The 71,545-nt window shown below is 51.9% G+C and overlaps 1 protein-coding gene across 1 annotated transcript; it reads right to left on the bottom strand.

The window, feature by feature from the left end:
• Nucleotides 1–54,840: 54,840 nt before the first annotated feature.
• SSTR2 (somatostatin receptor 2) lies at nt 54,841–70,172 on the bottom strand. The gene is made up of 2 exons (XM_066586212.1): nt 69,945–70,172; nt 54,841–56,795 (listed from the first exon to the last, which is right to left on the bottom strand). Exon 2 carries the CDS (start codon nt 56,708–56,710, stop codon nt 55,601–55,603), a length of 1,110 nt encoding a protein of 369 aa, XP_066442309.1. The 5' UTR covers nt 56,711–56,795; nt 69,945–70,172; the 3' UTR covers nt 54,841–55,600.
• Nucleotides 70,173–71,545: the final 1,373 nt, after the last annotated feature.

Genomic DNA, 71,545 nt, shown 5'->3' with positions numbered 1-71,545 from the left:
CCTGAAGGGACTCGCCCGGCCTCTGTAGAGACTCGCCCGGCCCCTGTAGAGACTCGCCCGGCCTTTGGAGATACTTGCCCGTACTCTGTAGAGACTCGCGCGGCCTCTGTGGAGACTCGCCCGGTCTCTGGGGAGACTCACGCGGCCTCTGTAGAGTCTCGCGCGGCCTCTGGAAAGACTCGCCCGGCCTCTGTAGACACTCGCGCGGCCTCTGTAGAGACTCGCCCGGTCTCTTGAGAGACTCGCCCGGCCTCTGTAGAGACTCGCCCGGCCCCTGAGGAGACTCGCCTGGCATTTGGAGAGACTCGCCCGTACTCTGTAGAGACTCGCGCGGCCTCTGTGGAGACTCGCCCGTACTCTCTAGAGACTCGCACGGCCTCTGTAGAGACTCGCCCAGGCCCTGTAGAGACTCACCCGGCCTTTGGAGAGACTCTCCCGTGCTCTGTAGAGATTCGCGCGGCCCCTGTAGAGTCTCGCCCGGCCTCGGTAGAGACTCACCCGGCCCCTGTAGAGACTCTCCCGACCCCTGCAGAGAGTCGCCCGGCCCCAGGAGAGACTCGCACGGCCTCTGTGGAGACTCGCCTGGCCCCTGTAAAAACTCGCCTTGCCTCTCTAGAGACTCGCCCGGCCTCTGGAGAGACTCGCCCAGCCTCTGGAGAGACTCGCCTGGCCCATGTGGAGATTCGCTCGGCCCCTGTAGAGACTCGCCCGGCCTCTGTAGAGACTCGCCCGTCCCCTGGAGAGACTCGCACGGCCTCTGTAGAGTCTCACGCGGCCTCTGGAGAGACTCGCCCGGCCTCTGTAGGCACTCGCGCGGCCTCTGTTGAAACTTGCCCGGTCTCTTGAGAGACTCGCCCGGCCTCTGTAGAGACTCGCCTGGCCTCTGTAGAGACTCACCCGGCCCCTGAAGAGACTCGCCCGGCCTCTGTAGAGACTCACCCGGCCCCTGAAGAGACTCGCCCGGCCTCTGTAGAGACTCGCCCGGCCCCTGTAGAGACTCGCCCGGCCTTTGGAGATACTTGCCCGTACTCTGTAGAGACTCGCCCGGTCTCTGGGGAGACTCGCGCGGCCTCTGTAGAGTCTCGCGCGGCCTCTGGAGACACTCGCCCGGCCTCTGTAGACACTCGCGCGGCCTCTGTAGAGACTCGCCCGGTCTCTTGAGAGACTCGCCCGGCCTCTGTAGAGACTTGCCTGGCCTCTGTAGAGACTCACCCGGCCCCTGAAGAGACTCACTCGGCTTCTGTAGAGACTCACCCGGCCCCTAAAGAGACTCGCCCGGCCTCTGTAGAGACTCGCCCGGCCTCTGTGGAGACTCGCCCGGCATTTGGAGAGACTCGCCCGTACTCTGTAGAGACTCGCGCGACCTCTGTGGAGACTCGCCCGTACTCTCTAGAGACTCGCACGGCCTCTGTAGAGACTCGCCCGGCCCCTGTGGAGACTCACCCGGCCTTTGGAGAGACTCTCCCGTACTCTGTAGAGATTCGCGCGGCCCCTGTAGAGACTCGCCCGGCCTCGGTAGAGACTCACCCGGCCCCTGTAGAGACTCTCCCGACCCCTGCAGAGACTCGCCTGGCCCCTGTAGAGACTCTTCTGGCCCCTGTAAAGACCCGCCCGGCCTCTCTAGACACTCGCCCGGCCTCTGGAGAGACTGCCCGGCCCATGTAGAGACTAGCCCGGCCCCAGGAGAGACTCGCACGGCCTCTGTGGAGACTCGCCCAGCCTCTGGAGAGACTCGCCTGGCCCATGTGGAGACTCGCACGGCCCCTGTAGAGACTCGCCCGGCCCCTGTAGAGACTCGCCCGTCCCCAGGAGAGACTCGCACGGCCTCTATAGAGTCTCGCGCGGCCTCTGGAGAGACTCACCCGGCCTCTGTAGACACTCGCGCGGCCTCTGTAGAGACTCGCCCGGCCTCTGTAGAGACTCGCCCGGCCTCTGGAGGGACTCGCCCGGCCTCTGTAGAGACTCGCCCAGCCTCTGTAGAGACTCACCCGGCCCCTGAAGAGACCCGCCCGGTCTCTGTAGGGACTCGCCCGGCTCATGCAGAGACTCGCCCGGCCTCTGGAGAGACTCGCCCGGCCTCTGTAGAGACTCCCTCTTTCTCTGGAGAGACTCACCCAGCGTCTGTAGAGACTCTCCCGGCCCCTGTAGAGACTCGCCTGGCCCCTGTGGAGACTCGCCCGGCCCCTGTAGAGACTCGTCCGGCCCCTGGAGAGACTCGCCCGGCCACTGTAGAGACTAGCCGGGCCTCTGTGGAGACTCGCCCGGCCCATGTAGAGACTCGTCCGGTCCCTGTAGAGACTAGCCCGGCCCCTGGAGAGACTCGCACGGCCTCTGTAGAGACTCGCCCGGCCCCTGTGGAGACTCGCCCGGCATTTGGAGAGACTCGCCCGTACTCTGTAGAGACTCGCGCGGCCTCTGTGGAGACTCGCCCGTACTCTCTAGAGACTCGCACGGCCTCTGTAGAGGCTCGCCCGGCCCCTGTAGAGACTCACCCGGCCTTTGGAGAGACTCTCCCGTACTCTGTAGAGATTCGCGCGGCCCCTGTAGAGACTCGCCCGGCCTCGGTAGAGACTCACTCGGCCCCTGTAGAGACTCTCCCGGCCCCTGCAGAGACTCGACCGCCCCTGTAAAGACTCGCCCGGCCTCTGTAGAGACTCGCCCGGCCTCTGCAGAGACTCGCCCGGCCTCTGTAGAGACTCGCCTGGCCCCTGTAGAGACTCTCCTGGCCCCTGTAAAGACCCGCCCGGCCTCTCTAGACACTCGCCCGGCCTCTGGAGAGACTCGCCCGGCCCATGTAGAGACTCGCCCGGCCCCTGGAGAGACTCGCACGGCCTCTGTGGAGACTCGCCTGGCCCCTGTAAAAACTCGCCTTGCCTCTCTAGAGACTCGCCCGGCCTCTGGAGAGACTCGCCCAGCCTCTGGAGAGACTCGCCTGGCCCATGTGGAGACTCGCACGGCCCCTGTAGAGACTCGCCCGGCCCCTGTAGAGACTCGCCCGTCCCCAGGAGAGACTCGCACGGCCTCTCTAGAGTCTCGCGCGGCCTCTGGAGAGACTCGCCCGGCCTCTGTAGAGACTCGCCCGGCCTCTGTAGAGACTCGCCTGGCCTCTGGAGGGACTCGCCCGGCCTCTGTAGAGACTCGCCCAGCCTCTGTAGAGACTCACCCGGCCCCTAAAGAGACCCGCCCGGTCTCTGTAGGGACTCGCCCGGCTCATGTAGAGACTCGCCCGGCCTCTGGAGAGACTCGCCCGGCCTCTGTAGAGACTCCCTCTTTCTCTGGAGAGACTCACCCAGCGTCTGTTGAGAATCTCCCGGCCCCTGTAGAGACTCGCCTGGCCCTCTGTAGAGACTCCCTCTTTCTCTGGAGAGACTCACCCAGCGTCTGTTGAGAATCTCCCGGCCCCTGTAGAGACTCGCCTGGCCCCTGTGGAGACTCGCCCGGCCCCTGTAGAGACTCGTCCGGCCCCTGGAGAGACTCGCCCGGCCACTGTAGAGACTTGCCGGGCCTCTGTGGAGACTCGCCCGGCCCATGTAGAGACTCGTCCGGTCCCTGTAGAGACTAGCCCGGCCCCTGGAGAGACTCGCACTGCCTCTGTAGAGACTCAGCCGGCCTCTGTAGAGACTCGCCTGGCCTCTGTAGAGACTCGCCCGGCCTCTGTGGAAACTCGCCCGGCCCCTGGAGAGACTCGCCTTGGCTCTGTGGAGACTCACCTGGCCTCTGTAGAGACTCGCCCGGCCCCTGGAGAGACTCGCCCGGCCCCTGTAGAGACTCGTCCGGTCCCTGTAGAGACTCGCCTGGCCTCTGCAGAGACTCGCCCGGCCTCTGTAGAGACTCGCCCGGCCTCTGGAGAGACTCGCCCAGCCTCTGTAGAGACTCACCCGGCCCCTGAAGAGACTCGCCCGGTCTCTGTAGGGACTCGCCCGGCTCATGTAGAGACTCGCCCGACCTCTGGAGAGACTCGCCCGGCCTCTGTAGAGACTCCCCCTTTCTCTGTAGAGACTCACCCAGCGTCTGTAGAGACTCTCCCGGCCTCTGTAGAGACTCGCCTGGCCTCTGTGGAGAATCACCTGGCCTCTGTAGAGACTCGCCCGGCCCCTGGAGAGACTCGCCCGGCCCCTGTAGAGACTCGTCCTGTCCCTATAGAGACTCGTCCGGTCCCTGTAGAGACTACCCCGGCCCCTGGAGAGACTCGCACGGCCTCTGTAGAGACTCGCCCGGCCTCTGGAGCGACTCGCCCGGCCCCTTTAGAGACTCGCCCGGCCTCTGTAGAGACTCGCCCGGCCTCTCTAGAGTCTCGCGCGGCCTCTGGAGAGACTCGCCCGGCCTCTGTAGAGACTCGCCCGGCCTCTGTAGAGACTCGCCTGGCCTCTGGAGGGACTACCCCGGCCCCTGGAGAGACTCGCACGGCCTCTGTAGAGACTCGCCCGGCCTCTGGAGCGACTCGCCCGGCCCCTTTAGAGACTCGCCCGGCCTCTGTAGAGACTACCCCGGCCTCTCTAGAGTCTCGCGCGGCCTCTGGAGAGACTCGCCCGGCCTCTGTAGAGACTCGCCCGGCCTCTGTAGAGACTCGCCTGGCCTCTGTGGAAACTCGCCCGGCCCCTGGAGAGACTCGCCTGGGCTCTGTGGAGACTCACCTGGCCTCTGTAGAGACTCGCCCGGCCCCTGGAGAGACTCGCCCGGCCCCTGTAGAGACTCGTCCGGTCCCTGTAGAGACTAGCCCAGCCCCTGTAAAAACTCGCACGGCCTCTGTAGAGACTCGCCCGGCCTCTGGAGAGACTCGCCCGGCCCCTTTAGAGACTCGCCCGGCGTCTGCAGAGTCTCACCCGCCCTCTGTAGAGACTCGCCTGGCCCCTGTAGAGACTCGCCTGGCCCCTGTAAAGACTCCCCCGTCCTCCCTAGAGACTCGCCCCGGCCTCTGGAGAAACTCGCCCGGCCTCTGGACAGACTCGCCCGCCCCTGTAGAGACTCACCTGGCCTCGGTAGAGACTCACCCGGCTGTTGAAGAGACTCTCCCGGCCCCTGCAGAGACTCGCCCGGCCCCAGGAAAGAATCGCACGACCTCTGTGGAGACTCGCCTGGCCCCTGTAAAAACTCGCCTTGCCTCTCTAGAGACTCGCCCGGCCTCTGTAGAGACTCACCCGGTCTCTTGAGAGACTCGCCCGGCCTCTGTAGAGACTCGCCTGGCCTCTGTAGAGACTCGCCCGGCCCCTGTAGAGACTCGCCCGTCCCCAGGAGAGACTCGCACGGCCTCATTAGAGTCTCGCGCGGCCCCTGTAGAGACTCGCCCGGCCTCGGTAGAGACTCACCCGGCCCCTGTAGAGACTCTCCCGGCCCCTGTAGAGACTCGCCCGGCCCCTGTAGAGACTCGCCCGGCCTCTGTAGAGACACGCCCGGCCTCTGCAGAGACTCGCCCGGCCTCTGTAGAGACTCACCCGGCCCCTGTAGAGACTCTCCTGGCCCCTGTAAAGACCCGCCCGGCCTCTCTAGAGACTCGCCCGGCCTCTGGAGAAACTCGCCCGGCCTCTGGAGAGACTCGCCCGGCCCCTGTAGAGACTCGCCGGCCCCAGGAAAGACTCGCACAGCCTCTGTGGAGACTCGCCTGGCCCCTGTAAAATCTCGCCTTGCCTCTCTAGAGACTCGCCCGGCCTCTGGAGAGACTCGCCCAGCCTCTGGAGAGACTCGCCTGGCCCATGTGGAGATTCGCTTGGCCCCTGTAGAGACTAGCCCGGCCCCTGTAGAGACTCGCCCGTCCCCAGGAGAGACTCGCACGGCCTCATTAGAGTCTCGCACGGCCTCTGGAGAGACTCGCCCGGCCTCTGTAGGCACTCAACCGGCCCCTGTAAAGACTCGCCTGGCCTCTCTAGAGACTCGCCCGGCCTCTGGAGAGACTCGCCCGGCCTCTGGAGAGACTCGCCCGGCCCCTGTAGAGACTCGCCCGGCCCCAAGAGAGACTCGCACGGCCTCTGTGGAGACTCGCCTGGCCCCTGTAAAAACTCGCCTTGCCTCTCTAGAGACTCGCCCGGCCTCTGGAGAGACTCGCCAAGCCTCTGGAGAGACTCGCCCGGCCCCTGTAGAGACTCGCCCGACCCCTGTAGAGACTCGCCCGTCCCCAGGAGAGACTCGCACGGCCTCTGTGGAGTCTCGCGCGGCGTCTGGAGAGACTCGCCCGGCCTCTGTAGGCACTCGCGCGGCCTCTGTAGAGACTCACCCGGTCTCTTGAGAGACTCGCCCGGCCTCTGTAGAGACTCGCCTGGCCTCTGTAGAGACTCGCCCGGCCTCTGTAGAGACTCGCCTGGCCCCAGGAGAGACTCGCACGGCCTCTGTGGAGACTCGCGCGGCCTCTGTAGAGACACGCCCGGTCTCTTGAGAGACTCGCCTGGCCTCTGTAGAGACTCGCCTGGCCTCTGGAGAGATTCGCCTGCCCCATGTAGAGACTCGCTCGGCCCCTGTAGAGACTCGGCCGGCCCCTGGACAGACTCGCCCGGCCCCTGTAGAGACTAGCCGGGCCTCTGTGGATACTCCCCCGACCCCTGCAGAGACTCGTCTGGTCCCTGTAGAGACTAGCTTGGCCTCTGGAGAGACTCGCCCGACCCCTTTAGAGACTCGCCCGGCCTCTGCAGAGACTCGCCCAGCCACTGTAGAGACTCGCCTGGCCCCTGTAGAGACTCGCCTGGCCCCTGTAAAGACTCGCCCGGCCTCTCTAGAGACTCGCCTGTCCTCTGGAGAAACTCGCCCGGCCTCTAGAGAGACTCGCCCGCCCCTATAGAGACTCGCCCGACCTCGGTAGAGACTCACCCGGCCGCTGAAGAGACTCACCCGGCCCCTGAAGAGACTCTCCCAACCCCTGTAGAGACTCGCCCGGCCCCTGTAGAGACTCACCCAGCGTCTGTAGAGACTCTCCCGGACCCTGTAGAGACTCGCCCGGCCTCTGTAGAGACTCGCCCGGCCCCTGTAGAGACTCTCCCGGCCCCTGTAGACACTCGCCTGGCCTCTGTGGAGACTCGCCCGGCCCCTGTATAGACTCGTCCGGCCCCGGGAGAGACTCGCCCACCCCTGTAGAGACTGGCCGGGCCTCTGTGGAGACTCGCCCGGCCCCTGTAGAGACTCGTCCGGTCCCTGTAGAGACTAGCCCGGCCCCTGGAGAGACTCGCACGACCTCTGTAGAGACTCAGCCGGCCTCTGTAGAGACTCGCCCGGCCTCTGGAGAGACTCGCCCAACCCCTTTAGAGACTCGCCAGGCCTCTGCAGAGACTCGCCCGACCTCTGTAGAGACTCGCCTGGCCTCTGTAGAAACTCGCTCGACCCTGTAGAGACTCGCCCGGCCCCTGTGGAGGCTCGCCCGGCCCCAGGAGAGACTCGCACGGCCTCTGTAGAGACTCGCCCAGCCCCTAGAGACTAGCCAGGCCTCTGTAGAGACTCGCCCGGCCTCTGTGGAGACTCGCCCGGCCCCAGGAGAGACTCGCACAGCCTTTGTAGTGAATCGCAAAACAATCCAATTGCAGGAATACAGCTTTTTGTGGAAAAACTTGCTTTTTATTTTCTTGTGGTGCTTGAATAATACAGAGAACGCGTTTCGGTTATGAAACCTTGTTCACCTCTGACTAACAAATGCATAATGCAGACCTTAAAAAGGTTTAGTGAAAATAAGTGAATTAAAAACACATGTGCAATTAACCCATGGCAATCTGTTACTTCAATTACCAGAGCTCGTTCCTCCTGCAGGAACTTGCCCTGATCATTTTATATATGCATGACACATTATATGGTATATAAGAATAGCATATTCATATACATATACTGAGCGCTCCGCTGCAAAGAGTAGAGTATGAAAACAATACATCATTGTTATAGAAACAAAAGGAAAATAACCTTTCTGACAGCAATATTAAATCAAGACACAAATTATTAGTATGGAATGTTATTACCAGCGATATATAGTAATCCATAACGCTACACCATACACTTCCAGCATAATGAAATCATGCTGGAATAAATGTGTGTTACTTGATAAATAATAATTATTATACCTAATAAATGTATAAAAGGTCCGTTTTATAATTCATTCCTTTAGGGAATCTTGTATTTAAGTTTAATATCCAGAACGCTTCTCTTTTAAACACTTTATCCGGGTTGATTGTTCCTTTCTTTTTATTTACGACCTTTTCAATTCCAAAGAATGAAAAAGTATTTAAACTGCCTTTATGCTTATCACAAAAGTGTTTAACCGCACCTGAACTGTTCACATTATCCTTTTTGATGTTACGGATGTGTTCATTGATTCGGGTCTTCAACTTTCGTGTGGTGCAACCTATATAATTCAAATTACACTCTCTGCATTGAATCATATATACTACATTAATAGTGTTGCAGTTAATATAATTGCAGATTTTATACTCTTTATTATTGTCGCTGTCAGAAAAAGTTTTTCTCCTATCAGTTAAATGGCATACGGTACATCTGGAATTGCCGCAGCGGAAAAAACCTTGAAATTTCATCCATTGCGGTTTTCCCTGACTGGAGGAAAAAGTGCTAGGTGCTATCAGATCTCCCAAGTTTTTACTTCTTTTTGCAACACACTTAATTCCCTCATTCAATATCTCATCAACAATATCATCTTGTCTTAAAACAGGCAAAAATTTGAAAAACATTTTTTTAATCTCATAAAAATTTCTGCTGTACGCTGTAGAGAAAACCATTCCCTTACTAATATTTCCTTTTTTGCTTATACACTTATCCTTAAGTAGCTCTTCCCTGCTGACTGTTTCTATTTTAGTACATGCCTCATTCAATAATGGCTGTTTGTAACCTCTCTGATACAGCCTATTTTTGATGTCCATTTTTGCTGCATTAAATGAGACATCATCAGAGCAAGATCTTTTTGCTCGTATGAGTTCCCCTACGGGAATAGCTTTGATAGTGTGTCTAGGATGACCACTATTTGCATGTAGTATGGTGTTACCCGCTGTTGTTTTTCTGTATAATTTGGTCTCTATTCCTTTAATACAATCACCTTTCAGGGTTAAATCCAGAAATGGTACTTCCACGTCACTATGCATCACAGTAAACTGTAAATTGACAGAATTATTGTTGATATAATTTTCAAACTCACTGATTTGTTCGTGCACCCCATTTCGTTCCAGACCCTTATTCCAGATAATTATTATATCGTCAATGTATCTCGCATACCACACCATGCGACCAACAAAGGGATTATTATGACTGAAAATAAAGGAATCTTCCCACCAACTCATAAAGAGATTGGCTATAACCGGAGAAAATTTCGATCCCATCGGGGCTCCAGAAATTTGCAAGAAAAATTGTTGATCAAACGAGAAAAAATTATGCGTTAACAAAAATTCCGTAGATAGCAAAATAAATTCCTTCAGCTCATTACTGTAATTACTAAAATTCTGTAAATGAAAACGTACTGCTTCTATGGCCGCATGGTGTGGTATGCAAGAATACAGATCCTTGACATCACATAAGATCCAACACAAGTCATCATTCCACTTCATATTTTGCAACTTTTGTATTACATGCTTACTGTCTCTCAAAAAACCCGGGGTTCTATATACCAACGGTTGCAGGGATCGGTCCACCCACGAGCTCAAATGCTCACAGGGTGAGCCGATCCCTGCAACTATCGGTCGCAATGGAGGTGGGAATATTCCCTTATGGATTTTAGGAAGGCCATGGAATAAAGCCATGACTGGATTAGGGGGAGACAAATATGAAATAGCTTTATCATCCAATATGCCAAACTCTTTTCCCATATGCAACAACTTGTCAAGTTCCTTCAAACAACCTTGTAGTGGATTGGTATCAATTTTTTTATATATATCAGTATTATTTAATATGTTTTTAACAAGGTTTGCATAGAGGTCAGAGTCCAGCAATACTATATTACCACCCTTATCAGATTTACGTATCACTAAATTTTTATTCTCCATAAATTCCTTCAAACCAATTTTTTCTCTAAAAGTGAGATTATTTTTCTTCTTTTTTCTATGTGCGTTGGTTTCTTTGATTTTAAAAAGTTCTTTTTCTATGGCCTGTTGAAAATCATCCATGTGTTTTGTTCTAGCACTCAGGGGGTAAAAGCTTGGATTGGGGACATGGAAACTGATCTTATTCACATTTTTTATGTCATCCAATCCGCTTGCACCTTCTTTTTCCAACTCTGTTAAATCTTTGGTTGCCAAAATTTCTTTAAAGGTACAGTCTTCAAATTCATTAATGTATTGATAGTTAGAAGAGATATCTTGTGAGTTCATATTTGTGCTCCAGACCTTATTGGAGAAGTGTCTCTTAACAGTCAAAGATCTAATAAACCTGTTTACATCCAATAATGTATCAAATAAAGAAAAGTCATTTTCGGGAGAAAAACTTAAACCTTTGTTCAAAAGACATATTTGTTGCTCTGAAACAATAAACGGTGTTAGAACAATAACATTCTTATTCACATCCTCCGATTCCTGCTGGGATATCTTTTGCTTATGGTTGCATCGTTTTTTTGCATTTTTTTTCTCATGCTCATACCGGATATACCGGGTTCTGGACTTGACATACTACAGCTGGACGAATCTCTTTCTGTGGTATGTCCTTCAGTGTCAGTTGTGGAAAATGTGACTTTGTTATATTTTCTTTTTTTATCTTTGTTGTTACGTTTTAGTATAGGTCTGAATAGGTTTGTAGTGAATCGCCCTGCCTCTGTAGAGACTCGCCCGGCCCCTAGAGACTCGCCAGGCCTCTGTAGAGACTCGCCCGGCCTTTGTAGAGACTCGCCCGGCCTCTGCAGAGAATCGTCCGGCCCCTGTAGAGACTCTCCTGGCCCCTGTAGAGACTCGCCTGGCCTCTGTGGAGACTCGCCCGGCCCCTGGAGAGACTCTCCTGGCCCCTGTAGAGACTCGCCTGGCCTCTGTGGAGACTCGCCTGGCCTCTGTAGAGACTTGCCCGGCCCCTGGAGAGACTCGCCCGTCCCCTGTAGAGACTAGCCGGGCCTCTGTAGAGACTCGCACGGCCCCTGTAGAGACTCGTCCGGTCCCTGTAGAGACTAGCCCGGCCCCTGGAGAGACTCGCACGGCCTCTGTAGAGACTCGCCCGGCCTCTGGAGCGACTCGCCCGGCCCCTTTAGAGACTCGCCTGGCCTCTGTAGAGACTCGCCCGGCCTCTGCAGAGACTCGCCCGGCCACTGTAGAGACTCGCCTGGCCCTGTAGAGACTCGCCTGGCCCCTATAAAGACTCGCCCGGCCTCTGGAGAAACTCGCTCGGCCTCTGGACAGACTCGGCCGCCCCTGTAGAGACCCGCCCGGCATCTGCATAGACTCGCCCGGCCTCTGTAGAGACTCGCCTGGCCCCTGTAGAGACTCGCCTGGCCCCGGCAAAGACTCGCACGGCCTCTGTAGAGACTCAACCGGCCCCTGTAAAGACTTGCCTGGCCTCTCTAGAGACTCGCCCGGCCTCTGTAGAGACTCGCGCGGCCTCTGGAGAGACTCGCCCGGCCCCTGTAGAGACTCGCCCGGCCCCAGGAGAGACTCGCACGGCCTCTGTGGAGACTCGCCTGGCCCCTGTAAAGACTCGCACGGCCTCTGTAGAGACTCGCCCGGCCTCTGGAGAGACTCGCTCGGCCCCTGTGGAGACTCGCCCGGCCCCTGTAGAGACTCGCCCGTACTCTGTAGAGACTCGCGCGGCCATTGTAGAGACTCGCCCGGCCTCGGTAGAGACTCACCCGGCCCCTGTATAGACTCTCCCGGCCCCTGTAGAGACTCGCCCGGCCTCTGTAGAGACTCAACCGGCCCCTGTAAAGACTTGCCTGGCCTCTCTAGAGACTCGCCCGGCCTCTGGAGAGACTCGCCCGGCCTCTGGAGAGACTCGCCCGGCCCCTGTAGAGACTCGCCCGGCCCCAGGAGAGACTCGCACGGCCTCTGTGGAGACTCGCCTGGCCCCTGTAAAGACTTGCACGGCCTCTGTAGAGACTCGCCCGGCCTCTGGAGAGACTCGCTCGGCCCCTGTGGAGACTCGCCCGGCCCCTGTAGAGACTCGCCCGTACTCTGTAGAGACTCGCGCGGCCATTGTAGAGACTCGCCCGGCCTCGGTAGAGACTCACCCGGCCCCTGTATAGACTCTCCCGGCCCCTGTAGAGACTCGCCCGGCCTCTGTAGAGACTCGCCCGGCCTCTGTAGAGACACGCCCGGCCTCTGCAGAGACTCGCCCGGCCTCTGTAGAGACTCACCTGGCCCCTGTAGAGACTCTCCTGGCCCCTGTAAAGACCCGCCCGGCCCCTGTAGAGACTCGCCCGGCCTCTGGAGAGACTCGCCCGGCCCCTGTAGAGACTCGCCCGGCCTTTGGAGAGACTCGCCCGTACTCTGTAGAGACTCGCGCGGCCTCTGTAGAAACTCGCCCGTACTCTGAAGAGACTAGCGCGGCCTCTGTAGAGACTCGACCGGCCCCTGTAGAGACTCGCCCGGCCTCTGCAGAGACTCGCCCAGCCTCTGTAGAGACTCGCCTGGCCCCTGTAGAGACTCGCCTGGCCCCTATAAAGACTCGCCCGGCCTCTGGAGAAACTCGCTCGGCCTCTGGACAGACTCGGCCGCCCCTGTAGAGACCCGCCCGGCATCTGCATAGACTCGCCCGGCCTCTGTAGAGACTCGCCTGGCCCCTGTAGAGACTCGCCTGGCCCCGGCAAAGACTCGCACGGCCTCTGTAGAGACTCAACCGGCCCCTGTAAAGACTTGCCTGGCCTCTCTAGAGACTCGCCCGGCCTCTGTAGAGACTCGCGCGGCCTCTGGAGAGACTCGCCCGGCCCCTGTAGAGACTCGCCCGGCCCCAGGAGAGACTCGCACGGCCTCTGTGGAGACTCGCCTGGCCCCTGTAAAGACTCGCACGGCCTCTGTAGAGACTCGCCCGGCCTCTGGAGAGACTCGCTCGGCCCCTGTGGAGACTCGCCCGGCCCCTGTAGAGACTCGCCCGTACTCTGTAGAGACTCGCGCGGCCATTGTAGAGACTCGCCCGGCCTCGGTAGAGACTCACCCGGCCCCTGTATAGACTCTCCCGGCCCCTGTAGAGACTCGCCCGGCCTCTGTAGAGACTCAACCGGCCCCTGTAAAGACTTGCCTGGCCTCTCTAGAGACTCGCCCGGCCTCTGGAGAGACTCGCCCGGCCTCTGGAGAGACTCGCCCGGCCCCTGTAGAGACTCGCCCGGCCCCAGGAGAGACTCGCACGGCCTCTGTGGAGACTCGCCTGGCCCCTGTAAAGACTTGCACGGCCTCTGTAGAGACTCGCCCGGCCTCTGGAGAGACTCGCTCGGCCCCTGTGGAGACTCGCCCGGCCCCTGTAGAGACTCGCCCGTACTCTGTAGAGACTCGCGCGGCCATTGTAGAGACTCGCCCGGCCTCGGTAGAGACTCACCCGGCCCCTGTATAGACTCTCCCGGCCCCTGTAGAGACTCGCCCGGCCTCTGTAGAGACTCGCCCGGCCTCTGTAGAGACACGCCCGGCCTCTGCAGAGACTCGCCCGGCCTCTGTAGAGACTCACCTGGCCCCTGTAGAGACTCTCCTGGCCCCTGTAAAGACCCGCCCGGCCCCTGTAGAGACTCGCCCGGCCTCTGGAGAGACTCGCCCGGCCCCTGTAGAGACTCGCCCGGCCTTTGGAGAGACTCGCCCGTACTCTGTAGAGACTCGCGCGGCCTCTGTAGAAACTCGCCCGTACTCTGAAGAGACTAGCGCGGCCTCTGTAGAGACTCGACCGGCCCCTGTAGAGACTCGCCCGGCCTCTGCAGAGACTCGCCCAGCCTCTGTAGAGACTCGCCTGGCCCCTGTAGAGACTCTCCTGGCCCCTGTAAAGACCCGCCCGGCCTCTCTAGAGACTCGCCAGTCCTCTGGAGAAACTCGCCCGGCCTCTGGAGAGACTCGCCCTGCACCTGTAGAGACTCGCCCGGCCCCAGGAGAGACTCGCATGGCCTCTGTAGAGACTCAACCGACCCCTGTAAAGACTCGCCTGGCCTCTCTAGAGACTCGCCCGGCCCCAGGAGAGACTCGCGCGGCCTCTGTGGAAACTCGCCCGTACTCTGAAGAGACTAGCGCAGCCTCTGTAGAGACTCGCCCGCCCCTGTAGAGACTCGCCCGGCCTTTGGAGAGACTCGCCCGCACTCTGTAGAGACTCGCGCGGCCCCTGTAGAGACTCGCCCAGCCTCGGTAGAGACTCACCCGGCCCCTGTAGAGACTCTCCCGGCCCCTGCAGAGACTCGCCCGGTCCCTGTAGAGACTCGCCCGGCCTCTGTAGAGACTCGCCCGGCCTCTGCAGAGACTCACCCAGCCTCTGTGGAGACTCGCCCGGCACCTGGAGAGACTCTCCCGGCCCCTGTAGAGACTCGCCTGGCCTCTGTGGAGACTCGCCTGGCCTCTGTAGAGACTTGCCCGGCCCCTGGAGAGACTCGCCCGTCCCCTGTAGAGACTAGCCGGGCCTCTGTAGAGACTCGCCCGGCCCCTGTAGAGACTCGTCCGGCCACTGGAGAGACTCGCACGGCCTCTGTAGAGACTCGCCCGGCCTCTGGAGCGTCTCGCCCGGCCCCTTTAGAGACTCGCCTGGCCTCTGTAGAGACTCGCCCGGCCTCTGCAGAGTCTCGCCCGGCCACTGTAGAGACTCGCCTGGCCCTGTAGAGACTCGCCTGGCCCCTGTAAAGACTCGCCCGGCCTCTCCAGACACTCGCCCGGCCTCTGGAGAAACTCGCTCGGCCTCTGGACAGACTCGGCCGCCCCTGTAGACACTCGCCCGGCCTCTGTAGAGATCCGCCCGGCCTCTGCATAGACTCGCCCGGCCTCTGTAGAGACTCGCCTGGCCCCTGTAGAGATTCGCCTGGCCCCTGTAAAGACTCGCCCGGCCTCTCTAGAGACTCGCCCGGCCTCTGGAGAAACCCGCCCGGCCTCTGGAGAGACTCGCCCGGCCCCTGTAGAGACTCGCCCGGCCCCAGGGGAGACTCGCACGGCCTATGTAGAGACTTGTCTGGCCCCTGTATAAACTCGCCTGGCCTCTCTAGAGACTCGCCCAGCCTCTGGAGAGACTCGCCCGGTCTCTGGAGAGACTCGCCCAGGCTCTGTACAGACTCACCTGGCCCCTGTAGAGACTCGCCCGGCCCCAGGAGAGACTCGCACGGCCCCTGTAGAGTCTCGTCCAGCCTCTGTAGAGACTCGCCCGGCCTCTGGAGAAACTCGCCCGGCCTCTGTAGAGACTCGCCCGTCCCCTGTAGAGACTCGCCCGGCCTCTGTGGAGACTCGCCCGGCCCCTGGAGAGACTCACACGGCCTCTGTAGAGACTCACCCGCCCTCTGTAGAGACTCGTCGGCCTCTGCAGAGACTCATCCGGCCCCTGTAGAGACTCTCCCGACCCCTGTAGAGTCTCGTCCAGCCACTGGAGAGACTCACACGGCCTCTGTAGAGACTCACCCGGCCTCTTTAGAGACTCGCCCGGCCTCTGCAGAGACTCGTCCGGCCCCTGTAGAGACTCTCCCGGCCCCTGTAGAGACTCTCCCGGCCCGTGTAGAGACTCGTTCAGCCTCTGTAGAGACTCGTCCAGCCTCTGTAGAGACTCGCCCGGCCTCTGGAGAGACTCGCCCGGCCTCTGTAGAGACTCGCCCGAACCCTGTAGAGACTCGCCCGGCCTCTGTGGAGACTCGCCTGGCCCCTGGAGAGACTCACACGGCCTCTGTAGAGACTCACCCGGCCTCTGTAGAGACTCGCCCGGCCTCTGCAGAGACTCGTCCGGCCCCTGTAGAGACTCTCCCGACCCCTGTAGAGTCTCGTCCAGCCACTGTAGAGACGCGCCTGGTCTCTGGAGAGACTCGCCCGGCCTCTCTAGAGACTCGCCCGGCCTCTGGAGAGACTCGCCCGGCCTCTGTAGAGACTCGCCCGTCCCCTGTAGAGACTCGCCCGGCCTCTGTGGAGACTCGCCCGGCCCCTGGAGAGACTCACACGGCCTCTGTAGAGACTCACCCGGCCTCTTTAGAAACTCGCCCGGTCTCTGCAGAGACTCGTCCGGCCCCTGTAGAGACTCTCCCGGCCCCTGTAGAGACTCGCCTGGCCTCTGTAGAGACTCGCCCGGTCTCTCGAGAGACTCGCCCGGCCTCTGTAGAGACTCGGCCGGCCTCTGGAGAGACTCGCCCGGCCTCTGTAGAGACTCACCCGGCCCCTGTAGAGACTCGCCCGGCCTCTGTAGAGACTCGCGCGGCCTCTGTAGAGACTCGCACGGCCTCTGTAGAGACTCGCCCGGCCTTTGGAGATACTTGCCCGTACTCTGTAGAGACTCGCGCGGCCTCTGTGGAGACTCGCCCGGTCTCTGGGGAGACTCGCGCGGCCTCTGTAGTGTCTCGCGCGGTCTCTTGAGAGACTTGCCCGGCCTCTGTAGAGACTCGCCTGGCCTCTGTAGAGACTCACCCGGCCCCTGAAGAGACTCACTCGGCCTCTGTAGAGACTCGTCCGGCCCCTGAAGAGACTCGCCCGGCATCTGTAGAGACTCGCACGGCCCCTGTGGAGACTCGCCCGGCATTTGGAGAGAGTCGCCCGTACTCTGTAGAGACTCGCGCGGCCTCAGTGGAGACTCGCCCGTACTCTCTAGAGACTCGCACGGCCTCTGTAGAGACTCGCCCGGCCCCTGTGGAGACTCACCCAGCCTTTGGAGAGACTCTCCCGTACTCTGTAGAGATTCGCGCGGCCCCTGTAGAGACTCGCCCGGCCTCGGTAGAGACTCACCCGGCCCCTGTAGAGACTCTCCCGGCCCCTGCAGAGACTCGCCCGGCCCCTGTAGAGACTCTCCCGGCCCCTGCAGAGACTCGCCCGGCCTCTGTAGGCACTCGCGCGGCCTCTGTAGAGACTCGCCCGGTCTCTTGAGAGACTCGCCCGGCCTCTGTAGAGACTCACCTGGCCTCTGGAGAGACTTGCCCGGCCTCTGTAGAGACTCGCCCAGCCTCTGTAGAGACTCACCCGGCCCCTGAAGGGACTCGCCCGGCCTCTGTAGAGACTCGCCCGGCCCCTGTAGAGACTCGCCCGGCCTTTGGAGATACTTGCCCGTACTCTGTAGAGACTCGCGCGGCCTCTGTGGAGACTCGCCCGGTCTCTGGGGAGACTCACGCGGCCTCTGTAGAGTCTCGCGCGGCCTCTGGAGAGACTCGCCCGGCCTCTGTAGACACTCGCGCGGCCTCTGTAGAGACTCGCCCGGTCTCTTGAGAGACTCGCCCGGCCTCTGTAGAGACTCGCCCGGCCCCTGAGGAGACTCGCCTGGCATTTGGAGAGACTCGCCCGTACTCTGTAGAGACTCGCGCGGCCTCTGTGGAGACTCGCCCGTACTCTCTAGAGACTCGCACGGCCTCTGTAGAGACTCGCCCAGGCCCTGTAGAGACTCACCCGGCCTTTGGAGAGACTCTCCCGTACTCTGTAGAGATTCGCGCGGCCCCTGTAGAGTCTCGCCCGGCCTCGGTAGAGACTCACCCGGCCCCTGTAGAGACTCTCCCGACCCCTGCAGAGAGTCGCCCGGCCCCAGGAGAGACTCGCACGGCCTCTGTGGAGACTCGCCTGGCCCCTGTAAAAACTCGCCTTGCCTCTCTAGAGACTCGCCCGGCCTCTGGAGAGACTCGCCCAGCCTCTGGAGAGACTCGCCTGGCCCATGTGGAGATTCGCTCGGCCCCTGTAGAGACTCGCCCGGCCTCTGTAGAGACTCGCCCGTCCCCTGGAGAGACTCGCACGGCCTCTGTAGAGTCTCACGCGGCCTCTGGAGAGACTCGCCCGGCCTCTGTAGGCACTCGCGCGGCCTCTGTTGAAACTTGCCCGGTCTCTTGAGAGACTCGCCCGGCCTCTGTAGAGACTCGCCTGGCCTCTGTAGAGACTCACCCGGCCCCTGAAGAGACTCGCCCGGCCTCTGTAGAGACTCACCCGGCCCCTGAAGAGACTCGCCCGGCCTCTGTAGAGACTCGCCCGGCCCCTGTAGAGACTCGCCCGGCCTTTGGAGATACTTGCCCGTACTCTGTAGAGACTCGCCCGGTCTCTGGGGAGACTCGCGCGGCCTCTGTAGAGTCTCGCGCGGCCTCTGGAGACACTCGCCCGGCCTCTGTAGACACTCGCGCGGCCTCTGTAGAGACTCGCCCGGTCTCTTGAGAGACTCGCCCGGCCTCTGTAGAGACTTGCCTGGCCTCTGTAGAGACTCACCCGGCCCCTGAAGAGACTCACTCGGCTTCTGTAGAGACTCACCCGGCCCCTAAAGAGACTCGCCCGGCCTCTGTAGAGACTCGCCCGGCCTCTGTGGAGACTCGCCCGGCATTTGGAGAGACTCGCCCGTACTCTGTAGAGACTCGCGCGACCTCTGTGGAGACTCGCCCGTACTCTCTAGAGACTCGCACGGCCTCTGTAGAGACTCGCCCGGCCCCTGTGGAGACTCACCCGGCCTTTGGAGAGACTCTCCCGTACTCTGTAGAGATTCGCGCGGCCCCTGTAGAGACTCGCCCGGCCTCGGTAGAGACTCACCCGGCCCCTGTAGAGACTCTCCCGACCCCTGCAGAGACTCGCCTGGCCCCTGTAGAGACTCTTCTGGCCCCTGTAAAGACCCGCCCGGCCTCTCTAGACACTCGCCCGGCCTCTGGAGAGACTGCCCGGCCCATGTAGAGACTAGCCCGGCCCCAGGAGAGACTCGCACGGCCTCTGTGGAGACTCGCCCAGCCTCTGGAGAGACTCGCCTGGCCCATGTGGAGACTCGCACGGCCCCTGTAGAGACTCGCCCGGCCCCTGTAGAGACTCGCCCGTCCCCAGGAGAGACTCGCACGGCCTCTATAGAGTCTCGCGCGGCCTCTGGAAAGACTCACCCGGCCTCTGTAGACACTCGCGCGGCCTCTGTAGAGACTCGCCCGGCCTCTGTAGAGACTCGCCCGGCCTCTGGAGGGACTCGCCCGGCCTCTGTAGAGACTCGCCCAGCCTCTGTAGAGACTCACCCGGCCCCTGAAGAGACCCGCCCGGTCTCTGTAGGGACTCGCCCGGCTCATGCAGAGACTCGCCCGGCCTCTGGAGAGACTCGCCCGGCCTCTGTAGAGACTCCCTCTTTCTCTGGAGAGACTCACCCAGCGTCTGTAGAGACTCTCCCGGCCCCTGTAGAGACTCGCCTGGCCCCTGTGGAGACTCGCCCGGCCCCTGTAGAGACTCGTCCGGCCCCTGGAGAGACTCGCCCGGCCACTGTAGAGACTAGCCGGGCCTCTGTGGAGACTCGCCCGGCCCATGTAGAGACTCGTCCGGTCCCTGTAGAGACTAGCCCGGCCCCTGGAGAGACTCGCACGGCCTCTGTAGAGACTCGCCCGGCCCCTGTGGAGACTCGCCCGGCATTTGGAGAGACTCGCCCGTACTCTGTAGAGACTCGCGCGGCCTCTGTGGAGACTCGCCCGTACTCTATAGAGACTCGCACGGCCTCTGTAGAGGCTCGCCCGGCCCCTGTAGAGACTCACCCGGCCTTTGGAGAGACTCTCCCGTACTCTGTAGAGATTCGCGCGGCCCCTGTAGAGACTCGCCCGGCCTCGGTAGAGACTCACTCGGCCCCTGTAGAGACTCTCCCGGCCCCTGCAGAGACTCGACCGCCCCTGTAAAGACTCGCCCGGCCTCTGTAGAGACTCGCCCGGCCTCTGCAGAGACTCGCCCGGCCTCTGTAGAGACTCGCCTGGCCCCTGTAGAGACTCTCCTGGCCCCTGTAAAGATCCGCCCGGCCTCTCTAGACACTCGCCCGGCCTCTGGAGAGACTCGCCCGGCCCATGTAGAGACTCGCCCGGCCCCTGGAGAGACTCGCACGGCCTCTGTGGAGACTCGCCTGGCCCCTGTAAAAACTCGCCTTGCCTCTCTAGAGACTCGCCCGGCCTCTGGAGAGACTCGCCCAGCCTCTGGAGAGACTCGCCTGGCCCATGTGGAGACTCGCACGGCCCCTGTAGAGACTCGCCCGGCCCCTGTAGAGACTCGCCCGTCCCCAGGAGAGACTCGCACGGCCTCTCTAGAGTCTCGCGCGGCCTCTGGAGAGACTCGCCCGGCCTCTGTAGAGACTCGCCCGGCCTCTGTAGAGACTCGCCTGGCCTCTGGAGGGACTCGCCCGGCCTCTGTAGAGACTCGCCCAGCCTCTGTAGAGACTCACCCGGCCCCTGAAGAGACCCGCCCGGTCTCTGTAGGGACTCGCCCGGCTCATGTAGAGACTCGCCCGGCCTCTGGAGAGACTCGCCCGGCCTCTGTAGAGACTCCCTCTTTCTCTGGAGAGACTCACCCAGCGTCTGTTGAGAATCTCCCGGCCCCTGTAGAGACTCGCCTGGCCCTCTGTAGAGACTCCCTCTTTCTCTGGAGAGACTCACCCAGCGTCTGTTGAGAATCTCCCGGCCCCTGTAGAGACTCGCCTGGCCCCTGTGGAGACTCGCCCGGCCCCTGTAGAGACTCGTCCGGCCCCTGGAGAGACTCGCCCGGCCACTGTAGAGACTTGCCGGGCCTCTGTGGAGACTCGCCCGGCCCATGTAGAGACTCGTCCGGTCCCTGTAGAGACTAGCCCGGCCCCTGGAGAGACTCGCACTGCCTCTGTAGAGACTCAGCCGGCCTCTGTAGAGACTCGCCTGGCCTCTGTAGAGACTCGCCCGGCCTCTGTGGAAACTCGCCCGGCCCCTGGAGAGACTCGCCTTGGCTCTGTGGAGACTCACCTGGCCTCTGTAGAGACTCGCCCGGCCCCTGGAGAGACTCGCCCGGCCCCTGTAGAGACTCGTCCGGTCCCTGTAGAGACTCGCCTGGCCTCTGCAGAGACTCGCCCGGCCTCTGTAGAGACTCGCCCGGCCTCTGGAGAGACTCGCCCAGCCTCTGTAGAGACTCACCCGGCCCCTGAAGAGACTCGCCCGGTCTCTGTAGGGACTCGCCCGGCTCATGTAGAGACTCGCCCGACCTCTGGAGAGACTCGCCCGGCCTCTGTAGAGACTCCCCCTTTCTCTGTAGAGACTCACCCAGCGTCTGTAGAGACTCTCCCGGCCTCTGTAGAGACTCGCCTGGCCTCTGTGGAGAATCACCTGGCCTCTGTAGAGACTCGCCCGGCCCCTGGAGAGACTCGCCCGGCCCCTGTAGAGACTCGTCCTGTCCCTATAGAGACTCGTCCGGTCCCTGTAGAGACTACCCCGGCCCCTGGAGAGACTCGCACGGCCTCTGTAGAGACTCGCCCGGCCTCTGGAGCGACTCGCCCGGCCCCTTTAGAGACTCGCCCGGCCTCTGTAGAGACTCGCCCGGCCTCTCTAGAGTCTCGCGCGGCCTCTGGAGAGACTCGCCCGGCCTCTGTAGAGACTCGCCCGGCCTCTGTAGAGACTCGCCTGGCCTCTGGAGGGACTACCCCGGCCCCTGGAGAGACTCGCACGGCCTCTGTAGAGACTCGCCCGGCCTCTGGAGCGACTCGCCCGGCCCCTTTAGAGACTCGCCCGGCCTCTGTAGAGACTACCCCGGCCTCACTAGAGTCTCGCGCGGCCTCTGGAGAGACTCGCCCGGCCTCTGTAGAGACTCGCCCGGCCTCTGTAGAGACTCGCCTGGCCTCTGTGGAAACTCGCCCGGCCCCTGGAGAGACTCGCCTGGGCTCTGTGGAGACTCACCTGGCCTCTGTAGAGACTCGCCCGGCCCCTGGAGAGACTCGCCCGGCCCCTGTAGAGACTCGTCCGGTCCCTGTAGAGACTAGCCCAGCCCCTGTAAAAACTCGCACGGCCTCTGTAGAGACTCGCCCGGCCTCTGGAGAGACTCGCCCGGCCCCTTTAGAGACTCGCCCGGCGTCTGCAGAGTCTCACCCGCCCTCTGTAGAGACTCGCCTGGCCCCTGTAGAGACTCGCCTGGCCCCTGTAAAGACTCCCCCGTCCTCCCTAGAGACTCGCCCCGGCCTCTGGAGAAACTCGCCCGGCCTCTGGACAGACTCGCCCGCCCCTGTAGAGACTCACCTGGCCTCGGTAGAGACTCACCCGGCTGTTGAAGAGACTCTCCCGGCCCCTGCAGAGACTCGCCCGGCCCCAGGAAAGAATCGCACGGCCTCTGTGGAGACTCGCCTGGCCCCTGTAAAAACTCGCCTTGCCTCTCTAGAGACTCGCCCGGCCTCTGTAGAGACTCACCCGGTCTCTTGAGAGACTCGCCCGGCCTCTGTAGAGACTCGCCTGGCCTCTGTAGAGACTCGCCCGGCCCCTGTAGAGACTCGCCCGTCCCCAGGAGAGACTCGCACGGCCTCATTAGAGTCTCGCGCGGCCCCTGTAGAGACTCGCCCGGCCTCGGTAGAGACTCACCCGGCCCCTGTAGAGACTCTCCCGGCCCCTGTAGAGACCCGCCCGGCCTCTCTAGAGACTCGCCCGGCCTCTGGAGAAACTCGCCCGGCCTCTGGAGAGACTCGCCCGGCCCCTGTAGAGACTCGCCGGCCCCAGGAAAGACTCGCACAGCCTCTGTGGAGACTCGCCTGGCCCCTGTAAAATCTCGCCTTGCCTCTCTAGAGACTCGCCCGGCCTCTGGAGAGACTCGCCCAGCCTCTGGAGAGACTCGCCTGGCCCATGTGGAGATTCGCTTGGCCCCTGTAGAGACTAGCCCGGCCCCTGTAGAGACTCGCCCGTCCCCAGGAGAGACTCGCACGGCCTCATTAGAGTCTCGCACGGCCTCTGGAGAGACTCGCCCGGCCTCTGTAGGCACTCAACCGGCCCCTGTAAAGACTCGCCTGGCCTCTCTAGAGACTCGCCCGGCCTCTGGAGAGACTCGCCCGGCCTCTGGAGAGACTCGCCCGGCCCCTGTAGAGACTCGCCCGGCCCCAAGAGAGACTCGCACGGCCTCTGTGGAGACTCGCCTGGCCCCTGTAAAAACTCGCCTTGCCTCTCTAGAGACTCGCCCGGCCTCTGGAGAGACTCGCCAAGCCTCTGGAGAGACTCGCCCGGCCCCTGTAGAGACTCGCCCGACCCCTGTAGAGACTCGCCCGTCCCCAGGAGAGACTCGCACGGCCTCTGTAGAGTCTCGCGCGGCGTCTGGAGAGACTCGCCCGGCCTCTGTAGGCACTCGCGCGGCCTCTGTAGAGACTCACCCGGTCTCTTGAGAGACTCGCCCGGCCTCTGTAGAGACTCGCCTGGCCTCTGTAGAGACTCGCCCGGCCTCTGTAGAGACTCGCCTGGCCCCAGGAGAGACTCGCACGGCCTCTGTGGAGACTCGCGCGGCCTCTGTAGAGACACGCCCGGTCTCTTGAGAGACTCGCCTGGCCTCTGTAGAGACTCGCCTGGCCTCTGGAGAGATTCGCCTGCCCCATGTAGAGACTCGCTCGGCCCCTGTAGAGACTCGGCCGGCCCCTGGACAGACTCGCCCGGCCCCTGTAGAGACTAGCCGGGCCTCTGTGGATACTCCCCCGACCCCTGCAGAGACTCGTCTGGTCCCTGTAGAGACTAGCTTGGCCTCTGGAGAGACTCGCCCGACCCCTTTAGAGACTCGCCCGGCCTCTGCAGAGACTCGCCCAGCCACTGTAGAGACTCGCCTGGCCCCTGTAGAGACTCGCCTGGCCCCTGTAAAGACTCGCCCGGCCTCTCTAGAGACTCGCCTGTCCTCTGGAGAAACTCGCCCGGCCTCTAGAGAGACTCGCCCGCCCCTATAGAGACTCGCCCGACCTCGGTAGAGACTCACCCGGCCGCTGAAGAGACTCACCCGGCCCCTGAAGAGACTCTCCCAACCCCTGTAGAGACTCGCCCGGCCCCTGTAGAGACTCACCCAGCGTCTGTAGAGACTCTCCCGGACCCTGTAGAGACTCGCCCGGCCTCTGTAGAGACTCGCCCGGCCCCTGTAGAGACTCTCCCGGCCCCTGTAGACACTCGCCTGGCCTCTGTGGAGACTCGCCCGGCCCCTGTATAGACTCGTCCGGCCCCGGGAGAGACTCGCCCACCCCTGTAGAGACTGGCCGGGCCTCTGTGGAGACTCGCCCGGCCCCTGTAGAGACTCGTCCGGTCCCTGTAGAGACTAGCCCGGCCCCTGGAGAGACTCGCACGACCTCTGTAGAGACTCAGCCGGCCTCTGTAGAGACTCGCCCGGCCTCTGGAGAGACTCGCCCAACCCCTTTAGAGACTCGCCAGGCCTCTGCAGAGACTCGCCCGACCTCTGTAGAGACTCGCCTGGCCTCTGTAGAAACTCGCTCGACCCTGTAGAGACTCGCCCGGCCCCTGTGGAGGCTCGCCCGGCCCCAGGAGAGACTCGCACGGCCTCTGTAGAGACTCGCCCAGCCCCTAGACACTAGCCAGGCCTCTGTAGAGACTCGCCCGGCCTCTGTGGAGACTCGCCCGGCCCCAGGAGAGACTCGCCCGGCCTCTGTGGAGACTCGCGCGGCCTCTGTAGAGACACGCCCGGTCTCTTGAGAGACTCGCCCGGCCTCTGTAGAGACTCGCCTGGCCTCTGGAGAGATTCGCCTGCCCCATGTAGAGACTCGCTCGGCCCCTGTAGAGACTCGGCCGGCCCCTGGACAGACTCGCCCGGCCCCTGTAGAGACTAGCCGGGCCTCTGTGGATACTCCCCCGGCCCCTGTAGAGACTCGTCTGGTCCCTGTAGAGACTAGCTTGGCCTCTGGAGAGACTCGCCCGACCCCTTTAGAGACTCGCCCGGCCTCTGCAGAGACTCGCCCAGCCACTGTAGAGACTCGCCTGGCCCCTGTAGAGACTCGCCTGGCCCCTGTAAAGACTCGCCCGGCCTCTCTAGAGACTCGCCTGTCCTCTGGAGAAACTCGCCCGGCCTCTAGAGAGACTCGCCCGCCCCTATAGAGACTCGCCCGACCTCGGTAGAGACTCACCCGGCCGCTGAAGAGACTCACCCGGCCCCTGAAGAGACTCTCCCAACCCCTGTAGAGACTCGCCCGGCCCCTGTAGAGACTCACCCAGCGTCTGTAGAGACTCTCCCGGACCCTGTAGAGACTCGCCCGGCCTCTGTAGAGACTCGCCCGGCCCCTGTAGAGACTCTCCCGGCCCCTGTAGACACTCGCCTGGCCTCTGTGGAGACTCGCCCGGCCCCTGTATAGACTCGTCCTGCCCCGGGAGAGACTCGCCAACCCCTGTAGAGACTGGCCGGGCCTCTGTGGAGACTCGCCCGGCCCCTGTAGAGACTCGTCCGGTCCCTGTAGAGACTAGCCCGGCCCCTGGAGAGACTCGCACGGCCTCTGTAGAGACTCAGCCGGCCTCTGTAGAGACTCGCCCGGCCTCTGGAGAGACTCGCCCAACCCCTTTAGAGACTCGCCAGGCCTCTGCAGAGACTCGCCCGACCTCTGTAGAGACTCGCCTGGCCTCTGTAGAAACTCGCTCGACCCTGTAGAGACTCGCCCGGCCCCTGTGGAGGCTCGCCCGGCCCCAGGAGAGACTCGCACGGCCTCTGTAGAGACTCGCCCAGCCCCTAGAGACTAGCCAGGCCTCTGTAGAGACTCGCCCGGCCTCTGTGGAGACTCGCCCGGCCCCAGGAGAGACTCGCACAGCCTTTGTAGTGAATCGCAAAACAATCCAATTGCAGGAATACAGCTTTTTGTGGAAAAACTTGCTTTTTATTTTCTTGTGGTGCTTGAATAATACAGAGAACGCGTTTCGGTTATGAAACCTTGTTCACCTCTGACTAACAAATGCATAATGCAGACCTTAAAAAGGTTTAGTGAAAATAAGTGAATTAAAAACACATGTGCAATTAACCCATGGCAATCTGTTACTTCAATTACCAGAGCTCGTTCCTCCTGCAGGAACTTGCCCTGATCATTTTATATATGCATGACACATTATATGGTATATAAGAATAGCATATTCATATACATATACTGAGCGCTCCGCTGCAAAGAGTAGAGTATGAAAACAATACATCATTGTTATAGAAACAAAAGGAAAATAACCTTTCTGACAGCAATATTAAATCAAGACACAAATTATTAGTATGGAATGTTATTACCAGCGATATATAGTAATCCATAACGCTACACCATACACTTCCAGCATAATGAAATCATGCTGGAATAAATGTGTGTTACTTGATAAATAATAATTATTATACCTAATAAATGTATAAAAGGTCCGTTTTATAATTCATTCCTTTAGGGAATCTTGTATTTAAGTTTAATATCCAGAACGCTTCTCTTTTAAACACTTTATCCGGGTTGATTGTTCCTTTCTTTTTATTTACGACCTTTTCAATTCCAAAGAATGAAAAAGTATTTAAACTGCCTTTATGCTTATCACAAAAGTGTTTAACCGCACCTGAACTGTTCACATTATCCTTTTTGATGTTACGGATGTGTTCATTGATTCGGGTCTTCAACTTTCGTGTGGTGCAACCTATATAATTCAAATTACACTCTCTGCATTGAATCATATATACTACATTAATAGTGTTGCAGTTAATATAATTGCAGATTTTATACTCTTTATTATTGTCGCTGTCAGAAAAAGTTTTTCTCCTATCAGTTAAATGGCATACGGTACATCTGGAATTGCCGCAGCGGAAAAAACCTTGAAATTTCATCCATTGCGGTTTTCCCTGACTGGAGGAAAAAGTGCTAGGTGCTATCAGATCTCCCAAGTTTTTACTTCTTTTTGCAACACACTTAATTCCCTCATTCAATATCTCATCAACAATATCATCTTGTCTTAAAACAGGCAAAAATTTGAAAAACATTTTTTTAATCTCATAAAAATTTCTGCTGTACGCTGTAGAGAAAACCATTCCCTTACTAATATTTCCTTTTTTGCTTATACACTTATCCTTAAGTAGCTCTTCCCTGCTGACTGTTTCTATTTTAGTACATGCCTCATTCAATAATGGCTGTTTGTAACCTCTCTGATACAGCCTATTTTTGATGTCCATTTTTGCTGCATTAAATGAGACATCATCAGAGCAAGATCTTTTTGCTCGTATGAGTTCCCCTACGGGAATAGCTTTGATAGTGTGTCTAGGATGACCACTATTTGCATGTAGTATGGTGTTACCCGCTGTTGTTTTTCTGTATAATTTGGTCTCTATTCCTTTAATACAATCACCTTTCAGGGTTAAATCCAGAAATGGTACTTCCACGTCACTATGCATCACAGTAAACTGTAAATTGACAGAATTATTGTTGATATAATTTTCAAACTCACTGATTTGTTCGTGCACCCCATTTCGTTCCAGACCCTTATTCCAGATAATTATTATATCGTCAATGTATCTCGCATACCACACCATGCGACCAACAAAGGGATTATTATGACTGAAAATAAAGGAATCTTCCCACCAACTCATAAAGAGATTGGCTATAACCGGAGAAAATTTCGATCCCATCGGGGCTCCAGAAATTTGCAAGAAAAATTGTTGATCAAACGAGAAAAAATTATGCGTTAACAAAAATTCCGTAGATAGCAAAATAAATTCCTTCAGCTCATTACTGTAATTACTAAAATTCTGTAAATGAAAACGTACTGCTTCTATGGCCGCATGGTGTGGTATGCAAGAATACAGATCCTTGACATCACATAAGATCCAACACAAGTCATCATTCCACTTCATATTTTGCAACTTTTGTATTACATGCTTACTGTCTCTCAAAAAACCCGGGGTTCTATATACCAACGGTTGCAGGGATCGGTCCACCCACGAGCTCAAATGCTCACAGGGTGAGCCGATCCCTGCAACTATCGGTCGCAATGGAGGTGGGAATATTCCCTTATGGATTTTAGGAAGGCCATGGAATAAAGCCATGACTGGATTAGGGGGAGACAAATATGAAATAGCTTTATCATCCAATATGCCAAACTCTTTTCCCATATGCAACAACTTGTCAAGTTCCTTCAAACAACCTTGTAGTGGATTGGTATCAATTTTTTTATATATATCAGTATTATTTAATATGTTTTTAACAAGGTTTGCATAGAGGTCAGAGTCCAGCAATACTATATTACCACCCTTATCAGATTTACGTATCACTAAATTTTTATTCTCCATAAATTCCTTCAAACCAATTTTTTCTCTAAAAGTGAGATTATTTTTCTTCTTTTTTCTATGTGCGTTGGTTTCTTTGATTTTAAAAAGTTCTTTTTCTATGGCCTGTTGAAAATCATCCATGTGTTTTGTTCTAGCACTCAGGGGGTAAAAGCTTGGATTGGGGACATGGAAACTGATCTTATTCACATTTTTTATGTCATCCAATCCGCTTGCACCTTCTTTTTCCAACTCTGTTAAATCTTTGGTTGCCAAAATTTCTTTAAAGGTACAGTCTTCAAATTCATTAATGTATTGATAGTTAGAAGAGATATCTTGTGAGTTCATATTTGTGCTCCAGACCTTATTGGAGAAGTGTCTCTTAACAGTCAAAGATCTAATAAACCTGTTTACATCCAATAATGTATCAAATAAAGAAAAGTCATTTTCGGGAGAAAAACTTAAACCTTTGTTCAAAAGACATATTTGTTGCTCTGAAACAATAAACGGTGTTAGAACAATAACATTCTTATTCACATCCTCCGATTCCTGCTGGGATATCTTTTGCTTATGGTTGCATCGTTTTTTTGCATTTTTTTTCTCATGCTCATACCGGATATACCGGGTTCTGGACTTGACATACTACAGCTGGACGAATCTCTTTCTGTGGTATGTCCTTCAGTGTCAGTTGTGGAAAATGTGACTTTGTTATATTTTCTTTTTTTATCTTTGTTGTTACGTTTTAGTATAGGTCTGAATAGGTTTGTAGTGAATCGCCCTGCCTCTGTAGAGACTCGCCCGGCCCCTAGAGACTCGCCAGGCCTCTGTAGAGACTCGCCCGGCCTTTGTAGAGACTCGCCCGGCCTCTGCAGAGAATCGTCCGGCCCCTGTAGAGACTCTCCTGGCCCCTGTAGAGACTCGCCTGGCCTCTGTGGAGACTCGCCCGGCCCCTGGAGAGACTCTCCTGGCCCCTGTAGAGACTCGCCTGGCCTCTGTGGAGACTCGCCTGGCCTCTGTAGAGACTTGCCCGGCCCCTGGAGAGACTCGCCCGTCCCCTGTAGAGACTAGCCGGGCCTCTGTAGAGACTCGCACGGCCCCTGTAGAGACTCGTCCGGTCCCTGTAGAGACTAGCCCGGCCCCTGGAGAGACTCGCACGGCCTCTGTAGAGACTCGCCCGGCCTCTGGAGCGACTCGCCCGGCCCCTTTAGAGACTCGCCTGGCCTCTGTAGAGACTCGCCCGGCCTCTGCAGAGACTCGCCCGGCCACTGTAGAGACTCGCCTGGCCCTGTAGAGACTCGCCTGGCCCCTATAAAGACTCGCCCGGCCTCTGGAGAAACTCGCTCGGCCTCTGGACAGACTCGGCCGCCCCTGTAGAGACCCGCCCGGCATCTGCATAGACTCGCCCGGCCTCTGTAGAGACTCGCCTGGCCCCTGTAGAGACTCGCCTGGCCCCGGTAAAGACTCGCACGGCCTCTGTAGAGACTCAACCGGCCCCTGTAAAGACTTGCCTGGCCTCTCTAGAGACTCGCCCGGCCTCTGTAGAGACTCGCGCGGCCTCTGGAGAGACTCGCCCGGCCCCTGTAGAGACTCGCCCGGCCCCAGGAGAGACTCGCACGGCCTCTGTGGAGACTCGCCTGGCCCCTGTAAAGACTCGCACGGCCTCTGTAGAGACTCGCCCGGCCTCTGGAGAGACTCGCTCGGCCCCTGTGGAGACTCGCCCGGCCCCTGTAGAGACTCGCCCGTACTCTGTAGAGACTCGCGCGGCCATTGTAGAGACTCGCCCGGCCTCGGTAGAGACTCACCCGGCCCCTGTATAGACTCTCCCGGCCCCTGTAGAGACTCGCCCGGCCTCTGTAGAGACTCAACCGGCCCCTGTAAAGACTTGCCTGGCCTCTCTAGAGACTCGCCCGGCCTCTGGAGAGACTCGCCCGGCCTCTGGAGAGACTCGCCCGGCCCCTGTAGAGACTCGCCCGGCCCCAGGAGAGACTCGCACGGCCTCTGTGGAGACTCGCCTGGCCCCTGTAAAGACTCGCACGGCCTCTGTAGAGACTCGCCCGGCCTCTGGAGAGACTCGCTCGGCCCCTGTGGAGACTCGCCCGGCCCCTGTAGAGACTCGCCCGTACTCTGTAGAGACTCGCGCGGCCATTGTAGAGACTCGCCCGGCCTCGGTAGAGACTCACCCGGCCCCTGTATAGACTCTCCCGGCCCCTGTAGAGACTCGCCCGGCCTCTGTAGAGACTCGCCCGGCCTCTGTAGAGACACGCCCGGCCTCTGCAGAGACTCGCCCGGCCTCTGTAGAGACTCACCTGGCCCCTGTAGAGACTCTCCTGGCCCCTGTAAAGACCCGCCCGGCCCCTGTAGAGACTCGCCCGGCCTCTGGAGAGACTCGCCCGGCCCCTGTAGAGACTCGCCCGGCCTTTGGAGAGACTCGCCCGTACTCTGTAGAGACTCGCGCGGCCTCTGTAGAAACTCGCCCGTACTCTGAAGAGACTAGCGCGGCCTCTGTAGAGACTCGACCGGCCCCTGTAGAGACTCGCCCGGCCTCTGCAGAGACTCGCCCAGCCTCTGTAGAGACTCGCCTGGCCCCTGTAGAGACTCTCCTGGCCCCTGTAAAGACCCGCCCGGCCTCTCTAGAGACTCGCCAGTCCTCTGGAGAAACTCGCCCGGCCTCTGGAGAGACTCGCCCTGCACCTGTAGAGACTCGCCCGGCCCCAGGAGAGACTCGCATGGCCTCTGTAGAGACTCAACCGACCCCTGTAAAGACTCGCCTGGCCTCTCTAGAGACTCGCCCGGCCCCAGGAGAGACTCGCGCGGCCTCTGTGGAAACTCGCCCGTACTCTGAAGAGACTAGCGCAGCCTCTGTAGAGACTCGCCCGCCCCTGTAGAGACTCGCCCGGCCATTGGAGAGACTCGCCCGCACTCTGTAGAGACTCGCGCGGCCCCTGTAGAGACTCGCCCAGCCTCGGTAGAGACTCACCCGGCCCCTGTAGAGACTCTCCCGGCCCCTGCAGAGACTCGCCCGGTCCCTGTAGAGACTCGCCCGGCCTCTGGAGAGACTCGCCCGGCCTCTGCAGAGACTCGCCCAGCCTCTGTGGAGACTCGCCCGGCCCCTGGAGAGACTCTCCCGGCCCCTGTAGAGACTCGCCTGGCCTCTGTGGAGACTCGCCTGGCCTCTGTAGAGACTTGCCCGGCCCCTGGAGAGACTCGCCCGTCCCCTGTAGAGACTAGCCGGGCCTCTGTAGAGACTCGCCCGGCCCCTGTAGAGACTCGTCCGGCCACTGGAGAGACTCGCACGGCCTCTGTAGAGACTCGCCCGGCCTCTGGAGCGTCTCGCCCGGCCCCTTTAGAGACTCGCCTGGCCTCTGTAGAGACTCGCCCGGCCTCTGCAGAGTCTCGCCCGGCCACTGTAGAGACTCGCCTGGCCCTGTAGAGACTCGCCTGGCCCCTGTAAAGACTCGCCCGGCCTCTCTAGACACTCGCCCGGCCTCTGGAGAAACTCGCTCGGCCTCTGGACAGACTCGGCCGCCCCTGTAGACACTCGCCCGGCCTCTGTAGAGATCCGCCCGGCCTCTGCATAGACTCGCCCGGCCTCTGTAGAGACTCGCCTGGCCCCTGTAGAGATTCGCCTGGCCCCTGTAAAGACTCGCCCGGCCTCTCTAGAGACTCGCCCGGCCTCTGGAGAAACCCGCCCGGCCTCTGGAGAGACTCGCCCGGCCCCTGTAGAGACTCGCCCGGCCCCAGGGGAGACTCGCACGGCCTATGTAGAGACTTGTCTGGCCCCTGTATAAACTCGCCTGGCCTCTCTAGAGACTCGCCCAGCCTCTGGAGAGACTCGCCCGGTCTCTGGAGAGACTCGCCCAGGCTCTGTACAGACTCACCTGGCCCCTGTAGAGACTCGCCCGGCCCCAGGAGAGACTCGCACGGCCCCTGTAGAGTCTCGTCCAGCCTCTGTAGAGACTCGCCCGGCCTCTGGAGAAACTCGCCCGGCCTCTGAAGAGACTCGCCCGTCCCCTGTAGAGACTCGCCCGGCCTCTGTGGAGACTCGCCCGGCCCCTGGAGAGACTCACACGGCCTCTGTAGAGACTCACCCGCCCTCTGTAGAGACTCGTCGGCCTCTGCAGAGACTCATCCGGCCCCTGTAGAGACTCTCCCGACCCCTGTAGAGACTCGCCCGGCCCCTGGAGAGACTCACACGGCCTCTGTAGAGACTCACCCGGCCTCTTTAGAAACTCGCCCGGTCTCTGCAGAGACTCGTCCGGCCCCTGTAGAGTCTCGTCCAGCCACTGGAGAGACTCACACGGCCTCTGTAGAGACTCACCCGGCCTCTTTAGAGACTCGCCCGGCCTCTGCAGAGACTCGTCCGGCCCCTGTAGAGACTCTCCCGGCCCCTGTAGAGACTCTCCCGGCCCGTGTAGAGACTCGTTCAGCCTCTGTAGAGACTCGTCCAGCCTCTGTAGAGACTCGCCCGGCCTCTGGAGAGACTCGCCCGGCCTCTGTAGAGACTCGCCCGAACCCTGTAGAGACTCGCCCGGCCTCTGTGGAGACTCGCCTGGCCCCTGGAGAGACTCACACGGCCTCTGTAGAGACTCACCCGGCCTCTGTAGAGACTCGCCCGGCCTCTGCAGAGACTCGTCCGGCCCCTGTAGAGACTCTCCCGACCCCTGTAGAGTCTCGTCCAGCCACTGTAGAGACGCGCCTGGTCTCTGGAGAGACTCGCCCGGCCTCTCTAGAGACTCGCCCGGCCTCTGTAGAGACTCGCCCGTCCCCTGTAGAGACTCGCCCGGCCTCTGTGGAGACTCGCCCGGCCCCTGGAGAGACTCACACGGCCTCTGTAGAGACTCACCCGGCCTCTTTAGAAACTCGCCCGGTCTCTGCAGAGACTCGTCCGGCCCCTGTAGAGACTCTCCCGGCCCCTGTAGAGACTCGCCTGGCCTCTGTAGAGACTCGCCGGTTCTCTCGAGAGACTCGCCCGGCCTCTGTAGAGACTCGGCCGGCCTCTGGAGAGACTCGCCCGGCCTCTGTAGAGACTCACCCGGCCCCTGTAGAGACTCGCCCGGCCTCTGTAGAGACTCGCGCGGCCTCTGTAGAGACTCGCACGGCCTCTGTAGAGACTCGCGCGGCCTCTGTAGAGACTCGTCCGGTCTATGGAGAGACTCGCCCAGGCTCTGTACAGACTCACCTGGCCCCTGTAGAGACTCGCCCGGCCCCAGGAGAGACTCGCACGGCCCCTGTAGAGTCTCGCCCAGCCTCTGTAGAGACTAGCCCGGTCTCTGGAGAGACTCACCCGGCCTCTGGAGAGACTCGCCCGGCCTCTGGAGAGATTCGCACGGCCTCTGTTGAGACTCGCCCGTCCCCTGTAGAGACTCGCCCGGCCTCTGTGGAGACTCGCCCGGCCTCTGGAGAGACTCGCCCGGCCCCTGTAGAGACTCGCACCGCCTCTGTAGAGACTTGCCCGGCCTCTGGAGTAATTCGTCCGGACCTTTAGAGACCCGCCCGGCCTCTGTAGAGACTCGGTCGGCCTCTGTAGAGACTCGCCCGGCCTTTGGAGAGACTCGCCCGGCCTCTGTAGACACTCGCCCGGCCCCTGTAGAGACTCGCCCGGCCCCTGTCGAGACTCACCCGGCCCCTGTAAAGACTCGCCGGGCCTCTGTAGAGTCTTGCCCGGCCTCTGTAGAGACTCGCCCGGCCTCTGTAGAGACTCGCCCGGCCTCTGTAGGGACTCGCCCGGCCTCTGTAGAGACTCGCCCGGCCTCTGTAGAGACTTGCTCGGCCCCTGTAGAGACTCTCCTGGCCTCTGTGGAGACTAGCCGGGCCTCTCTGGAGACTCGCCCAGCCCCTGTAGAGACTCGTCCGCTCCCTGTAGAGACTAGCCCGGCCCCTGGAGAGACTTGCACGGCCTCTGTAGAGACTCGCGCGGCCTCTGTAGAGACTCCCCCGGTCTCTGGAGAGACTCGCCCAGCCTCTGTAGAGACTCGTCCGGCCCCTGTAGAGACTCGCCAGGCCTCTGTAGAGACTCACCCGGCTCCTGTAGAGACTAGCCCTGCCCCTGTAGAGACTCGCCCGGCCTCTGTAGAGACTCATCCGGCCCCTGTAGAGACTCGCCCGGCCTCTGTAGAGACTCGACCGGCCTCTGTAGAGAGTCGCCCGGCCCCTGTAGAGATTCGCCCGGCCCCTGTAGAGACTCATCCGGCCCCTGTAGAGACTCGCCCGGCCTCTGTAGAGACTCGATCGGCCTCTGTAGAGAGTCGCCCGGCCCCTGAATAAACTCGCCCGGCCCCTGTAGAGACTCGCCCGGCCCTGCAAAGACTCGCCTGGCCTCTGTGGAGACTCGCCCGGCCCCTGTAGAGACTCACCTGGCCCCTGGAGAGACTCGCCCGGCCCCTGTAGAGACTCGCCCGGCCTCTGGAGAGACTTGCCCGGCCTCTGCAGAGACTCGCCCGGCCTCTGTAGAGACTCGCCTGGCCCCTGTAGAGACTTGCCTGGCCCCTGTAAAGACTCGCCCGGCCTCTCTAGAGACTCGCCCGGCCTCTGGAGAAACTCGCCCGGCCTCTGGAGAGACTCGCCCGCCCCTGTAGAGACTTGCCCGGCCCCTGAATAAACTCGCCCGGCCCTGCAAAGACTCGCCCGGCCTCTGTGGAGACTCGCCCGGCCCCTGTAGAGACTCACCTGGCCCCTGAAGAGACTCGCCCGGCCCCTGTAGAGACTCGCCCAGCCTCTGGAGAGACTCGCCCGGCCTCTGTAGAGACTCGCGCGGCCTCTGTAGAGACTCGCCCGGTCTCTGGATAGACTTGCCCGGCCTCTGTAGAGACTCGCCCGGCCTCTGGAGAGGTCTGGAGAGAGATGGTGTCTCGGTGGATGAAAACATATTATTGACATACATTGTTGAGGCATTATACAGCAATATCCCACATGGTCTGGGGGTTAGGGCAGTTAAATATTTCTTGCAGACTAGAGGCACTCAATACACCCAGCACAATGAATTAATTGTTGCATTGTTGCAGTTTATCCTTTGCAATAATGTGTTCTTGTTTGGTACCAACCTCTTCCACCAGCTCAGGGCACTGCAATGGGGATGCCCCTGTGCTTCCACATATGCCAACCTGTTTCTGAGCTGGTGGCAGGACACTTTGGTTTTGGGGGATAATGTAGAGTGGACACGACACATTGTTTATTGGGAATACTTTATCAATACATACTTCTCCTTTGGGATGGCACTATAGAATCTTTTGAGGCATTCATGCAATATCTTAATAACAATAATATAGGCAAGTGTTTCACTAGTAAGATCCATCCTGGCAAACTGACGTTTTTAGATCTATGTATTGAAAAAGATGGCTGAGGGGTGTAATCACTAAAGGTTTTCGCAACCCACTTCTTCTAACTTACATCTCAGGTGGAATAGCCATCACCTGCGATCTTTGAGAAAGGGGATACTAAAGTGGCAGCATTTATGTATTTTCTGCAATTGCTCCACTAATTATGTTTTTAGGGAGCAGGTCCATGACTTGAAAAACCATTTTAGATGTAGACGAGTAACCAATGAGGTTCTCCATTCTGCTATTGACAATGCATTAAGTTGAGATCGGTCCGCTCTGCTGACGCCAAGAAGAAAAGATGGCAATAAGACCTTTAGACTAATTGCAACTTATGATCATAGAACTAAACAGACCCTGGATATCATTAACAGATATTTGGGGATTTTAACTATGGACAAGGATCTCAAGAGAATTATTTTCGATAGACCACAATGCACCATTGGTAAGGGAAGGTCGCTTTATGATAGATTTGTTCATAGCCGTTATCAAGCATAGTTGGCGTTATCAAACCAACTGGCAAATAGTTGGTGGAGTTATAAACCCCTGGGCATGTTTAAGTGCAGTAGGTGTATTGCAAGCCCATTTAACTTACAAACTAAATCTGTTGCTAATTATATTACTAATCAAATTTAGGTCCGATGTCCATGGGCAAATTAGAATTGTGGAATCCGTGCGGACGATCTGCAGTTCAAGCCGCCCAAAGGAAGGTGTTACTGGATACAAGATTCGTGAAGTTGTGAGAGGGGGTGTTGTTTATCTCTGCAGATGCCCCTGCCCCCTAGACCATGTAGGTAAAATCTGAAGACAGTTTAGGAGTAGGATTGATGATCATCTAAGGCAGTGGTGGTGAACCTATGGCATGCGTCCCAGAGGCGGCACACAGAGCCCTCCCTGCTGGCACGCACCTCCATCAGCCGCTCACCACTTTAGTGAATACCGGCAGGGGCTGCAGCTCCCCTGCCGGCATTCGCACAGCTGCGCTGCTAGTGGCGCTGATCCAGGCCACACTATGACATCAGTGTGCAGCCGGGATCCTCCTCCCCCCTCCCCTGACGTCTACTCTTAGGTTCCGCAAGAGCAGAGGGAAGAGGCGTCCGGCAGCACACTGACTACACAGTGTGCACCAGGATCAGCGACGAGCAAAGGAGCAGCGGAGCTTCCACAAGGAGGAGGGGGTAAGTATGTGGGTCTCGGTTGAGGGGTTGGGGGGCCGCTGTGGGATGTCACTTTTTCACTAGGGCCGCTGTGGGATGTTACTATTACACTGGGGCCGCTGTGGGGTGTAACTATTACACTGGGGCTGCTAAGGAGTGTCACTATTACACTCGGGGCCGTTGTGGGATGTCATTATTATACTGGGGGCCACTGTGGGGTGTAACTACAACACTGGGGCCGCTGTGGGATGTCACTATTACACTGGGGCCACTGTGGGATGTCACAATTACACTGGGGATGCTGTCGGTGTCACTATTATACTGGGGGCCACTGTGGGGTGTCACTATGATACTGGGGGCCACTGTGGGGTGTCACTATAATACTGGAGGCTGCTGTGGGGTGTCAATATTACTACTGTGGTACGCTGTGGGGTGTCACTATTACTACTTGGGTACGCTGTGGGGTGTCACTATTACTACTGGGGCTGCTATGGGGTGTCACTATTACTACTGGGGGCCACTGTGGGTTGTCACTTTTATACTGTGGGCTGCTGTGGGGGGGTGTCATTATTACCACTAGGGGGGTCACTATTACCACTGGGGCCGCTGAAGGGGGTCACTATTATCGCTGGGGCCGCAGAGGGGGATCACTATTCCTGTTGGGGTATGTTTACATGTGGCAGAAATGGGCAGGGCTGTTTCTTAATAAACAGCGTGCAGATTTTGACAGTTTTTTTGATGCAGAAATGCTGCAGAATTTTCCACAGAAATTTCCGCTGAGGACATTCTGCAGCATTTTCTCATCCAAAAAGCAGTCAAAATCTGCACGCTGTTTATTATTAAACAGCCCTGTCCTTTTTCGAACAAGGGGGTAAAATCATACGTCGTGATAAGCCCAGCCCCCTGACATGATGGCCATTTGCGATAAATAAGTGGGTTTTGGGTTGCAGTTTGGGCACTCGGTCTCTAAAAGGTTCGCTATCACTGATCTAGGAGGTATTTACCATGGAAGAGATACTCCCATTGCAAGGCATGTGCCGGCTAAACATGGGGTGACTCAAGCATGATGATGGAAGTTGGTTGGCATGCGTTCCACAGGCATGCTTGAGCGTGGGTGTTGAATAACCATATACTGGATCTCTGGCATTCATGATTGGCTTATTGGGGCAGTAGCTGGAGGTTTGTGCTATGTAATCTCTGATAGTTCTTTTGATAGGCTGATATCCATCACCATGATGTTCACATCAGTGGGATATAGTGGATATTCCTTTATTCCATGTCCTTCCTAATTATGAATACTCCCTGATGACCCTGTCAACTACCTATATGGGAGAAACGTGTTGGTTTCAATGTGGTGTTGGTCTTAGAGTTTTGTAGGGTTACAGCAGGTATAGCTTCCTGTAATGTACAGACTGTGTCCCAGCCTTATGGCAATAGGAGTGCTGCTTCTGTGCATATACTTGTCCTAATATACAGCCCAATGATGTGCTAAGTTTCATTTGTTTAAACTGTGTTAAAGTTGAGTGTATATGTGTTTCTGTGATTCTGGTCAGCAGCCCCTGCAATGGGAATGTGATGCTGGAGGGACACACCCCTATGAGGTCAGCCTGCCTGTCTGCAGACCCAGTATGAGAAGGAAGCTTGTCATTATTCCTGCTCTTTTACCATTAACTTCCCTTTATTAACCTGTACTAAATACATTTTTCTTAACTTGACCACCCCGTGTGCGTCCTTTCTGGTTGCGGAGACCAAACCACCTGCCTTGCTCTCGGTTCACAAATTGGCGTAGTCGGCAGGATCCGCTTTCCAGAATGGACGGCAATGCACCAGTTAGAGGGGATGGTGCCAGAGGAGGAATGCCAGCAGGGGCTATAGTGAGTCAGTTAGTTAAATTTGATGGCAATAATATGTCTGAGTATGTGGGTGGAGCAGATAAGAATGGTACAGCGAAGTACTAGTAGAGCTAGCAATACTGACGTTACAAGGTGATGCTAAGACCACAGTGATATTAAGGCCATTCGATCAAAGGCAGACATTTGAGCAAGTGATACAGATTCTAGAAACCATCTATGGAGAAACAGCATTGCTGGGATCCCTGCAGGCTCGATTCTTCCAGAGAGTGCAACAGGAGAATGAAAGTCTCCCCCAATATGCAAATGCCCTACAAGAACTGATCCGAGATATTCAAGGAAAGGAAAGAGGCTCACCGGCCTTCTGTAACCCTGATCGGACTCTCTGTGACCAGTTTGTTCTGGGGATCCGCGACGGCAATTTGACTGTTGCTATGCAGGACTTTATACGACGAGAGACTAATGCTAAATTTCATGACGTGCAGGTAGAGGACATCTCACATGCCAATAGTATTGTCGCAAAGCCCTAGACCGCAGTTGGAGTCACTTTGTCGCAGGGGGCTAGCTCCAGCCCAGAAACAGTAGAAAAAGTGCCAGCTAAAGAAATTCTAACACTAATGCAGAAATTGCAAGAGCAAATGGAACGCTCGCAAACCTGTTGTGATGAAAACTCTATGAGAATTGCAGACTTCCAGAGAACTAGAGATGAAGAAGTGGGCCGTCCACACCAAGAAGGTCAGAACCACCCACAACCCCACTGGAGGGATGAGAACAGGACCTACCGAAGGGGTCCCAATAATTTAGTACAGTGCTCAGGAGAAACCGAAGGGGCTTACCGAAGGGGCCCAAATCGATGTCCAGAACGATGGGAAATTCGCTGCTGGGAGTGTGGACGGATGGGCCAGATGTCCAGACCAGCAAGAAGCTTATGAGAGACTGCTGTTAAACTAAGGTCCCCTGCTGCTGTAGGGCATGGAGTAGGGGAGACTGAGAAGGAGATTATGTGGGGAAAATGCCCTGATGATGACCTAATTGCTGCAAGTCCTGTCATCCAAATGGAATTAGAAGGTATTCCGGTTAACGTGATGATTGGCACGGGTTCTCAAGTAACGACTCTGAGTAAAGATTGTTATGAACGGTACTTCCGACAACATGTGAAATATGATCCCCATACATTCGTACGAGTGGTCGCAGCCAACCAGTTACCAGTCCCAGTAGTGGGAGTGACCTGGATGAATGTCCGGTTATGTGTTCAAGATCTAGGTAAGGCATTGTGGTGGTACAGGAGCCACATGAAGTAAAGGCCCCTGTCATTTTGGGGATGAATGTGCTAAAAGAATTGGATCAGATCCTCTTTGAAAAGAAAGGTCATAGTTATTGGAAACAAACTACTACCCATCGGCCTACTCAAGCAGCGTTCCAGCGGTTGATCCGGATATGTGGCTTACAGGAAAGCTTGGATGCACAGCGTCCTCTGGCACGAATTTCTGTCCCTATGCATACAAGAGTTACACTGCCACCCCGTCGGGAGATGATAGTGTCCATGCCTGTAGGCACCTGTCGGAAATTAGAAGGCATAGCTGTCTTGGTAGAACCACTGCCAGCAGCCGAAGGAGGTGTTGATCCGCTAGTAGCCCATTCCTTGGCAATAGTTCGCAATGGGAGAGTACCACTCCGATGTGTAAATACCCAGGACCAGAGTGTAGATCTGACACCAGGAAGGCTGCTGGCTAACATCTATGTAACTCCGGAAGATGTAAAGAAAGTAACTCCGATGCATCTGAAGCCGGCTGAAAGGGATGAGTGGACCTTAACCGTGTCTATGGGAGAAGATGAGGGTCCCTCCTCTGAATGGAATGGCAGTGCAATTCGAGAACAGATGAAGATGGAGAATTATTCGTGTTCTCCAAAACAGGTCCAGAAGATAGATGAGCTGTTGTGGGAAAACAGAGCCACTTTCACGCGTTACACTGAAGATTTTGGATGTACAACTGGGGTCTGCCATGAGATTCCCACAGGAGACACCCTTCCAATTAGAGAGCGCTACCGACAAATTCCTCCACAGTTGTATCAGGAAGTGAAAGAACTGTTGACTAAGATGCTGCAAGGTGGGATCATCCGAGAAAGCCAAAGTCCCTGGGCAGCTCCAGTGGTGTTAGTAAAAAAAAAAAAAAAAAAGATGTGTCTCTTCGGTTTTGTGTAGACTATCGGAAGTTAAATGCCTGCACCGTGAGAGATTCCTACCCCTTACGCCGGATTGAGGAGTCCCTCTCGGCGCTAGGGAGAGCTCGGTACTGCTCCTTACTAGATCTGGCTAGTGGGTATTAGCAGGTGCCGATGGCTGAGAAAGACAAGGAGAAGACAGCTTTCATCTTGCCCATGGGACTATATGAATTTAACCGGATGCCCTTCGGGCTGACAAATGCACCCGGAACGTTCCAGAGATTGATGGAGAAATGTCTCGGTGACTTCAACTTTGAGTTCACTCTCATCTACTTGGATGACATTATAGTGTATTCTGCAACCTTTGAAGACCATCTCTACCAACTGGGTCAAGTATTTTGACGATTGCGGGAACACGGGCTCAAATTAAAACCCAGCAAATGTCGGTTGTTCCAATCTAAAATTGATTACTTGGGTCATCGCGTATCCGGAGAAGGGGTGAGACTGTCGAGGAACAAGATAGCGGCTATTCAGGATTGGCCGACACCAACTACCCTGCAAGAAGTGAGGGCGTTTCTTGGAGTAGCCGGTTACTATAGACGGTTTATTAAGGATTTTGCCTGGGTAGCAACACCACTAAATGCCCTCCTACGGGGCACATCCGGTGGTCAGAAGAACCGGCCTGTGAAATGGGGAACTGAACAGGAAAAAGCCTTCCGGGAATTGAAGGATGCTCTGACAACGACCCCAATCTTGGCGTACGCTGATTACCACGTACCGTTCCAGCTATATACGGATGCGAGCCTGTATGGTCTCAGAGCAGTGCTTTCCCAGGTTCAGGATTGCCAGGAGCGGGTTATAGCATATGCCAGCTGGTCTTTGCAGGATTCTGAAAGAAATCCTGAGAATCATAGTTCATTTAAGTTGGAGCTGTTGGCACTAGTATGGGCCATGACTGAGAAATTCTCTGAATACTTGACTGGGGCTGACGTTTTAGTACGGACTGACAACAAACCATTAGCTCACCTGGAAAATACCAAGCTTGGGGCTTTAGAGCAGAGGTGGATAGCCCGAATGTCTAAGTTCAATTATCACATTAGGTATCGGTCCAAGACAGAGAACCAGAATGCTGACTGACTTTCTAGGGTAACTACCCAGACCCCCACAGGAGATGTGGATCACGAGTTAGCGTATGTGGAGGTGCCTGACTTCAGCAGATTTTCACAGGCCTTGGCCACCGCTAATTAGTGTGAAATGGAAGGGACTGAAGTGGCTCCTTTCTTTGGTACCTCAAGACTGGAATGGGCACAGATGCAGCAGGCCCATAAGGGGCTGGCACGGATGATCAAGTTTGTTGAGGAAGGCAAGAAGCCCTGTAGAGAGGAAAGAGAATGACTGACACGGGAGATATTAGCGGTTCTGAGTCAGTGGGAGAAGTTGGAGATGAAAAATGGAGTTCTATGCTGAAAGGTTTATCTACTTTCTGAAATCGACGTTCGATACCAAATTGTGGTGCCTAGTGAACTGGCTCGCTCATTGGCGATGGAGGCTCATAACAAGAATGGTCACTTTGGTCACGAGAAGACCTTTAGTTGGTTACAGCGTCTGATTTACTGCCATGGTCTTCGTCAAATGGTTGAAGAAGTATGCCACAGCTGTCGAACTTGTGAGATCCATAAGGCAATAGAACAGAGGGCTCCCCTGCAAACCATAGTGACCCAGGAACCTCTGGAAATCGTCATGATAGACTATCTAATGGTGGCCCCATCCAACAGCGGGCATCAGTATTGCCTCCTAATGGTGGACCACCACCAAATTTGCAGTGGTAACCGCCACCAAGGAACAGACAGCTGAGTCAGCAGCTCGGGCTCTGTGTCAAGAGTTCATTCGAGTGTATGGGTGTCCTCAACGCATCCACTCCACTCAGGGAGCCTGCTTTGAGGGCCATGTAATGAAAGAAGTTCAACGTATCTATGGAATAAAGAAGTCGCACACAACTCCATACCATCCGCAAGGGAACAGGGCCTGTGAAAGATTCAACAGTACTCTGCTACAGATGCTGCGGATGCTGGAGGAAGACAAGAAGTTACAATGGCCTCAGTTCTTGTCTGAGATGGTCTGGGCCTATAATAATCAGGTCCATTCTACAACGGGGTACTCCCCTTATACTCTCCTCTCTGGGCGGCCTGGGCGAAGTATGGGAGAATTACAGCTGACTGATGTGGATGGGTTCCCTCCAAGGGATCCAAACTCCTGGGTACTAGCACATCGGCAGAGACTTGAGACGATCCATCGATTGATGCGGCAGCGTCTACGAGAACATTCTCATTCTGATAAGACCCCAGTGCAAGAAGCACCATTGCAGCCAGGCGACCTGGTTCTGGTGCATGTCAAGAAGCCCCAAGGGAAGCTGGAAAGCAGATGGGAGGCTGTGCCATATCGTGTTGTTGGCCGCAAGTATGCCAATGGGCCGGTGTACCAAGTCCAGAAGGAAGGAGCTGATTGTGTTCGAGTACTTCACAGAAATATGTTGCGCCTATGTCATTCTGAAGAAACAAATTGTACCAGAACTGCCAACGTCAACGAGCTCCCACAGTCAGAGACTGGTGGTGTGGAATGGGCCTATGACGATGAGGATTATTGCTGGACGATCCTTGCTCCTGAGGATGTTGCATCGGTGACTACTGAGCCTCCAGCCTGTGCCCCCACTGGTGCGGAGTCTGCTAGTACTTCTCAGCCCATGGCTGAAGTGCCCAAGAGTATTCCACAGGTCCTCAGACGGACCACTAGGACAAATGCTGGCACCCCCCCGTTCGCTATTTGCAGGATGAGTTTGTTTGGCCTGCCATACAACGGTACACTACCAATCTGCGCATAAAAGTACAACCCTCTGGATATTCAGTCATTGGCAGGGACTGTCAATCTTAAAGTGGGGGGAAATATGTAATATACAGACTGTGTCCCAGCCTAATGGCAATAGGAGTGCTGCTTTTGTGCATATACTTGTCCTAATATACAGCCCAATGATGTGCCAAGTTTCATTTGTTTAAACTGTGTTAAAGTTGAGTGTATATGTGTTTCTGTGATTCTGGTCAGCAGCCCCTGCAATGGGAATGTGATGCTGGAGGGACACACCCCTATGAGGTCAGCCTGCCTGTCTGCAGACCCAGTATGAGAAGGAAGCAGGATGTGACGACACAGAGAGAGCAGCAGCCATCTTTGCAGAGAGAGAACCAAGTGTCTGTGCTGCATTGAGAGTGTGTGGAGATCTTAGAGGACTTTCCTGTGCAGCTAACCTCTGTGTAATTCAGTCCAGAGGCAGACAGAGTGTAAAGAGACAGTATGTTCAGTGCAGCCATGCTGAAAGGACTGTGCCCAATGGCTAACCAGTAATACTGACATTGTGGCTGTGGACATTGCCGCCAAAGCTAAAGACTGGCAGTGCTGTTGAGTACCGGACGGTAACTGCACAACCCTGGCTTATATCACCCCGCGGTGTATGGATTCTGCAGGACTGTCAGTGTGCTGAGCTACTGGCTGTTGGATCCCATTTCATCCATTTGGTTTTCCTGCCTGCTGAGAAGGATCTTATTGCCTCGGATGTTGTGATAACCGTGAGGAGAGGACCCTTCGCTATACAAGAAAGGGACGACATTGGGCCCCAACGCGTGCTTCTACAAACTGTAAGCAGTCCACCCGGGCCCCTGGTAAGAGGGGTGCGCACCCAAATGTGAAGTTAGGGTCAGTTAGGGATAGTTTTGGGACTATTGTTTTTTCAGTGTCCGTGCTGTGGAGGTGGACATAGTAAACGTGGAATATATTGTGAAATCTAACTTGAATTGTTCCAACTATACTGTGTATTTTACTTGTCATTATTCCTGTTCTTTTACCATTAACTTGCCTTTATTAACCTGTAGTAAATACATTTTTCTTAACTTGACCACCCCGTGTGCGTCCTTTCTGGTTGCAGAGACCAAACCACCTGCCTTGCTCTCGGTTCACATTCCTTTGAATGGGGGCACTGTTGTCAGGGTAATTGCCCCTCAGTTAGGCAGGGTGACTGTAGGTCCTGTATAGGGTCAGTCAGAGCATCACCTTTAATATAGTCCGACCATCCCTGGAAAGTTCGATGTGTGTGTGGTAGCATCAACATCAGAGTTTGAGTCAACAAACCGTGAATAATGCAGTAATACCTGCTGTACAACCCTTTACCCTAGGATGGCACGCATGTAGTTTTGGTTTATTATAATTTTGTGTGTATATTAGGGTTAATAATGGTTTTGAAGTATCTTTAAAAAAGGTATATATTTTTAAAAGTGAATCCCTTAGCAGTGATAGGGCGCCTGCAAACGAGCGGAAATCCCGCGGGATTTCCGCCACTGAAAGCCTGCATAGCATTGCGTTAACAAACACAATCCTATGCAGATGGCCGTGGTTTGGCAAACAAACCGCGGCTGCGAGCCCTGCACAGAAACGTCACTCACCCGGCCGCCGGCTCCGGTCTGCGCATGCGCTGGCTGCCTGGCAGCCGTCAGGTGCGGGTGAGTACGCGCTCGTCCCTGCAGGCGCTCGGGTCGGGTCCCGGATCTGACCCGCTCGTCTGCAGGCGGCCATAGTTGTCTATTTGTTGGTCCCTGCCATTATATATAATTGTTGTAGTGAATTTAGTGTATCTATATAGTTTTATTTGTTCTGGTACCATATCTATGTAGTTTGCTTGGTTATGGCATTGTACTTATGTACCATGCTTTGTTCTGGTACTGTATTTATGCAATGAAATGTGTTCTGGACCTATCTGGTTCTGTATCTATGTAGTATACTTGTTTCGGATATTGTATTTACATGCCCAGCTTGGTTTTGATACTGTATCTATGCATTGAATTTGTTTCATGGACTGTATTTATGTACTGCGCTTAGTTGTGACTCTGTATCCCTGTATTGAACTTGGCTCTGTGGCTGTATGCATGCAGTAGGCTTAGTTCTGGCACTGTTAACCTTGACTCTGATACTGTACAGTGTGGCAAAAAAGTGGGAGAATCTGTACACAACCTTCCCCATTCTACCAATGCAAACTTTAATTTATTAGACTGCAAATAGTCCCGGTATAGAGACAGCTGGCATTACATGGTAATAAAAACCATAATTTAGCACCGGAGGTTGTAGACATAGATGTAGTCAGGGAACAATGAGGTCAGGGAGGAGGCAGATGCCTTGTGTAGTCAAGAAACAGATTGGGGGTGAGGGCAGACAGCATACAGAGAAATACATAGTTAATAAACGAGTTAGTATCAGGAATCAAGAAAACCTGGAACGCTGGGTGGTTCCAGCAGAGGTCTATTACCAGGAGATCAGATAGAAAATAACTAGACTTTTTGCACAGTTATGACTGAAAACTTAGGTACCTGCTGATGGATGGAGTAGCCCTAAATGGCTCAGGATTGGTTGGCAACTAGAAAGCTGAGTGCACGCTGGTCCTTTAAGAGGTGGACTTGGCTTGTGCTTGTACTGTGTGGAAACCAGAAAACTGACAGGAGATGTGGTGAAACCATGGCAGACAATGTACTGGACACACCAGACTGCAGTTGGGAGTAGGAGATGCCTCGGGCCATTACTAACAGCCATAACAATGTCTGTATGTCAAAGTCTGCAGAGAGAAAGTATGCCCCAAAAAAGTTGTCATGGTAGTCTGGGCTGGAGGAAGAAGAAAAGTGAAAGAGAACAACTCCAATTAGAAAGGACATCACCTGTGATTACTAGTTTTACTAATTGGATATAACAGTACTGTAATCATTTATACTGTCTGCGGGTATCTAGCACTATATGGTCAATGTATGTGGGTAACAGTTGTCTTTGTTCAGTGTTATTTTATAAGTAACAGTATAGTAGTATTATGTGGTCATGGTCTGGAGGTATTATGTGGTCATGGTCTGGAGGTATTATTGGGCCATAGTACATTGTTATTATTGGTAATATTGATCTTTGTAGTGATCTTTATTCTGTAACAGTCTGGTGGCATTAGTAACTATGTGGTGATAATATGTGTTCATGGTGTGGCAGTATTATTTGGCCTTTATATAGTGTGGGGAGACCACACTCAAATTTTGGGGGTCTAGATGGGACTGATACAGAGTGCAGAGGACCCCTGTGTAAACAATGTGTCTGGGCTCCTGCTCCTCTAAAAAAATATATATATATATATATATATATATATATATATATATATATACACACTAAGATATCACTGTAGGCTTAGATACAGCAGCTCAGTTTTAGTATACCTCTAAATAACATGATACCTGTTCCACAGACAGATAGTGATTACAGTGCAGTTACATTCAGTGATCACAGGTAACATTGTCTCTCATTGGTTATGTCTGCTTTCGTTTTTCTTATCTGAGCCAAGACTGCCAAGAATACTTTTTTCAGTCGTGACTTCCCACTGCAAATCCCCCCTATCCTGCAGCTACCCGTTCCTCTCAGTGCCTCTGTAGAGTAATAGCGTTGTCTCCCCTTGGTGCCTCTGCACAATAATAGTGCCCCATACAGTTATAGTGTCATCTCAAGTAATGAGACCATGCACCTATAATAGAGTTCCCCCTCTGTGGTCCACTACTAGTTATAATGCCCCCCCTCCGACCCCTGAAGTCCTGCATACACTGTACTGGAAGATGGTGGAAGAATTATGATGTGAACATAGCAAAGAGCATCAGCAAGCAAGGACTGTGGGAGATAGTTCTTCCAGTACTGTTGCTGGTCTCCAGTGGTGACTCGGTGAGTTAGCAGCGAGACAGAGTAGCGGGCCATTAGGCTCCAGACCCCCATCACCTTTTTGGCCCTTGTTCAGTCAAACCAGCCTTTTCTACTTATGCCCCTGCTCAGACCCAAGAGTCCTGGCACTTTTTTGGAGCGGACTACTAGTGATAGAAAGATAGTGTAGGCATTGGTGTAGCTATAGAAGGTACAGAGGTAGAAGATGTACCCGCCCCCGGGTGCATGAGGTGGTCCCTCTGTTACATAAGACACCAGTAGTATAGATGATAGTGTGGGCTATTAAAGATTTTGCACTGGGACCGAGAAGCTTCAAATTAAGCCTCTAAGCTTAAAGGCCTATTTAGACACAAAGATTAGTGCTCAAAATTCGCTCAAAAGCCGTCCTTTGAGCGATAATCATTGTGTCTAAACGCGCGGCCATCGTGCATTTTTTGTGCACTATTTGTTCATTGCTAACTTTTAGCAAGCTTAAAGTAAGCGATGACTCTTATCAGCGCCGTGCTGAGTTTTCAGTGGGATACCGCTAATACTATTCTTTCAGCTGGTATCCCGCTCAGAGCTCTCAGCGAAAGCCCTGAGAACAAAGCAGCTGTCAGTGCTCCTGCTGTTCTCGGAGCTATCAGCTCAGCGGGATACCAGCTGATAGCTAAGAGAACAAAGCAGCTGTATGCAGGTAACAGGACTCCCCGCTGTCTCCTGCATACAGTGTCTGCCTTCATTTACACGCTAAAAAAACTCTTAAGTAGCTAATTAGCTACTTAGGCGCTTATGCAAAGTGATCGCTCAAAACTGTCACTCAAACTGCCATTTGAGCAATTTCTGAGTGATCATCTGTCCCTGTAAATGGGCCCTAAGCTGACAATTTCTTATCTCTCCTGTATTACTAGAACATGAAATTGATTAGAACCAAAAACTGTGATATAAAACCTAGAGAGTGATACATTGTTATCATTCTCATCAATAGTGTTATTATTATTTGTGATTTAAAGGGGTTGTCCCGCGCCGAAACGGGTTTTTTTTTTTTTCATCCACCCCCCCCCCCCCCCCCCCCCCCCGTTCGGCGCGAGACAACCCCGATGCAGGGACGTACAGAAAGCTCACCGGAGCGCTTTCCTTAATCCCCGCGCTCCGGTGACTTCTATACTTACCTGTGAAGATGGCCGCCAGGATCCTCTGCCTCCGTGGACCGCAGCTCTTCTGTGCGGTCCATTGCCGATTCCAGCCTCCTGATTGGCTGGAATCGGCACGTGACGGGGCGGAGCTACACGGAGCTACACGGAGCCCCATAGAGAACAGGAGAAGACCTGGACTGCGCAAGCGCGGCTAATTTGGCCATCGGAGGGCGAAAATTAGTCGGCACCATGGAGACGAGGACGCCAGCAACGGAGCAGGTAAGTAAAAAACTTTTTATAACTTCTGTATGGCTCATAATTAATGCACAATGTATATTACAAAGTGCATTAATATGGCCATACAGAAGTGTATAGACCCACTTGCTGCCGCGGGACAACCCCTTTAATGATCGCATTGGATTTTCATCCTTTGAGGTGTGTCAGGCACCTTTCCTGGTTCCTCTTATCTCTTATTAGACCTTCCAGTATTTGATTTTATGCTTGGCTTCAAACCCCAAAGTAAAGGTCTGAGCCAATATTTGCTTTGCTGCTTATAAAGCCTGACAGTGAGCAGGACTGTACAGGTGGTGTAGAGCAGGTGCTAGATGTGGAGATTGGATTTAACCTCCCATGTGGGCATTATGACAACTTTATTGCCGCGCTATACTACAGGTAAGGAAAAATCCCATGTATTTATCACTGTTTCGAAAAGATTAGATTAGAGAAGCTCGTCTGCTTTCACAGAACGCCGCCTCGCAATGGGTTGTGCCTGGTAGTGCAGCTCGGCTCTTCCTTTTGAAGTAAATGGGGCAGAACTGTAATACTGCAAACAACTTGTGGATAAGTTTGCCATAGTTGCTGGAAGAAAGTAGCCATGTTCTTCTCTAATTCTAGACAACCCTTTAAAATAAAGCAAATGTATAGAATTCAGTTTCTGATTTCCAGTAGAGCTGAGTTTGTCACTGTGCTGCTGTAATTTGGTCATTGCAGTTCAGACAGGACTATCCCTGACACTCAGGGTATATGACACTGATGTGTTACTAGGTGTTCCCATCATTTGAATGTAACATATTGATTGTCACTCGTAGCCGCTCTCAGAGGACTTAAGTAGAGCGCTGTGCGCCAGAGATAATCCTACTTGTGTTCATTATGTTTTACTGATCACTTGCCTGTTCAGGAGATGTTATTAAATGCAACCAAATTTTCAATTACACTTTCCGTTTTCAATCTCGGATGGATGCGTGACAGTAATAACTGCTACAATTGTGTTCTCTGTATTCATATGCACTGTAGCGCTCGTCCTTTCTATAGATAGAGCTGTGTATATTTAATCTTGCATTTTTTGGATGCTGTAGACTCTTGCGAAACTGAAAATTGATGTCTTGAGTCGACTGAAAGGCACCTCTGGTGCAAATACAAAATGTTCACACTTTTTTTCCAAGTCATTTTGCTCTGGGTGGCACACTAATTTTTTAAAATATTTTGCCCTTGTATAAAACCTAGTTAGATAGCCGTGTATACGAGACATACAAGCAGATAGACAGAGTTCCAATAAAAGGATAACAAACGCTTTGGAAACTACCTGGATTTTAGCATTGATTCATAATTAAATGTGGTCTGATTAATATCTAAGTAATAATTATAACTAAACACAATGTAACTAAACTAATAACAGTTGTACCATTCATATCTTTAAGGGCTTATTCAGACGACCATATATCGGCCAGGTTTTCACGCCCAGCCGATATATGGCGTCCCTCTCTACAGAGGGAGGAGGATAGAAGAGCCAGGAGCAGTGCACTGAGCTTCCGCCTCCTCTCCACCCCTTGCCACTATTTGCAATGGGAGGGGGCGGGATGGGGTGGAGCTAAGTTCCAGAACGTAGCTCTGCCCCCTCCCATTGCAAATAGTGGCGAGGGGCGGGAGCTCAGTGCCCTGCTCCCGGCTCTTCTAGACTCCTCCCCCTGCAGAGAGGGACGCTGTATATCGGCCGGGCGTGAAAACCCGGCCGATATACGGTCATCTGAATAAGCCCTTAATCAGTAGCCACAGTACAGGGAGAAGATGGAAAGCAAATTGCTGTGTTAATGACTTCCCCAAGAACTAATTGGCAAAAGCTGTTTCAATTAAAGGGGTTGTTTAGGAAAAGTATAAAATGGCTGCTATCAGTACAGCTATTGGAAACTCTTCCTAGAATGGGAGATTTCATTTGCAGCCCGGAGGCGGAAGGGGTGGGGAACCCGAGACCCTCCAGGCTGCACATGAATTCTCCTGTCAGTGTATGCTCGGCTCTGCCCCACCCGAAGACCCATTCCATTTCCATAGGTTGCACTAACAGCAGCCATTTTATACCATTCTCAGACAACCCCTTTAAAGAGTTGGAAGTATGGGCTTCACAGGTGCATAGATATCAAGTACAGGGACACAATGCCTGGTTACTGACAAATCTGTTCTTCCTCAGAAGACATGTTATAGAAATGCATTAAGCTAGAAAAGTCCACATTGTATTATAAATCAATTGAAAAGACAGGACTTTATCTTGCAACTCTAGATGGAGAGATAATTGGCCGGTGACATGAGACCTTTAAGGTCCTTCTGTGAGGATTATCCAAAAGCCATTACATTTTATAAAAATTAATTAAATACTTGCCTTATCATGTACCCTCTTATTTTACTGTCAGCAGAGGCTGATTGCCCATTGACCCCCACCAGTAAAAATCCTGGTTGGCCGTGGTCCCGGGGCTGTGCAGGGGTGGACATACCATCAAGTTGGGGAGATGAACTAAAAATAAAGAAAACAACTATACTCATCTCTGTCACTCATCCTGTGCACTGCAGTAAGCTGTGGTCTCCTATTGCCTTTCTGCTAGAGCGCTCAGGTGATAAGCACACATGATTGCTGCAGCCAATCCTTGGCCATCAATGTTGAGAGGGAGGGGGGGGGGCATTATTACTGAGTGAAGAAATAAAAAAGGTATTATTACTAAGTGGGGGCATTTTTACTGTGTGGAGCACTCTAAAAGTGGCACTTGCTGAGTGGGACCAAGGTGGAGCACAGAAAGGGGGATTCTATTACCGTGTGGCGCAACATAGGTGGCATTATTACTAATTGAGGTATGATGGATAGAGAGATTGTGTAAAGGTATGGAAAATGAAGGCCGGTGGCTAAAAAATTAAGTCACCAAAAATGTCTGTATGTCATTATACAGAAATAAGTTGTGAGAAGCCATCAAAATGGTCTGGGCCAGATGGAGAAGAAAAGGGAAAGTGAATGACTCTAGTCAGTGGGTATAATGGTACTGTGATCACTTATATGGTTTTTCAGAGTGCCTGTGTAGAGCAGATATGGTTACTGTATGGAAGCAACATTGTTCTTTGTATAGCGTGCTTTTTTCAGCAAGACTATTATGATATTATATTGTCACAGAGGTGCTATTTGACCCTCATCTAGTGTTATTATTGGTATTGATTTTTGTAATGCTCTTTATTTAGTAGCAGTTTCAGGCACTAGGTTAGAGCCTCAGGTGTAGCAGCCGCAGGTCTAGAGAGTAGTCAGGGAAGAGCCAGGGGTCAGCAACGGGAGGTCTCGTGTTGCGGTACAAATGGAGGAGGCGGGTAGCATTGTCAGAACAGAAGCCAGGAATTAGTATCTGGAGGTCTTGTGTTGTGGTACAAATGGAGGAGGCAGGTAGCATTGTCAGAAGGGAAGCCAGATGTCGGTACCAGTAGGTTTCAGTTTAGATAGCAGAGGAGTGGGCAGCAGTGGAGCTTGATCAAGGGCTTATGGATCATAATAATCATAGAAGAACGGAGGAAGCAGGACTAGGTTTATTAAGGAGGCTTAATCTGGAACAGGGTGGAGCCAAGACAGGGAAACAGAGGAACATGGCTAGGTTTCCGCAGAGGAGCTGTCCAAGTCCTAGATGGCCTAGTAAAAAGAACTGCTGACTAGAGTGCAGGAGGTCATGGGTTCCAGCCCTGATGGTAACATTGTGGTGGTATTTTTTCTTCACTATGTGGTATTAATATGTTATCATGGTGTGGTGCTTCCAGTGGCAAATAGAAATAGAATTTTCCAGACTCGTCCAAAATAAAAAAGGAACAATGTCTGCATCAATCCAAAAAATAATACAATTTCCACTGCTTGTCTTTGCGATTACCAAGAACCCAAGTGAAAGGGTTTTAAAAACATGTAAGCATTATTCCAATAATGTGGCAATTTTTTTTACTGTTTTGTAATAAAAAGAATAAATATTGTTAATTTTATTTTTTGAACAAGTACTGGAAATCCTTTTTTACATTTTTATGGATTATCTAGTCATAGTTTCAGTTGAGTTATGTTGGATGGTATTTTTGTAGCTAATTTTGGGGGGTTAAATGCTATTGAACATTTGTTGACACACATCAGGCTTCCCACATACAATGCTACTTGCCAAATGATATCTACAGCTGCCAAAAACCTTGGTTTTCAGTTCCAAAAATATATTTCTTAAGGACCCTTACCTTTCTTCTGGCCAAATATATTCAAATCTGTTCAAACCCAAGCAGGAAGCAAAGTTAGGTACTTCCTCTTTCATTAAATCCACTGTTGACCTACACTTCACAAAATTCACTCATTGAACTTGTTAAAAACAACAAACTACATGAACCTGTGAGAAAAGAGAAGAATAGAGTTCACCACTATCAGAATCCAAGGATGTGAAGATGTTTTAAAGACCAAATATATCTGTGAAACACCTGTCTGTCTATAGAAATTCTTACATGTTATACTCGAAAAGCAAAACTGTTTTAAATACCTTAAAGAGGTTCTTAGGCACATACTACTGATGATCTATCCTCAGTACCGGTCTTTAGTAGTTGATCGGCTGTGGTCCACTGCTCATCTGATTGGGTGCCCATTGTCATTGCCGATGCACACAGGGGTATGGAGCATAAGCTGCTGCTCCAACCCCTGTGTAGTGGCCAGTGCTTGTAATTGCAGACGCAGCTGTCATTAATACCAATGGGAGGTGCACCTGCAGTTACTGGCACTGGCCACTACAAAGGGGGCAGAGCAGCAGCTTCCGCTCCATACACCTATGTGTATCGGCAATGACAGCGGACACCTGATGAGCTGATCAGTCAGGGTCTCTCACAGCAGACCACAGCCAACCAACTATTGATGACCTATCCTGAGGAAACCCCTTCAAATGTCAATCAGTAACTGTGAAACCCCCTGTAAATCCAAGCTTTAGCAATAAAGAAGAACACATCCTTTTTATGTTGCCACAAGCATTTTTATACTTTAAGCACTTTCTGAAAATATATAACAAAATTCAAATATGACAAATAGAATACATTTGGAAAATTGCATGATATATTTCTGTTAATGTATAGTCATGGTCCACAGGGAAACAGCCAATTAGTGGGCTAAAAAAATGAGTAGGCTGTGGCTCACCCAAGAAAGTACATGAATAAATGAAAAGGGGACCAAACATCAAAAATAGTTGATTGCCTTTTCAGGCATGACTAAATCAATGACCAGGTCCCATCTCCATTGTTTGCTAATACTGTGGTACCTGCAGATAGCGGGAATCCAGCACAGGTTTCCATAGCTCATGGGGATTTGTGTTGGCCCAACCTTTCCACCGATCCCATAGTAGCCATGGGTGCTACCTCTATACTAGTACATACTCCCTTGAGTCCAAGTCTGCTTTCCTTGTGTATGGGCAAGAACACCCTATAAATTGTATATAAAGTACCAAAAAGCAGGACTAGAGTATTTTCACAGAATGGCAGAAACTCTTATGCCAGAATTTTTTCACGTGAACTTTCGAGTCCATGCTTGCTCCACAGGTAGAAAGCCTCAGTTGTATCACTAAAGTCAATAAATAAAATGTAAGTCAGTAAGGTGAAGACCATAAGTAAAATGGCTCCTCAGGCAGTGCCAACTTCAGTAGACAAAGTTGTCAGGGTATAGAAATACGAAGTATAGTCATCTCTTAGTTGTATGCGTTATATGTAGGCACAATATCACTTCACCCTCACCAGTCTTGGGTTTCATATTTTTCAAGAAGGAAATAGTGAATTCCGGCAGTGCAGATTAGACTACCAGTATGCCCAAGTTACATGTCAACCCTTATATGAAAAGAACAATCAACAGCTACAAGCGTGTTGCTAATAGCAGCCTATTTGGTACCCACTACTTGCTAGTAGCGTCATGGTAGACCCTGTGCTGTAAGAAGATAGAGGTACTGTACAACTTTTTATTACATTTAGCAATTTTTAGTCCTATTTCTGTACAGAATGGAGGAAGTTGACACTTTGAGATTTGCTCCACAACAAGGAAATTGTAAAAGTGCAGTGTTGCTCCGTGAATATAAAGTGCACTTACTACAAGAAAGTAAATATTCTATGCAGAGCTAAGAGAATAAAATATAGCCACCGGTCTTCAGTTTATTGCTAGAAATTAAAAATAGCCATAATTAGATTATGTGTTTATGTGTGTGTGTGTATATAGTGTACATATATAAATATTATATATATATACATACAAGACTCGGCAAACATGTCTTGGCACACCTCTTCTTTATGTTGGTGCTTCACATGTCTATTATGAAAAATAGCACAATGTGAATTGATAGTGATCATGATACAGGCTCTAAGCAGTACGGCTCGTGAAAGGTGGCCAAAAGTGCTTGAGGTCACTTTAATTTTTCAAAAAGGTTAGTAAATCCCATCTTTTCTTTAATAAATATGGTGGCATGGTGATCTGTAGTCTGGCAAAACATTGGCAGCCACAACCTAGCAACACTGACGTTGATGCAGATCTTCACCTCCGTAAGATACCTTATGCTATTGGTTTAAGTCTTCAGCTGAATCCTTCAAGTAAGTTTCAATATTTTAAATCCTCACTATCCCAAGTCCATAGCGCCACATAGAAGGAATTGTTCCCGTGGAGCCAGCAAGTACTAGAAGTTGTTTAGTAACTTGACGTATCTTGGAGCCGACACACAAGATTTGGCAGTGAAATGTTTGGAAGGAGGCCACATGATTCTCAGCAGTCCTAAGGACTGGAGATCTACTGAGTGCAAACATCTACAAATTCTTCAAGTTATATATTATTTGCGGCATTAATAGCATTAGTTGTATAACAGCTTGACCATCACAGCCTCTGCCGAAGTCAAGGAACCCATCAAGGAACTTTTATCTATGAGCAGGTTTAATTATTTCCATAGCCGTATCTAGTGCACATGTTTTATGTGAATTTGCTCATATATATATATATACAGCTTTATATGCTTTGTTTAAGAATTTCATGAATCCTTAGATACTGGTTTGGAGATCTCCGTTAAGCAACGTGCGTTGTGTTTCTGTTGTTTCATTTAACCTGGATTTGTCTTGTTTGCTATCACTTCTGTCGGCTTCATCCATGCCACTGACCTTGGATAAGCAAAGCACATTCTGAAAGCTTTTTTTAAAGTTGTCAGATAGAAAGGCATAAAGTATGGGATTGGCACAACTGTTGGCATAACTCAGAACCACAACAAAGTCCCACATAGCTTTTAGGCCTGGAGTCGGCACTATTAAGAGAGAGACAGAGGAGACATTGAAAATATAGAAGGGGAGCCAACAAAAGATAAAAACTGCTACCACTATAGACACCATCCGTGTAACTTTCTTTTCTGACCGTTTTCTTTTGGAGGAACCAACTCTTATCCCAGAAGACTTCACTTTGATGATGATGAACAGATAGCAGAGGCAGATAATACTGAGAGGAATCAGAAATCCTAGGATGAAGGCATAAATTATAAAACCGGTGTACCAAGTTCCAGAGTTACCAGGCCAGATAATGGTGCAGCTGCCTCTTCCACCATGAGATTGTACCCCAGCATAATTCATGATGGGCATGATTACCAAAAGTGAGATGGCCCATACGGCAACATTGACCATCTTAGCAGTCCTTGGTCTTCTCCACTTTGCAGACTTGATTGGATGAACCACTGCAAGGTATCGATCTATGCTCATGACTGTAAGGCAGAAGATGCTGGTGAACTGGTTAATGCCATCCACTGTCATGACAATTCTGCAAATAACTTTGCCAAAGGGCCAGTGGACCAAAGCCACCTGCATAGCCAAAAAGGGCAAGCCAAGCATAAACAGTTCATCAGCAATAGCTAAGTTTAAAATATAAATATTGGTGATGGTCTTCATCTTGGCATATCGGAGTATGACGTAAATAACTAATGTATTTCCACAAAGTCCTACAATACACACCACAAAGTAGATGAAGGTAAGGATGGCATTGCTTGTCATGTCATAGTAATGTGTGTCGTTTCTGGAGACATTGCTGGTTGTCTCTACTATGTATCCCTGTGAAACAGGAGAATAGTACAACTCTGTGATGTTGGGTAAGTCTGAGTAATCTTGATCCATTTTCTCGTTCTCCAGTGAACACAAGTAGCATTTATCTACTCAATACTCATGGCAGTCTCTTCTGTCTCTTAAAGTCTGGTGAACACTAAAACAAAACACATAAAAGAAAAAAATCATTAAAAGCTAGCAGATATAAGCAGTAACTGATTGACAAATCGATTTACTCTGTCCAAGCCCATTTAACAATAGTTATATATGAATGATCTTGTATATCCATGTACTATTATGTTAGCATGCATTGTATATCTCTACAGCTTAAAGGGGGATTCTGGGACTTTAAGTAATGATGACCTATCCTCAAGATAGGTCATTAGTAGTTAATCAATGGAGACCTGCCACTTGGTGATCGTTCGGCCCGCTGTCAGTGCAGTGGACCAGATGTAGTCATGTCATAGGTAGTCAGGAGAGGAAGTGTAGTAGCTGAATTCCCTCTCGTTAAAATCAATGGGAGTGCTGCCTACTATTACACTTCCAGCTACTCAGTTCAGTCAGGGTTAGACTTCTGGTCCTGACTCCAATGAGGAATAGGAGGCAGCGCCATTTGATTTCAATGAGAGTGAATTCGGCTATTACACTTCAGTGCTGACCAGCAATGATGACATCTGCCCTACTGCACTGATAGGGGGCTGAACGAGCAGCTGGTCTACAGAGATCCCGAGCAGCGCACCCCTGTTGATCACCTACTGATGACCTATCCTGAGGATAGGTCATCAGTAGTTAACGTCCTGGAATACCCCTTTCAATCTATACAAAATGTTGAATTTTTCTCTATTCATATCAATCAAGCTTCCTAAATTCTATCGAATGCCTGTGGAAAAAGATAACAGTTTAGTGTCAGATATATGATGTAATAGCTCAGGGTGTGTCCCCAATGACATGGTCATCCATGAAACGCTCACTCTTTTTGTTTAAAAAATGGATGAAATCTTGGCATTTCACAGAACCATAGTGTATAATGGGTTTAATATAACCAAACTCTGCATATGTTTGATTGCTTTTAGCCTGACATATGTTTCTTTGCATTTTTTGGAGGGATCGAAAAGCATAGTAACAGAGTATGTAAGGCCGAAAAAAGGCATATGTCCATCCAGTTCAACCTATTACCCTGACTCCAGTCTGGCAATCAGAATAATCCCCGGATCACCAACCCTTCTGAAGTAATCAGTGACTAGAACATGAAATATTGTAATGCTCAAGAAAAATGGACCAAGCTCCTCTTTAAATAGATGATGAGAGAGATCTCTGTATTGTCCCGATATATTTATACATAGTTATTAGAGCGCCCCCTTGTTACAGTCCTGAGTATAAATAGATGATGAGAGAGATCTCTGTATTGTCCCGATATATTTATACATAGCTATTAGAGCGCCCCCTTGTTACAGTCCTGGCTATAAATAGATGATGGGAGAGATCTCTGTATTGTCCCCTGATATATTTATACATAGTTGTTAGGGTGCCACTCAGACATCTTTTTTCTAAACTAAATAACCCCAATTTCGATAACCTCTCTGGGTATTGTAGTCCGCCCATTCAGTTTTTTACTTTATTTACCGGCCTTTGTACCCGCTCAAGCTCTGATATGTCCTTCTTGAGTACCGGTGCCCTAAACTGTCCACAATACTCCATGTGTGGTTTGACCAGTGACTTGTAGGGAGGAATAACAATGTTCTCATCATGCGCCCCTCGACCTCTTCTGATGTACCCCATAAGTCTTTTTCCATATCAGTGTTCCCCAGTGGTTTCCCGTTTAGTGTATAATGGTGACATGTATTTCCTGTCCAGTGTGCAGAACCTTACATTTATCAGGGTTACACCCCATTTACCACTTTTCTGCCCCCAACTAATCCAGATCCTCTTGCAACCACCTTGTGTACTGTCTTGTGCTTCTTTACATTATTTTATTGTACAATCCCTCTACCAGGTCATTAATAAATATATTATAAAGAATAGCGACCAATACTGCCCCCTGTGGTACCCCACTAGTAACGGTGACCCCATCAGAGTATGTACCATTTATAACCACCTTCTGCTTCCTATCCCTGACCAGTTTCTTATCCACTTACACACATTCTCGCCCAGACCAAGCATTCTCATTTTATATACCAACCTTTTATGCTGCACAGTATCAAACGCTTTGGAAAAGTCCAAATACACAAGATCCAGTGACTCTCCTCGGCCCAGTCTAGAAATTACCTCCTCATAGAAGCTGATCAGATCAGTTTGACAGGAGTAGCCCCTCATATATCCATGCTAATATGGAGTTATACAGCTATTTTCCTTGAGGTACTCCAGGGTAGCATCTCTTAGAAACCTTTCAAACATTTTACCCTCAATAGAAGAAAGACTTACTGGCCTGTAGTTTCTAGGTTTACCTTATCACCCCTTTCTGAAAACCGGCACCACATTGGCTATACGCCAATTCAGTGGAACAGACTCTGTTACTATTGAGCACTTAAAGGGGTTGTCCTGCGCCGAAACGGGTTTTTGTTTTTTTTTTAACCCCCCCCCCCCCCCCCGTTCGGCGCGAGACAACCCCGATGCAGGGGTTAAAAAAACAAACCGGGTAGTACTTACCCGAATCCCGGCGGTCCAGCGTCTTCATACTCACCTGCTGAAGATGGCCACCGGGATCCTCTCTCTCTGTGGACCGCAGGGCTTCTGTGCGGTCCATTGCCGATTCCAGCCTCCTGATTGGCTGGAATCGGCACGTGACGGGGCGGAGCTACACGGAGCCGGCATTCTGCACGAGCGGCCCCATTGAAGACAGCAGAAGACCCGGACTGTGCAAGCGCGGCTAATTTGGCCATTAGAGGCCGAAAATTAGTCGGCACCATGGAGACGAGGACGCCAGCAACGGAGCAGGTAAGTATAAAACTTTTGATAACTTCTGTATGGCTCATAATTAATGCACAATGTACATTACAAAGTGCATTAATATGGCCATACAGAAGTGTATAGACCCACTTGCTGCCGCGGGACAACCCCTTTAAATATAATAAACTAGGGTCTGTCAAGCACCTTACTTAATTCCCTTAAAACACAAGGGTGTATGTCATCGAGAACCCGCGATTTGTCTGTTTGAATATTTTTAAGGAAGTTCTGCACTTCTTCCTGGGTTAAACTGGTAACATTTAGTGTAGAGTTTAGTTCATCACTCTGCATCTCATCTGACATTTCCTTTTCCTCAGTGAATACACTGGAGAAAAAACATTTACTAGATTTGCTTTCTCCTCATCACTCTCTACAATTTTTCCTGCATTATTTATTAAAGGGCCAACATTTTCAGTATTAATCTTTTGTACTATTTATCTAATTGAAGAACAGTTTAGCGTTAGTTTTACCCTCTTTAGCAATAAGTCACTATCTCGATCATTGCTGCTTTTATCTGCTTTTTACATAATTCATTTTTTTCCTTATCGGTTTTAGCACTTCTTAGCTGCCTTCTTGGTTTAGTAGTTTAAACGCTTTCTTTTTCCTGTTTATTGCCCTCTTTACATCTTTATTGAACTACATTGGTTTTCTCCTATTACTAAGTCTTCTATTCCGGAAAAGTATGAACCTCTCACTGTAAGTATTCAGGATGTTTTTAAACACTTCCCATTTATTGTCCATAGTCTTATTTTTAAAGACCTTGTCCCAGTCAATATGTTTAAGGCTAAGCTGATTTCGTAACTCCCCTATAAAATTCTCTATTGAAATTGAAACTTATTAAAATTTATTACATTATGGTAACTATTTACCATGTGCCCCCCCCCCCCCCCCCCAACCTGCACTTCTGTCATTCTATCAGATCTGTTGGCTTATATTAAGTCCAAAATGGCTGTCTCTCTAGTTGGGTCATGGGCAAATTGGGTAAGGTAATTATCTTTAGTAATATCCGGACAGTTAAACTCTCCTATAATAAATACCTCTGTTAGGTTGTGCTGCTGAGACCTGTAGTACTATGGCTACTAGCAGCACAGCCCCACAGGTGGTGAATAATTGTGCTAGCTAGGTGTGGTGATCTCCTGCTAGCCAATCCCCCGGGTCTTTGCTCACATGTAAACCCAGCTCCTGTCAGTGTCTGCCTGGTTTCCAGGGTGAGCAGTCATGTTACTTCTGTGTTGCAGCTTGTTGTGTGACTGGTGTCCAGTGTTTGGCATGTGGCCAGACATTAGGTGTGGATAGCCCTGTAGGGGGTATATGGTGTGAACAGTGTTAAGTTCTGTATGTCTGAGTAAGTGGCTAGACATGAGGAGTAAATTGTCCTGTTTAATGTGGTTGGGTGTCTAGCATGCTAACCCTAGTGTGTTGCGGTGTGAACTGTGTCTGGTGCTGCTGGACTCCTGGTTAGTGTAGGGACTAGAAGTATAGCCTGGAGCCGTGAAGTGGCCCGCTAGCTTCCACGTTTTGCTCAAAATGTCAACTAATACCTGGTATTTATATATAGCTTACTAGTGGTTGCATTTTGGCTGCTGTATGCTGTGTTTTCTGGCTCTGTGTTCTGTCCCTGTCATGTGGCATGTGTATGTATCCTGCTCTGGTGCGTGGTTCCTAGGATCATCTAGGGCCCAGATCCAAAGACCGCTGGGCCGCCCTTTATTGGGGCGATGTCCCCACTTAGGTAGGGCCATGTCAACCTCCTTGTAGCACAGGGTCAGTGGTCAGAAACTGTGTGTACCCGTTCTTTGGTCATGATTGTGTGGGCCCCGTGCTTAGTTTGCCCACACGATCGTAAAAAGCTCATTGTAATTTGATGATTCATCTATTTACTTCAGTAATAGATTTTCAGTAGCTTCTGATATTTCGTGGCCTATAGAAAACCTCTATGAGGATTATATTGTTGTTTTTCTCTCCATGTATCACTACTAGAGATGAGCGAGCATACTCGCTAAGGCAAACTACTCGAGAGAGTAGTGCCTTATTTGAGTACCTGCCCGCTCGTCTCTAAAGATTCGGCTGCCGGCGGGGGGCGGCTGGGGAGAGCGGGGAGGAACGGAGGGGAGATCTCTCTCTCCCTCTCTGCCCCCCGCTCACCGCTGCAACTCACCTCTCACCCGCGCCGGCAGCCGAATCTTTAGAGACGAGCGGGCAGGTACTTGAATAAGGCACTACTCGCTCGAGTAGTTTGCCTAAGCGAGTAAGCTCGCTAATCACTACCCATATAGACTACTTTAAGTAGGATTTTACACAAAGACAAACTCCTCCCCCTTTCAGGTTTTTACAATCTCTTTTGAACAGACTGTAACGCTGCAAGTTCACTGCCTAGTCACAGCTTTCATCCAACCAGGTCTCCGTTATTCCCACTATGTCGTAGTTTTCCTCAGACTTTATTACTTCCAGTTCATCTACTTTATTGGTCAAATATCTAGCATTAGTCACCATACAGTTTATAACGTTTTGGTTATACATTTTAAGTGTATCTCTATTAACTCTTCTGCCAGCCTACTACGCTTTTCTGTCCCATGAAAAAACCTATAGAAACATATACTTTTATTTTTAACATTGCAGTCAATGAAAACCATATATAAAGGCTGTCAGGTACGTATTGTACAACCCCAATTCTAAAAAAGTTGGGATACTGTGTAAAATATAAAAAATGCAAAGAAAAAAAGAATGCAATGATTTGGAAATCTCATATAACCTTGTTTTAGGCCAGGCTCACATGGCCATAAGTGGAATCGCTGTAGGCCTCCCACATTAGATTACAGTTGTGAGTTTGACCATGGCGCTGCGTACAGCCGCAAAATTGTACTGCGCATGACCATGTACTCACACGGGTGTCATGTGCAGTACATCTGTTTTTTTTTCTTTTGATTTCCCGCACCGTCACTTAGCGATGACATGGATACCCGCAGCCTATATGCAATGGGTATATACGCGACCATAGGGAACAATGGGCTCTATGTCATGTATATCTGCAGTTAAATTAGAACATGCTGCGTTTTATATGCTAATGTGATCAGAACTGCGTAAGGAAATGCAACTCAAATCTGGTCATGTGAGACTGGCCTTATTCACAATGGAAAATAAAGCACATATCAGAAGGTGAGAGTGAGACGTTTTTCTCTTTTATTTCAATAAATTATCTTATTTAGAAATTGATGGCAGCAACACATCTCACAAAAATTGTGACAGGAGTAACAAAAAACTGGAAAAGTAAGTGGTACTAATGAAAAAGAGCTCGAGAGTCAATTTTCCACTAAGGCACATGACTGTAAAAAAGACCATGTTAGAGAGGCAGAGTCTCTCAGCAGCAAACACGGTCAGAGGTTCACCAATCTGTGAAAAACTGCATCTAAAAATTGTGGAACATTTTCAGACAAATGTTGCTCAACGTAAAATTGTGAAGACTTTGAATATCCCACCAGCTACAGTATATCATATCATCAAAAGATTCAGAGCATTTGGAAAAAATCATGTACACAAGTGACAAGTCAATGTTGGATGCTCGAGATCTACGGGCCTTCAGGCATCACTGCATTAAAAACAAATAAGGAAGATAGAACAATACCTCCGCAGCGCCACCTATTGGATGGCAGCATTCCTGCAAATCAATGCTTGACCCTTTATACAGGTCTTTAGAGCAATCATTGGGAATTAAAAACAAAGGCAGAATCCATCCACAGATGGCTGTTTTGGGTTATTGCCCCTCATCAGTGTGCAGTAGGATTCTGGCTTGGCTAGTGAGAGGCCTGTGACGGGGGTCAGGAAGGGTATCATCTCTCCTTAAGGAGCAGCTAGAAAGTGAGTGAGGAGACTTATAAGGCCATCCATGCTCCTCTGCGTAATATGCAAATAATTGGATGTCAGTATTCCTTTAAATCAATGTTTGACCCTTTATACAGGTCTGTAGAGCAATGATCAAAAACAGGCATGATTCTATAATGCAGATGACTGCATGGGCTCAGGAATGCTTCCAGAAATCATTGTCTGTGAACACAGTTCGCCATGAAATTCACAAATGTCAGTTAAGGCTTCTTTCACACGAGTGTAGGCATTTTAACGTTTTCTTGCTGTCGCCATAAAATCGTGTAAAAGGGCTTTTTTCCACCAGGGTAATTAGTGTTTTCTTGCTCATTCACACGACCGTAGAGAATAGATTTTAGCTAAAAAATACGTTGCACCCCGGAAAAACCCTCGCTTGGCTTAAATCCTCTGAATGACTTCTAATGCCTACATAGATGAACCCGTAAACTTCTCCCTGCCTTGGCTGCTGCTAAAAATGCCTCCTCCTCCCTTTTTTCCCCTGCTCCCATAGGAGTCTATGCGACCCGCCGGAGTACATTGGCCAAAAAATAATTTCAGAACCTTCTTTTTGCTCAACATATATGCGTCGGCGAGTATTTCGGTCGCCTATGTTCAATTTTTCACGGTTCGATGTTTTAATGTGCCGTATATTCGCCCGTGTGAACAGATGCTTTGGAAACCCAGGGCTCAGATGGTTGCGTATATCGGCTGGGCGTAAAAACGTTGCCATTTATGCGCTCGTGTGAAATAGCCCTTAAGCTGTATCATGCAAAAAAGAAGCTATATATCAATGCAATCCAGAAACGCTGATGTCTTTTACGGGCTGAAGCTCATTTAAAAGGACTGTTCAGCTTGTTATCAGCACACAGTTCAAAACCTGCATCTCTGATGGTTATGGGGTTGCATTTGTGCCTATGGCATGGGCAGCTTACGCATCTTGTAAGGCATTATCAATGCTGAGCTGTATATAGAGATTGTAGAACATATGCTCCTATCCAGACGACATCTCTTTTAGTGCAGGACTTGTATATTTCAGCAAGACCATGCTAAACCAAATACTGCATCCAGCACAACAGCATGGCTTCCCAGAAGGAGAGTCCGGGGTGAAGCGGCCACCTGCAGTCCGAACCTTTCACTAATAGAAAAGATTCAGTGCATTATGAATACGAAAAATCCGGCAAAGAAGGTCCAGGACTGTTGAGCAGTTAGAATCCTACATCAGACCACAATTGGAGCATTCCTCTCCCAAAACTCCAGCGATTGGTCTCCTTACTTTGCAGACGTTTACAAACTGTTGTACAAAGAAGAGGGAATGCTACAAAATGGCAGACATGGCCCTGTCCCAATGTTTTTGAGATGTGTTTCTGCCATCAATTTCTAAATGAATTAATATTTTTACATGAAATGGATACATGTCTCACTTTCTCCTTCTGACATGTGTTGTGTATTCTGCTGTGAATAAAAGATGGGGTACTGGTGTAATATGTCTCCACCGGAAGTATGGGTGGAGACATGGGTTGGCCGGGCTGAGTTACAGGGGATGGGCAGGTCACTCCCACAGCTGCGGATTGGCGGATGCCCTGCAAACAGCTCCCCAGAGACACATGTATCAGCTCTCCCCACTGACAGCTCACACATCTCCTTGCCCTCCTCCTCCTCCTCCTCCTGGTCCTACTACTAATGCCATCTCTGCTCCTGACCTTGCTGTCACTTTCCCCGCTGGGCTCCCCATCTCACCTCCTGGGGATGCTGTACCGACCCCGCGGTCACTCTCCCTCCCCCCGCTGGCCTCCCATGTCCACTCCTGACCCCGCTGTCACTCTTCCTGCTGGCAGGGGCGGGGGGCTACTACCTAGAGGGGCCGGGAATGAAGATGGGACAGCCCCCCACAAAACAGTAGCAGCAGCCGATTGTCAGCCGGCAAGTAACTGGCCAGCCAGGAGGAAGAGCACCGTCTGTGGCACACTGCTGACCGGCCACCCAGCTGGAGGGAGCGACACGCAAGAGCTAAGGGTCCGGAGCCGAAGACAGCACAGCCGCACAAAGCAGGTGCAAGTAACAGTAGGGACGGGATACAGCAGAGACCAGGAGCCAATCGGCAGCTAGGGGCGTGACCGGGACGTTACCTCCAGCTCTGCCCGGTCAACCCGTAGCTTCCGGTGTTGACATATAACACCAGTACCAAAAGATGGTTGGATGAGATTTCCAATATCATTGCATTCTTTTTTTCTTTGCATTTATATACATTTTACACATTGTCTCAACTTTATTGGAACTGGGATTGTAACATTACATGCAAGGCCACCAAAACGGAAGCTGGTCTTAAAAGTTGCAAATCTGTTAAGGCAAATTCACTTCAGTGGAGCTGAGCCTAAGGCCTCATGTCCACTAGCAAAATTGAATTGCGGATTCCTCGGCGGAATCCGCATTCAATTTTGCCCATAGGGAATCATTGGCCATCCACGGTCAATTAAATTGAATTTTGCACCTGCAGATGGCATTTTAATAGATTTGGGTTTTTCACGTGCGGGAGAAAAAAACGCGGCATGCTCCATTTTACCGCGGATTACGCACGGATCGGCCACATTGCTATCACATTGCTAGCAATAGGTGCGGATATCCGCGTAAATAAATACCTTTTAAAGCAAATCCACGCGGAATCTGCTGCGGAAATCAGCAGCAGGTTCTGCGCAGATTGTATTTTTCTAGTGGACATGAGGCTTTAGGCCAGGCTCACATGAGCTGGTTGGATTCTGCATGTGAGAGGCCCGCAGCGAATTCCATCCGTCACCCCGGCCGTAATGTATTGCGTATGCATGCAGATTTTTTGTTTATTGGTATTTCCAGCACTCTCGTCGCTTAGTAATGACACAGGTACCCGCAGCCCATATGCAATGTAATTACGTATGGGCTGCAGGTATATATGGGATGATTAAGCACCATGTACTCGATGGTCGCGGATTCCACTGTAAAATAGAACTTGCTGTGCGTTATTTTCCCCGAATGGATTACTCAATTCCGACCTGCTCAAGCGGAATTGTGTAATCCAATGTATTTGATTGACCAGCGTATTACCATTGATCATACGAGCGTGGAATCCTCAATTCAAATCCGGCCAGGTGAGACCGGCCCTAATACCATATATAACTGGTGGATAGGTTTGCTCTGTTTCTGCCGTGTTTTTCTAATCCCAGACAATCCCTTTAATTGTGGTTTTATAAGATTATTCTACTTGTCTCTTCACCGTTTCCAAGCTGTGAATCTCCTTCCTGAATGCTCTTGTATAACATTCCCCTTGCATTCCTTCAGTTTTTCTGTCCTAGGTACGTTACGTAATAATATTGTACAATATAGGCAGGGGAGCAATGCATTATTCTCACACTTTTCTGTACATTTCCTGGATACTGATATTAGTACATTTGGCCATGTTATAATGACTCAGTCCTGATTCGTCATTCTCCGTACAGAGGTCTGCCAGACGCAGAGAGCAATCAGTTATTTCCACCCAGCTGAAAAGACTATTGATTTTGTATCACACTCTCGCTCTAATAGGAAACATTTCAAACACTTTAATAAATCCTGCTTGTGGTTCAGGGATGAATCTCTATCCCGCCCGTATGTACTGTACTGCACTTGTCTTAACGATGTTATCGGGAGATTTCTTACACATTTATCAGCCAGGTCATATATTGAAAATAGAAATTCATAAATCCTTAAGACTTCTAAACCGCGTACAGGCTGCCATCTTCACCCCATAATCTATGCCCAACAATCAATACGAAAGCATAAACAACAGCAGATCCTGCCTTACGTTAGACGATGCCCTGTGTAGTACCTTCCGCTGGCATCCCCCGTATTATGTAATCAGAGTAAGTCCTGAATAATGTCCTGTGCATTACATTTCTCTCGGCTCTCCTGTCCATATGAGGTATGCTGAGACAATGCACCAACAACCAAACTTCTAGTGCCTAATGATCGGCGCCAGTTTCCAAACAAATGTTGGCCAAATAACAATTCCATACAGTTACCTTTTAACAATGCTATACTGTGCCACCACCGGTACATGCTATAAAAATAATCTACAATGCTGCACAGCAGCAACACCACACAATGCCTAACTACATATCCTCATATACTGCTATGTAACTAATAACAGTTATATACTGCTATGCAAATAATATTAAGATTGGTGATGGTCAGAAATGCCCCCTTCAACTTGGATGGCCAACATGTCCTGTACAACTGGAAGGATCAAAAACCCATAGAGCAATGCGGCGTTTAGATGGAACGATAGATAATCGTTCAGTTTAAACGTGAGCCAAGGACTGAACGACGAATGAGAATTGTGTGGTTCTCGTCCATAATTCAGTTTCAGCCTAAAAATCAGCACTGGCCCGGGCACTTATTGTGAAGTTTTCAGTTTTTCACGTAGGAAGGTGAAACACTAAATGATAAATGAAGGAGGATTTCACAAGTCTCAACGATAAATGTGCAGTTTAAACAGGCTGCCCGAGCGTGAATGAGCTGGCGATGATGTCACCAACTCGTTCGTTTGGGCAAATAAGAATCGCGAGGTGCTCACTGTGGCGAAAAGGAGCTTAAGACATTTAAAAAGACGTTTTCCATGGAAGGAAAGGAAAACACAAAAGTGAATACTTGGGCCTAGACAACCTATACCTCCTGCATGATGGACCAAGGGTCAAACTTTATCTCAATAGCAAAGACAATTTATGAAAGAAGTGAGAAAAGAATTGAAAGTTGAGGTTGGCAATGGCAAAAATTAACATGGCCATGCCTTCAAAAGAACTGAAGACACAAGCAGGGGTTCGGACATTCATATGGCCATCAAGATTTGGATCTGCCTGGACAAGAACGCGATAATATAGTGATAAATAATTAGGAACATATGTATTCCTACTGGGTTTTTACCAATCAGATGCTTTCATTTCCAGAGTCTACATCATCGAAAATGCAGTAATACTTTGCGTGTCGACCTCTGTTTAGATCTGGTTTATTTTATTAGACGAAGAACAGGACTCCAGTCTGACCGGATTTCATCAGCTCATCTTTCCAGTATATTTATTGATGTGGACTGATATTTGTATTGTGAAGATACAGGACAGAATTCTCCCATCCATATTCAGTAGTCTTATGCAATATGTAGATGTGAGGACCCAGTGTGGCATCGCATGCTGGGGCCAGTAGTTTCCTCCCACTTCTGGCTTTCTCTTCTTAGCTGACCCTTCAAATCTTTATCTCCATTCAAAAATACCCCTTTCCTTCATGTTATACTCTCAGAGGATCCGGAAAGCTGTCATATGAGAAGCTGTCATGTTTCTCACACTGGTGGGCACCACTGATTGTTTTTTTTTTACCATGACTCACTTAATAGTGGATTTCAAGGTTAAAAAAATCTGTTTTTTATTGCCTTTACTCTCCAGACTCACTACTTTGTGAGTCATAAAAAGAAAGGAATTGTCCACTGATGGCCAACATATCCTCTGACTGAAGGTCTTACAAAATTCCTATATCTTACCTTCCTAGGCCCCAGAATTTAGTGGGCAACCAATAACAATTCATGATTACTTACTCTGGCGACTGAAAGTCATGCTGGGACCTATAGTGTCATAACAACTGTTGACCTACTCTTTATATGACCCCTCATGCTATCACTAATCTTTGGTTGTTATTTTGGAGTAGCAGAAATGATTGGTACACTCTTTCCCCATATGGAAAGCCATACTGGGACAGGAAGAAACAAGTAAAATGGATTCTGATGTGGTGAGAAATCACTGTTGCTTTCAGATTGTCAGCTTTTGCAACAATGTTGCGCAAATGCAAGTATTTGCTGTTTATATGATATGATACGGGTGATGCAATGCAATATTTGCAGTGTGCCAACCATGAGGCATTGGTGGAAGGTAGCCATGGTTGCCACCTGCAGTCAGGCATTTCTTAGTAAATGACGTGCCTTACAGACATGTTGCTCATTACAACCTAAAGTCATGTACTTAAATGACCATTCTGTTCTGTGCGCTGACATCTGAAGTCTGACCACGAGTTTCAGATATAACAATTCTGGCTCCTCGTCAATAAAGTCACAGATAAGATTAGTTGAAGTTACAAATTACTTTGGGTAAACAGGCTTGGGAGAAATTCAAAGGCAAACAGCCCTATATAATCAGAAGAGTAGCTTGGTGCCAGTGTGTGGGTGCCAACAAATCACTCTGCTTTGGCCAGGGTATTTAGACCGAATCTTTGGGTGTCGGAAAGCCTAGCTTGCACTCCGTGTAGAATGTAGCTAATAAGTAAAAACCTGGATAATTGTTCTAGAATATTGATACACTGTAACATTTATATATTATAACGCCTAGTCACAATATCTTAACCTTGAGCAAAGAGGTCTAATAGATCTTTTTACTGCTAATTTTCCTTGTATGCAGGATAGATATTAGAAATATATAAGGTCATTTTGGTGCAAGGGAATAGACAAGAAGTCACTTACCTGTATATAGTCACCTAGGGGTTCAAGAAGCCCAGGTAAATCCACGGTCTCCGCTAGCAGCGCACCTGTCACAGTCCATTATCCTGAAGTTTCCCACCTGTGCTAATCCCTGCAGGAGGCTTCAGGATCATGTAGGAATTCCTCCAATATATTTCTGGGGTCTGATGGGAGAAGAGCTCCTGCCTGTGCTTTCTAGTGACTTTCTTCCAGCTGGTCCTTAGCAGCACAGCTCTCCCAGTGTGTGTGCTCAGTCTGAAGCTCCCTTTACATCTGAGGTTGTATCCACAAGTGAAGAGAGGAGGACTTGCAGAATTCCTCCTGTTCACATGCAGATGGTGCTCAAGCCATACAATCCCTTTCAAGTCTGATGCAAGCTAGAAAGATGGAAACAGCGTCTCTCTCGGCACAGAAGCCCCCCGCCTGCGTCACCGCTGACAGCAGTCAATCACTGCATGTGTGTGATTCTCTACAGTTATTTCTCTATTTGGTAGTTTGTAATATGTGCGCTCTTCACTAGTCTTGCAAGCATTCGTAAGGTTATATTTAATCTACAGATGTAGCAGAGTAGATTTTGTCATTTTGTAGAATTTATTATAATCTCATGATGCTATCATGATCACAAGACCGCCGATCATGCAACCTGTACATACGGTTTGGCAACCGTGAAATTATAAATTCATGTCGGCTATATCTGTAAATGTTTTTCTTAATGTACCGGAGTTTATAATTACTCCTGTACCAATTGGCACCTGCTTTACTTAGGGCTTAAACACATGGGCATGTTTTAGTCTCTTTTTGCGGACGTGGAAATCATGGCCGCAAAACGGGACAAAATGAAACCATTGATTTTAATGGTTTCATTTCTACTATCGGGATTCTCACGCATTAATACTACGTATGAGAAAAGATAGGACTTGCCCTAGCTTTCTTGCATGTAGTTTTCTTATGTGCAAGTAAGATAAAGCAGGACCTATCGTCCCACTTTTTTTTGTCATTGCTCCTGACCTTGCTGTGACTCACCCCGCCGGCAGGCTCCCAGCTCCGTTGTCACTCTTGTCCATGCCACCGCTGTCACTGTCGTCCATGCCGCCCTCCCATCTCCGCTCTTTGAGGACTGTCTAAGTCTATCTCCAGCCCCATGCACCCTTCAATCTGGCAGCAGCATGCCACTTGTTGCCCGTCTCCTCCCACTCTGCCATGCTGACGCGGCCGGGCTCATCAATCCTGCTGCCGACGCTCCTACTCCTGCTTATACTGGGACTTCTCCTCCACAGGTCTTGCAAGGGCCTACGCCACTCACCCCACTGCAGCCGCTCAAAGTCCTCAGCATCCAAATAGTAACAGTGGTTCCACTAGTTCAGCTGCCGCTGCTTCTCCTGCTGCTGCTCGGACAGCTCCTACAGCCGTGGGACAACGAAGACGGCCAAGCCACACTGGGAAGGCAACCAATCAGAAGCTTAGGGGCATTAACCAGGGCATTACCTGTCACTCTGTACGTCTCCACCCATACTTCCGGTGTAGACATAATGCATCAGTAGGGCCCTTATATGTGCAATAATTCAATCCCAATATGTATAAAAAAACAAGGAGGACTACAGATA

The sequence above is a fragment of the Eleutherodactylus coqui genome, chromosome 13 (assembly GCF_035609145.1).
Source record: "Eleutherodactylus coqui strain aEleCoq1 chromosome 13, aEleCoq1.hap1, whole genome shotgun sequence".
NCBI classification, from domain to species: Eukaryota; Metazoa; Chordata; class Amphibia; order Anura; family Eleutherodactylidae; genus Eleutherodactylus; species Eleutherodactylus coqui.
This window is presented reverse-complemented; position numbering and strand designations above follow the sequence as displayed.

What these genes read in the sequence shown, in the direction of transcription:
- SSTR2 (XM_066586212.1), bottom strand. Translation starts at nt 56,710, where the DNA reads ATGGATCAAGATTACTCAGACTTACCCAACATCACAGAGTTGTACTAT.